Genomic DNA, 72,089 nt, shown 5'->3' with positions numbered 1-72,089 from the left:
AAGCCTCTCTCCTTGTGCTTCTGGATCGTCCTCTTGGAGAGGCTGTAGAGTCGAGTGAGATTGGAGGGATGGTGGTGGCAGTGGTGATGAGCGAAAATTGAATTTGTTCACCGATAATAGCAAGTTCACCAGATCATTCAAGTAATACTACAGTGAGTGGATATCATTCCTACGAGAATTAAAGGATTGAGCATGCAAATAACTAGTTAAATAACTAACTAGATCAATGAATGCTGAAATCTAGAATGCTCGAGTGTTGAATGCTAGAAAGAGAACAGTGAACATATTCTTGATGAATGTTAAGGGCTTCGGAGATGTTTAAACCCTAGGAAAATCAAACCTTGTTTACCTATTCTAAAGCATGCAGAGATCTTTTCACGATGAACCTTAATTAACTGATTTCCAATGTCTTGGCTCCTCAGTTTCTCCTCAATTAACTAACCACCAATGTCTTGGTCAATCAATTAATTGAAGAAGTTAAGTAGAAATCTGATTCAACTCCTCATAATATTCAAAAGTAGTCCTTAGGTTAGATTATATATCATGTATCCAAGCTAGTCCTATTCGATTGAATCTTATAAGAAAACACAATTTTCAGAAGTTGTTCTAATTCGTATTATATGTCACGTATTCAAAATTAGAGTGATTGAAAATTATGTATGTGTTGCACACTTTAAAAATCACTATGTCTAGTCAATTCAAAAATTCATGTGAAAGAATTTTAAAGCATAATTCAAATATTAGTTCTGTCGAAGCAATAAATAAATTCAAGACAGGATTAGCATACATTTCAATACTACTAGTCCTTTAAGGATGAAGAATGAATAACTCAATCATGAAATAGATCAATGCAATACTTTAAAATAAAAGAAAACTTAGATTAATAAACCATAGAAACACAAACAGATTTCCTAATCCTTTGATAGAGAGATTAGTTACTCATGGAGGAATGAAGAAAAATAATGAAAAATGAAAAGCAGAAGAAGAAGGTGTGGAATTGGATTTGAAGATCCTCTCTCGAATGTCTGACTTAAGAACCTTGTTCACTTATTTATATCCTAAGTTTTATCTAGAATTCAAATTCAAAAACTAAATCTAATTTTATCTTTAGAAAAGAAAAGATAACTACCTACTTAAATTCAAATCAAATCTTAATAATGATTCAAATCTAATCTAAAAATAAATCTTAACAACCAAATCTTATCCTTCTAGAAGAAGTTAATTCCAACTAATCATTTGAATCTTGAATCTTTTGGTTAAATTTTAAAACTTTTTGAAAGGAGGAATGGGCTTGGGCTTCAAGTTTTGGTATTTTGGGCGCTAATTTTCGAAACCAAAATATGCTGGTCGTGCGCGACTCAAACTAAACGTCCATTCTAGACACACGCACATCATTATGAAGTTTTCGATGTTAGATTTCTAGCACCACTAGAATTGCCTCATTTGGACCTCTATAGCTCAAGTTATGATCACTTAAGTGCGAAGAGGTCAGGATTAATAGCAATTCGTAGATTCCTCTTTAGTTGTAAATTTTCTTGAAAATGTAACCTGAATCCACAATAATTCTAAAACAACTCCAAATACTATATTAGTTTTAAAAGTCCAATAGAAACATAAAATTTTTTTATTTAAAACTAAGAAAACTTATAAAAAAAGAAACATAACACAAAACTTAAAGCTTTGCTTGTCCTCAATAAAAAAAAAGATAAACGGAGTTTAGCTTAATGAAAAAGAATTGAAGGCTTTTGAAATCCTTAAGTCCAAATCAAAAGTGGAGTTTTTAATGATCTCTTTGATTAGAAGTGGATTTCTCTTATCCAAATAAGTCTTGAATATTTAGGAATAAAAAATCTTTTCAAAAATAAAATTCCGGATTGTATTATGAGAATTCTTTTAGACTTATTTGATCCTTGTATCACTTTGCTTTACATTTTAACGGAGAGAAATTTTTGAAGTTTCTTGACTCTAAGTGTTTCGTCTTGAGGTAGCTCTTAGCGAATTTTCAATTGATAATCCTGGGCTAATTGGCCCAAGTTACCGGGTGATAAAGCACCCTTCAGATCTAATTATCCAAGCCTCTCCTAAACACAATAACACCACAAGCACATACCTAGACATTTTGTTCATCCAGACATCGATGCACATAGCCTCTTTGGACTCTAAATGGTTTGTTTCAAGGCAACTCTTTAATGTGGGCTTTCAATCGATAATCCCGAGTCCGTTGGCCCAAGTTATCGTTGATGAGGTACCCCTCGAATTTAATCACCCAAGTCTTTCCTTAAAACATAAATATCACAGGCACATAATTGGACTCTAATCATTGGTGCTTACAGCCTTATTGATTTTGAATATTCATGATTTTTCCATACTTCTTTCTTGCTTGCTTACTTACTTTCTTTCTTTCTCCCTCTTTTTCTTTTTATTTCAAGGATTTTGAAAGTCTGGAATCTCATAATATGTTTCTAGAATCTTTGTTTTCTTGGAGATTTCTTTTTCATCTCTTTCCAGACTATTCAAATATTTTAAATCCATAGAATATAATCATGCTCACTACTGACCACCACATTTCAATTTGGATTTTTTCTTTGAAAACTTTAATTTGTTTATTAAAGAGCTACTCTCTTCACATCAGTGGAGTGCTTAGAGGATAGGTACAAGAGTAAGTACTTAAAATAAAAACAAAGAAAATAAAAAAAAATTGAAAAAGAAACATGATGCATAAAAAGAAAGAAAACAAAGAATAAGAAAAACAAAGATAAAAAAAAAGAAAAAGAAAATGAAAGAAAAACTAACCATCAAAATAAAATAGTTACCAAATTTTACTCATTATCATCGTCATTCTTATCTTTTGTCTTTGGACTTTCTTCATGTGTTCTTCTATTATTCGAAAGCTCTTGTTTTTTCCTTAACCACTAACACCAAATTTAGAGATTTGTCAAATTTCTAAGTTTAAATGTTTTAGGGAATATGAAAATTATGTGTTTGCTTGAGCAAGAAGGACGAAAAATAGTGAGAAGATGACAAACAAAATGGTGGGAGGAAGACAAATAACATAGTGATAGTTATGAAAAGAAAGAAACAAAGATGATCATGCATGCAAAATTTACTCTTTTTAAAAAAAAAGTTCAAACATAACGTAAACAAAAAAAAAATGAAAAAAATGCAAAAGAAGAAAAAGAAGAAGAATGCAAATATGGAATACTTAAATAAAAAAGAAAAGATAAAGACCTTTTTTTTCCTTTTTTAATTAATTAAAAGAAAATATTGTAATGAAAAAGAGGAAAAAAAGATACTCACTAATTGGATTGCCTCCCACAACTTTATTATTACCTCTTTGGGAACAACTTCCTTCATTATTGGATTAAGCCTTCTTTGTGTTTGTACCACAGGTTTAGAATAATCTTTCAGTGAAATTTTGTGCAAGCACATGGTAAGGCCCCTTCAGCAATTTATCTTTTGACTCTTCCCTTTCTTCAAATCTTGAGTGTGGATTTTTTTAAGGGCTCTTTTATCAAGGGCTTCTTGATTTAATGAATCAATCAAGTCATCCTTTGTGCTTTTTTCTATTTTACTGAGATATAGACCCCTTACATTGATTTTCTTGCATTCTTCTGTGAGATTTAGGATGTTTTTGTTTTTCTGCCAATTGCTTGTCAATATATTCCATTTGTACCTCTAAATTTTTATTGAAGCTTTTTTATTTTTGAATTTTCTCTTGTTTCTTCTATGAAACTTTGAGTTTTTTGTCTGAAGGAAATAGTGGTTTGGGACATTTTTATCACAGCACTCTCAAGAAATGAGATCGAGGCTTCTTGAGCAATCATAGTAACGGTTTGATCTATTTTTTCCATGGCAAGATCAAGAGGTGATAGTCCTTAAAGGATTTGATATTCAACATTAAAATTTATTTGTTGTTGGTATGGAAGGTTGTAATATTCTTGTCCTTGACTCCTCCAATTATAGTTTGAGTAATTCTTCTATTCAGGGAAAGATAAGTGATTTCTTGGCTAGTAGGAATATTCCAGTGGCTCACACTGCGGTTGTTCCACTTGTCTTGTAAGAGACACGAGTTGTTGGTGCAAAAGTTTATTGATGGCTAGGATTGTGTTCATAGCATTTGATTCCATGATTCCTCGCACACATAAACAAGAAAATATCAAATGCACCTTCCGAAATAAAAGAAAGAATAAAGAAGGAAGAAAGAATTTAAACAAGATAAAGAAAGTAACAAAGAACGTAAAAAAAGAAAATAAACATGAAATAAAAAATTAAAATAAACAAGATCTAAGTTAGGATTTAACTGGACGTATGTTGTCAATCTCAATTAATCCCCGACAACGGTGTCAAAAACTTGATGAGCAAAATTGAATTTGTTCACGGATACTGGCAAGTGCACCAGATCATTCAAGTAATACTACAGTGAGTGGATATTATTCCCACGAGGATTAAAGGATTGAGCACGCAATATCGAGTTAGATAACTAATTAGATTAATGAAACCTAGATTGATGAATGCTGAAATCTAGAATGCTTGAAAGTTGAATATAAGAAAGAGGACAGTGAACGTATGCTTGATGAATGTTAAGGGCTTCGAAGATGTTTAAGCCCTAGCAAAATCAAACTTTATTTACCTTTTCTAAAGCATTGAGAGATCTTTTGACGACGAACCTTAATTAACTGATTTCCAATGTCTTAGCTTCTCAGTTTCTCCTTAATTGACTAACCACTAATGTCTTGGTCAATCAATTACTTGAAGAGGTTAAGTACAAATCTGGTTCATTTTCTCATAAGATCAAAAGTAGTCATTAGTTTGGATTATATGTCACATATCCAAGCTAGTCCTATTCAATTGAATCTTATAAGAAAATACAATTTTCAAAAGTTTTTCTAATCCGAATTATATGTCACGTACTCAAAACTAGAGTGATTAAAAATCATGTATGTGTCACACACATTAAAAACCACTATATCTAGTCAGTTCAAAAAGTCATGTGAAATAATTTTCAAGCATAATTTGAATATTAGTTCTGTCGAAGCAATAAACAAATTTAAAACGGGATTAGCATACCTTTCGATACTACTAATCCTTTAAGGATAAAGAACAAATAACTCAATCATGAAATAGATCAACGTAATACATTAAAATAAAAGAAAAATTAGATTAATAAACCATAGAAACACAAACCGATCTCCTAACCATTTGACAGAGAGATTAGTTTACTTATGGAGGAATGAAAAAAATAATGAAAAATGAAAATAAGAAGAAGAAGGTGTGGAATCGGATTTGAAGATCCTCTCCGGGATGTCTTCTTTATGAACCTTGTTCAATTATTTATATCCTAAGTTCAATCTAGAATTCAAATTCAAAAACTAAATCTAATCTTATCTTTAGGAAAGATAAGATAACTACCTACTTAAATTCAAATCAAATCTTAACAATGATTCAAATCTAATCTAAAAAAATCCTGATAACCAAATCTTATCATTCTAGAAGAAGTTAATGCCAACTAATTATTTGAATCTTGAACCTTTCGGTTGAACTTTAGATCTTTCTGGAAGGAGGAATGGGTTGGGTTTCAAGTCTTGGCATTTTGGGCACTGATTTTTATAACCAAAATATGTTGGCTGTGTGTGACTCAAACTAAATGTCCACTATAGACATTGATGAGTGGATATTTTATACGCTTTTTGGCATCATTTTCATATAGTTTTCATTATGTTTTGTCTAAGTCTTATTATGTTTTCATAGGTTTTAGTGAAAAATTCACATTTTTGGATTCCACTTTGAGTTTGTGTGTTTTATGGTGATTTCAGGTATTTTCTAGCTGAAATTGAGGAGTTTGAACAAAAGTTTGATTCAGAAGCAGAGAAAGGACTGCAGGTGCTATCAGGATCTGACCTCCGTACACTCAAAGGAGATTTTCTGGAGCTACAGAAGTCCAAATGGCACGCTCTCAACAGCTATGGAAAGCTAACATCTAGCACTTTTCAGAAATATTTAATAGTTTATACTTTACTTTGGAAATAAAGGCCCAAAACTGGCATTCAACTCCATCTACCAGCCCTATTCCTGGCGTCCAACGCCCACAGGGGAGCAGCTGGCGTCCAACGCCCACAGGGGAGCAGCTGGTGTCCAACGCCCAAAAGGGAGTCCCTAGCCAGCGTTCAATGCCCCTAAGGGATACTAGCTCGTGGGAAATACTCAAGCTCATCCTAAACACTCACCAAGTGGGCTCCAGAAGTGGATTTTCGCACTACAAGACTAGTTTATCTTATTTCTGTAATTCGTAGTTAGCAGATTAGTATATATATACAAGAGTTCACCCTTGTTAGAGGACTCTTGTCCACTTTTACTTTCTCCATTGTATTTTCGAACAGCATGAGTCACTAACTTCCTAAGATTAAGGTTAGGAGCTCTGCTGAGTTTCATGGATCAATAATATTGTTTTCATTCAATATGTTTGATTCTATTCTCTTATGCAACCTCGTTCTTCATCTAATGAATTGAGGGTGACCCGTGACAGTCACCCTTATTCTACATGGGTTTCGTGCGATTCCTGACCCGGATAGCGTTAAACTAAAGCTAGAGATTGCATTGCGGATTCCAATAGAGCATCTGAGCAACTTTGGATACGTGACATATAATCCCATTGACTATGGGTGCGTGAGGTTTCTGTGGCGTTAAGGCTAGAGTCAGAGAAGTAGCACTTTTTGATATGGAAGATCTGCCTTGTCTATGGCACCTTGAGTAGGATCGTGAAGGGGAGTGGATTGCTTAGAGCTTTATCTTCTGCTACAGTGAGAAACCTAGAGGTGGCTTGATGAGAGGACATGAGTCACTTCAACGTGGTGGATTGCTACAGTAGAGGAGATTAACTTGATGAGAGGACATGAGTAAATCACTTACGGTTACGATTGAAGGAATTAGAAGGTTATTGAAGAAGACAGCAGGAAAACTTAATCCGGAAGGACAAAGCATCTCTGATGCCTCAACCATTCTATCACCATTGAATTCCTATCTACCTAGTAATGTTCTATTTATCTGTTTTATATACTTTTCGTGACAAACTATAATTTCTATCCGCCTAACTAAGATCTGTAAGGTATCCACTGCTTGCTCAAACCAACAATCTCCGTGGGATCGACCCTCACTCACCTGAGGTATTACTTAGACGACCCGGTATGCTTGCCGGTCTATCTGTGCGAATTCTGCGGAGCCAATTTCGTGCACCAAGTTTTTGGCGCCATTGCCGGGCATTGTTCGGATTTGACAAACTACCGGATTATCTTGTTGCTTAGATTAGGTACTTGTTAATTTTATTTGAGTCTTTTGTTTCCTTTTTTCGAAAAAATAAAAAAATTTTCAAAAATCTTTGCTTTTCTTTTTAATCTTTATCTTTTTGTTTGAGTTTTTGTTCTTGTTCTTGTTAAAGTTTCGAACTTTCTTATTTTCTTTTCAAATTTTTTTCAAAAATAGTGTCTTTTGTTTGAGTCTGGTGTCAATTCTTAAGTTTGGTGTCCCTTGTGTGTTTATCTTTTCCTTAGAATTTTCGAAATTTTTCTTAGTGTTCTTTCTTAACATTCAAGTTGTTCTTGTTTCTTTTCTTGTTTTGATCTTAAAATTTTTAAGTTTGGTGTCTTCTGGTATTTTTCTTTTTAATTTTCAAAAATTTAGAGTTTTAGATCTAAAAATTTTAAGTTTGGTGTCTTTTGATTGTTTTTATCTTTCCTCATTAATTCAAAAAAATCAAAAATATCTTTTCTATCTTTATTTCAAAATACTTTTTCAAAAATTTTAACAAAAATTTCAAATTTTAATTTTAAATTATTATCTTATCTTATCTTAATTTCAAATTTCAAATTTCAAACCTTATCGTTTTAAAATCGTTTTCAAATCTTTTCTTTTAATTGTGATTCTATCTTATCTTATCTTTCTTTTAAAATTTAAAATTTAAAACTTTTTCAAATCTTTATCTTATCTTTTGTTATCTTTCATTAATTTTTAAATCATTATCTTATCTTATCTTAAATTTGAATTTTAAAATAAAATCTTTTCAAAAAACTAAATCTTTTCCAAATCTTTATCTTATCTTGTTTCCAATTCAAAATTCAAAATTTAAAATTTAATTTTCAAAATTCAAATTTTAAAATTCAAAATTCAAAATTCAAATTTCAAATTTTAAATTTCAAAATTAAATCTTTTTCAAATTTTCTATCTTATCTTATTTTCAAATCTTTCCTAATTAGTTACTTGTTTTCTCTTTCTTCTTTTTCAAAACCTCCTAACTAATTACTCTCTCTTTTATTTTCGAAAATCTCTTACTTCCTTCTCTCTCTTCTTTTTCGAAATTCATCATTCAATTTTCAAATCTTTTTAGTTAATTAGATTTTATCTTCGAATTCAATTAACAAATAAAATAAAAACAAAAATATTTTAATTCTAGTGTCTTTTCTTACTTCTAATTTTTGAATTTTTTACCCCCTTTATTCGAATTCTTCTTCTCTTCTCTCCATCTTCATTCTTCTTTTTTCTTTACATCTCACAGGGAGTCCTCTATTCTTTTACATAGAGCTCTCATTCTTCTTCTTTCTTGTTTTCTTTTTCTTGTTTATGAGCAGGAATAGAGATAAAGAAACTTTCTTTGATCCTGAACCTGAGAGAACCCTAAAGAAGTGTTTACAACAAGTTAAAGCACAACATTCTGGGGGAAACCTCACAGAGCTTTTCGAACAGAACAATGGAGGAGATGCAAGGAGGGTTCTTGGTGACTTCATTGTACCAACTTCTGACCTCTATGGAAGAAGTATCTCCATACCTTCCATTAGAGCAAATAACTTTGAGCTAAAGCCTCAGTTAGTCCCTCTCTTGCAACAGATTACAAATTTTATGGACTTCTATTGTAAGATCCTCATCAGTTTCTATCTAAATTCTTGCAAATCTTTGACACTGTTAAAACCAATGGAGTGGATCCTGAAGGTCTATAGACTTATGCTTTTCCCTTTTGCTGTTAGAGACAGAGCTAGGATATGGTTGGATTCTCAACCTAAGGAAAGCCTAGACTCTTGGAAAAAGTTGGTCAATGCTTTTTTGGCCAAGTTCTTTGGACCTCAAAAGATGAGCAAGCTCAGGGTGGAAGTTCAAACCTTCAGACAAAAAGAAGGTGAATCCCTCTATGAAGCTTGGGAAAGATACAAGCAACTGATCAGGAGGTGTCCTCCTGACATGCTCTCAGAATGGTCTATCTTAGGAATCTTCCATGATAGTCTATCTGAGATATCCAAAATGTCTTTGGATCATTCTGCTAGCGGATCACTTCATTTGAAGAAAACGCCTGAAAAGGCACAGGAACTCATTGAAATAGTTGCAAACAACTAATTCATGTATACTTCTGAGAGAAACCCTGTGAAAAATGGGGTAGCTCAAAAGAAAGGAGTCTTGGAAGTTGACACTCTGAATGCCATATTGGCTCAGAACAAGATATTGACTCAACAAGTCAATATGATCTCTCAGCACCTGACTGGAGTGCAAGCTACAACCACTACAAGATTTATATTTAATTGGGGGGATTTTTTAGTAGAGGTTTTTAAAAACCTCCAAAATACACTTTATTTATGGCAATTTATAAAATTCCCCCTAATAGTTAATTCATAATTAAGATTTAAAATTTTTAAAAAACCCCTCTTCTTCTTAGTTTCACAGAATGAGAATGAGACTGAGTCGGAAAGGAAGAGAAGAGAATGGCGACAAAACACTAAGTTCTCTGCCGCCAATTTCACCGCCGTTGCAACCGTCGGTTCCGCCGTCGTTGCAATCGCTAGTTCTGCTACCGTTTTTGCCACAGTTGTTATAGGAACTTCTCAATCGAGCCACGGTTGCCGCTGTAGTTCCTGTCGCCGTTGCTGCCGCAGTTTCCGCCAATGTTGCCACTGTAGTTGCCGCGTCTAAAGCTTCTAAATTGAGCCACTATTTCAAATATGTTTTCTTCTTCTTCTTCTTCTTTATATTATTTGATTTAGTAGTAATTTTTGTTCTTATATAATTTTCTTATAACATATTCTTATGTTCGTGTAATCTACTGGTTCCATTCATGAGATCTTGAATGGATATTTAATGTGCATGTTTTTTATATGTTGAGAACAGAGAAAATATTTTACTGAATTAAATATTCCTATGGCAAATGATGCTAGGTGGGTTTCATCGCTACAAGATTTGAATATAAAAATTATAAAATCAGAAGAAAAGTTTTCCAAAATAGATTGTTTAATACTCCTTCTTGTGCCCATGCATTTGATCAAGGAATTAAAGAAATTTAGTTTATTAATATCAACTAACCAACAAAAGATAAAAGCTACACCAAAAGCTTCAACAGAATGCTTGGTTTTTGAATCAGCATTAGAAAATATTAGAGTCATATGAAAATCATGGAAGATGATTTTTGTTGATTGTGAAAAAGCTAAAGTGAATAGCACAAGTGTTGAAGTGCAATGCAATACATAATTTTATACACTATAATGTTTGTGACTATTGTATTGCAAATTAATGGCTTTTTAAGCTAGCTAACTACTGTGCACATCAATCAAGTCCTGATGCAATATGAATCTCATTGATGGATTCTTGTGAGGCCTCCCTCTCAGCCTCCTTCAATTCATCTTCCATATATGTTCTATTCTGTGGTCTTATTCTATTCCTAATTAACTTGAGCCTCAAACATGATAATAAAACATGAGCCAACTTGTCAAGAAGAGCATGTTTTGTTTAGTTAGTAATCTGAACTTAGCTCATAAAGTCTAAAAGAGCTCAGTTAATACAACTCTTGATGATATTGGCTCATTGAGCTCAGAGAGCTTGTAAGCTTGTAAGGCGAGGAAAGAAAATAAAATAAGTCTTTATGAATCTTTTATTATTGGTCTAACAATATGGCAACTTCTTGTTTATTATCTTGTACTTTAAAGTGATTAAATTTGTCTTCACAGTGACTAAGCCATAACGTTTTTCTCAGATGCTCTTGCATTAATACAATGTTAATTGTGTGAGAACTTAAGGTGAAAAAAGATTATAAAATAAAAATATCCATCATGAGTATTTGGGTCAAATATAGAATAAGTGAATATCTAATCCATTGTATGATTTTAGCTGATCTTTGACACAAGAATTATTGTCGGTAAGGAATTTCACAAAATATTTATGTTGCAAGTATAGCCCCAGACCAACAAACAATTCTCACATCAAATTAAATTTTGGTTTTGTCACATGTATAAACCCCAATGAAAATTAACTGAAGTATTTAAACTCCGGGTCGTCTCACAAGAAATTGCAATGAAGTGCTCAATTATTGGCTATGAAGATGCAATGGGGTTTGATTTTATATTTGTGCAAGAAAATAAATGGCAAGAAAAATTAAATGACAAGAAAGTAAAATGATAAGAACTAATAAAATAAGGGAAAAGTACTCTTGGCTAGACATAGGTAATTGAGATCACCATCATTGTCAACAAACCAAATATTGATAATTATGAGAGGCCAACCTATTAAGTCTACTTTCAAAAGCCTTAAGTACGTAATATCTACTCCTAGGCTTGAAGTACGTCAAATAGGCTTGATCACATCAACCTATAAGTCCCAACCTACCTACTAATTAGATTAGTAGTGGGTTGGCATCAATGAGTATCAAATTGATCACCAAGAATTCTCAAATCACCAATTCATTGAGACCCAATGACTCAAGGTCACTCAATTTCCTTAGCCTAGGCCAAGAGTCAAGAAAACTACTCAAAAACTAGAGGAAACATTTGTATGCAAGAAAAGTAAATATCATAAAAAGCAAGAATTAAAAGAAATCCATAACCAACATAAGCAAGAAATCCATAATAGCAAGCAAGATCAACATAAAAGAAACATGAAATTTCATTAAAAGGAAATTGGATCTAACAATGTTCATCAACATAAAAGAGAGTAAAATAAGAAATTAACAAGAGAAACTAAGAAGATTAAGACAATAGAACACTAAAACATAAAGAGAATTGAAATCAAAACAATAATTGAAAGACAAATTTGAGAGAGATTAACCCAATTTTACCCTAATTACTATCCTAAATCTAGAGAAAGGAGAGAGCCTCTCTCTCTAGAATTCTAGCCTAAAACATGATGAAAACTAAACTATGACTACTTGGTTCATTTTCCCCTCAATCCTTGGGTTCAATAGCATCAGAAATGAGTTGGATTGGGCCCAAAATGAGCTAGAAATCGCTGGCCACGATTTCACTTTTAATGGGCCATGTGCAGCATCGATGCGCATGCGTACATGGCGCGTGCGCGCCCCTGTACGTGAAGCAACATATGGCAAATTTTATATTATTTCGAAGCCCCGGATGTTAGCTTTCCAACGCAACTAGAACCGCCTCATTTGGACCTCTGTAGCTCAAGTTATGGTCATTTGAGTGCGAAGAGGTCAGGCTTGACAGCTTTACGATTCCTTCATTTCTTCATGAGTTCTCCCACTTTGCATGCTTTTCTCCTCACTTCTTCCATCCAATACTTGCTTTATGAACCTGAAATCACTCAACAAACATACCAAGGCATCGAATGGAATTAAAGTGAATTAAAATCACCAATTTTAGGGCCTAAAAAGCATGTTTTCACATTTAAGCACAAATCAAGAGAGAATTACAAAACTATGCTATTTCATTGAATAAATGTGAGAAAAGTTGATAAAATCCCCCAAATTAAGCACAAGATAAACCACAAAATCGGAGTTTATCAATCTTCTAACTACTAATGCTGGATTCTTCTCTTTTGATCTGCAGGCACTTCTTATTTACCTTGATAAAAATTTTCATCTTGATCTTCAAGTTGTTCTTGCTATTTTTCTTGTTTGATCTTTAGTTTTTCCTGTTCTGTGTATTTTCTTGTTTTTCTTGTGCATTTTCAAATTATCAGTATTAAAAAAAATTATATACATTAAATACCTTTTTTAAAACACGTTAAATTTATAGCTCAGTTGGCTAGAGCGTTGTGCTTATGTTCTTGGTAATTGGGTATCTTCCTTTTAAAACCTTTTCAAAAATAATTTTTCTTTGATTAAATCTTGTGTCAAACTTTTAAATTTGGTGTTCTCTTGTTATTTTTCTTTAATTTTTGAAAATTTATTTTTAGTTTTCTAAAAGTTTTAAGTTTGGTGTTCTTTTTATGTTCTTGTGAGTCTTCAAGGTGTTCTTGAGTATTCTTTGTATTTTGATCTTAAAATTTTTAAGTTTGGTGTTCCTTGGTGTTTTTCCTCCAAAATTTTCGAAAAACAAGGAGCATTAGATCTAAAAATTTTAAGTATTGTGTCATTTTATTGTTTTTCTCTTTCCTCATTAAATTCAAAAATATCTTTTCTCTTTATTTTAAATTGAATTTTCAAAAATTACTTTTAAAAATTCATATTTTTATTTTAAAAATTTTTATTTTATCTTATCTTAGCTTTAAAATTTCAAAATTCAAATCTCTTTCAAAAGAATCATATCTTTTTCAAAATCTTGTCTTATCTTATTTCAAATTCAAATTTCAAATTTCAACTTCCAAAATTCAAAATTCAAAATTCAAATTTTAATTTTCAAATTTAAAAATCAAATCTTTTCAAAATTCAAAATCTTTTTCAAAAATCATATCCAAAGTTTTTCAAATATTCTTAATTAAGTAATTATTTTCGTTTTCAAATTTATTTTTCTCTTGATTTTAGAAATTTACATTTTAATTTCTAATTATTTTATTTTATTTTATCTTATTATTTTTATTTATCTTAATAATTCGGTTTGTTCTACTTAAATAAAATAAAAACAAAAATACATTTTTTTTTGCAATTCATATCAATTCCATTTTATCCATCATGGACCTAAATGGAAATGAACAGTCCAGAAGGACTCTGGGGTCATATGCTAACCCCATTACTGCTGCATATGGGAGTAGCATCTGTATACCTCCCATCAAAGCAAGCAGTTTTGAGCTAAATCCTCAGCTCATTGTCATGGTGCAGCAAAATTGCCAGTATTTCGGTCTTCCACAGGAAGAACCTACTGAGTTTCTGGCGCAGTTCTTGCAAATTGCTGACACAGTGCGTGACAAGGAGGTAGATCAGGACGTATACAGGTTGTTGCTGTTTCCGTTTGCTGTAAAAGATCAAGCTAAGAGGTGGTTAAATAACCAACCCACAGCAAGCATAAGAACATGGAAACAGTTATCAGACAAATTCCTGAATCAATATTTCCCTCCAAAAAGGATGACACAGCTAAGGCTGGACATCCAAGGCTTTAAACAAGAGGATGATGAATCCCGTTATAACGCCTGGGAGAGGTACAGAGGGATGCTAAGGAAATGCCCCTCTGAAATATTTTCAGAGTGGGTGCAATTAGACATCTTCTACTACGGGCTTACAGAAAAAGCTCAGGTATCTCTAGACCACTCAGCTAGTGGATCTATACACATGAGAAAGACTATTGAAGAGGCTCAAAAGCTTATCGATATAGTTGCTAGAAATCAGCATCTGTACATAAATAATGAGTCCTCCATGAAAGAAGAAGCTAAGGCAGTATCAACTGACTTTAGTCCTCAGGAACAAGTTGCTGAACTCAATCAGCAGCTGTCTTCTATAACAAGGCAGTTAGCAGAATTTAAGGAGATGCTACAAGAGACCAAAATTGCTAACAAGGATATGGAATCACAATTGAATCAGACAAAATAGCAGTTATCAAAACAGATAATAGAGGAGTGCCAAGCAGTTCAATTAAGAAGTGGAAAAACATTAAATACCTTACTTCAGAGCAGCAGAAAGCCAAGAAAAGAACAACTAACAGAGGATGAGCAAAATATCATCCAAAATCCCTCTGAGGACAGTAAGAGCCCAGAGAGGAATAACTCTGGTGTTCAAACGCCAGAAAAAGATGCAAAGCTAGCGTCAAACGCCCAACCCACGCGCAGTTCTGGCGTTCAAACGCCAGAAACAGGCAAGGAGCTGGCGTCAAACGCCCAATGAAAGCTCAGTTCTGGCGTTCAAACGCCAGAAACAGGTAAGAAGTTGGCGTCCAACGCCAATCTAGCTTCCAACCCTGGCATTCAAACGCCAATGAGGGATCAGACACACACAAGTGCTGATAGCAACCCCTCTAAAAAGGCTTCTCCAACCACCTCTGTAGGAAATAAATCTGCAGCAACTAAGGTTGAGGAATACAAAGCCAAGATGCCTTATCCTCAAAAACTCTGCCAAGAGGAGCAGGATAAGCAATTTGCCCGCTTCGCAGACTATCTCAGGACTCTTGAAATAAAGATTCCGTTTGCAGAGGCACTTGAGCAAATACCCTCGTATGCCAAGTTCATGAAAGAGATCTTGAGTCATAAGAAGGATTGGAGAGAAACTGAAAGAGTTCTCCTCACTGAAGAATGCAGTGCAGTCATTCTGAAAAGCTTCCCAGAAAAGCTTAAAGATCCCAGGAGCTTTATGATACCATGCATATTAGAGGGTAATTGCACCAAGATAGCTTTATGTGATCTTGGGGCAAGTATCAACCTAATACCTGCATCCACTATCAGAAAGCTTGGTTTAACTGAAGAAGTCAAACCAATCCGGATATGTCTCCAACTTGCTGATGGCTCCATTAAATACCCATCAGGCGTGATTGAAGATATGATTGTCAGGGTTGGGACATTCGCCTTTCCCACTGACTTTGTAGTGCTGGAAATGAAGGAGCACAAGAGTGCTACTCTCATTCTAGGAAGACCTTTTCTAGCAACTGGACGAACTCTCATTGATGTCCAAAAGGGGGAAGTAACCCTGAGAGTCAATGAGGATGAGTTTAAGTTAAATGCTGTCAAAGCCATGCAGTATCCAGACACACCAAAAGACTGCATGAAAGTTGATCTTATTGACTCTTTGGTAGAGGAGATCAACATGGCTGAGAGTCTCGAATCAGAGCTATAAAACATCTTTAAAGATGTCCAGCCTGATCTGGAGGATTCAGAGGAAATAAAAGAGCCCCTGAAAATTCCTCAGGAAGAGGAAAAACCTCCTAAACCCAAGCTCAAACCACTACCACCATCCCTGAAATATGCATTTCTGAGAGAAGGTGACACTTTTCCAGTGATCATAAGCTCTGCTTTAAATCCACAGGAAGAGGAAGCACTACTTCAAGTGCTAAGGACACACAAGACAGCTCTTGGATGGTCCATAAGTGATCTTAAGGGCATCAACCCAACAAGATGCATGCACAAGATCCTATTGGAGGACAATGCTAAGCCAGTGGTTCAATCACAGAGGTGGCTAAATCCAGCCATGAAGGAAGTGGTGCAGAAAGAGGTCACCAAGTTACTGGAGGCTGGGATTATTTATCCTATTTCTGATAGCCCTTGGGTGAGCCCTGTCCAAGTTGTTCCCAAGAAGGGAGGCATGACAGCGGTTCATAATGAAAAAAATGAACTGGTTCCTACAAGAACAGTTATAGGGTGGCCTATGTGTATTGACTACAGAAGGCTCAATACAGCCACCAGGAAGGATCACTTTCCTTTACCATTCATAGATCAGATGCTAGAGAGACTAGCAGGTCATGAATATTACTGCTTTTTGGATGGCTATTCAGGCTACAACCAAATTGTAGTAGATCCTCAGGACCAAGAGAAAACAGCATTCACATGTCCTTCTAGAGTGTTTGCCTACAGAAGGATGCCTTTTGGTCTGTGCAATGCACCTGCAACCTTTCAAATGTGCATGCTCTCTATCTTCTCTGATATGGTAGAGAAATTCTTGGAAGTCTTCATGGATGACTTTTCAGTATTTGGAGACTCATTCAGCTCCTGCCTTGACCATTTAGCACTTGTTCTGAAAAGATGCCAAGAGACCAACCTGGTTTTAAACTGGGAAAAATGTCACTTTATGGTGACTGAAGGAATTGTCCTTGGGCATAAAATTTCAAACAAGGGAATAGAAGTGGATCAAGCTAAAGTGGAAGTAATTGAAAAACTACCACCACCTGTCAATGTTAAGGCAATTAGAAGCTTTCTAGGGCATGCAGGATTCTATAGGAGGTTTATAAAGGATTTTTCAAAAATTGCAAAACCTCTGAACAACCTGCTAGCTGCTGACACGCCATTTATGTTTGACACAGAGTGTTTGCAGGCGTTTGAAACTCTGAAAGCTAAGCTGGTCACAGCACTAGTTATTTCTGCACTAGACTGGACATTACCATTCGAACTAATGTGTGATGCCAGTGACCATGCCATTGGTGCAGTATTGGGACAGAGGCATAACAAGCTTTTGTATGTCATTTATTATGCTAGCCGTGTTTTAAATGATGCCCAGAAAATTACACAACCACAGAAAAAGAATTGCTTGCAGTGGTTTATGCCATTGACAAGTTTAGATCATACTTAGTAGGATCAAAAGTGATTGTGTACACTGACCATGCTGCTCTTAAATATCTACTTACAAAGCAAGATTCAAAACCCAGGCTCATAAGATGGGTGTTGCTTCTGCAAGAGTTTGATATAGAAATAAGAGACAGAAAAGGGACAGAAAACCAAGTGGATGATCATCTGTCCCGGATAGAACCAGTAGAAGGGGCATCCTTTCCCTCTATTGAGATCTCTGAAACCTTTCCGGATGAGCAATTGTTTGCCATTCAGGAAACACCATGGTTTGCAAACATTGTAAACTATAAAGCTACAAGATTCATACCCAAGGAGTACAGCAGGCAACAAAAGAAAAAATTAATTACTGATGCAAAGCACTACTTGTGGGATGAACCCTATCTCTTAGGAGATGTGCAGATAGAATAATCCGTAGGTGTGTGCCTAGAGAAGAAGCACAGAAGATCTTATGACATTGCCATGGGTCACAATATGGAGGCCATTTCGGAGGTGAGCGAACAGCCACCAAGGTCCTCCAATGTGGCTTCTACTAGCTTACCCTCTATAGAGATTCCCAAGAGTTTGTACGTAACTGTGACATTTGCTAGAGGGCTGGTAATCTGCCTCATGGTTACGCCATGCCTCAACAAGGAATCTTGGAGATTGAGTTGTTTGATGTATGGGGTATTGACTTCATGGGGCCTTTCCCACCATCATACTCAAACACATATATTCTGGTGGCAGTAGACTATGTATCTAAATGGGTAGAGGCAATTGCAACACCCACTAATGATACTAAGATAGTGCTGAAGTTCCTCCAGAAATATATCTTCAGCAGGTTTGGTGTCCCTAGAGCACTAATTAGTGATGGGGGCATTCACTTCTGCAATAAACAGCTCTACTCTGCTGTGGTCCGATATGGAATTAGCCACAAAGTAGCAACTCCATATCATCCACAGACAAATGGGCAGGCTGAAGTCTCTAATAGAGAACTAAAAAGAATCCTGGAACGGACTGTAATTACCCGTAGAAGGGATTGGGCAAGAAGCTTGGATGAGGCTCTGTGGGCATACAGAACAGCATTCAAGACTCCTATAGGGACCTCTCCATACCAGGTTGTGTATGGTAAGGCCTGTCATTTACCCGTGGAACTGGAACATAAGGCCTACTGGGCAACTAGATTCCTAAACCTTGATGCCAAGTTAGCTGAAGAGAAAAGATTGCTCCAGCTGAATGAGCTAGAAGAATTCAGACTCAATGCTTTCGAAAATGCTAAGATTTACAAAGAGAAAGAAAAAAGGTGGCATGATAAGAAACTGTCACCCAGAGTCTTTAAACCAGGATAAAAGGTTCTACTGTTCAACTCTAGACTCAGATTATTCCCCAGGAAACTGAAACTTCGGTGGAAGGGACCATATGTGATTACAAGCGTGTCACCATATGGATATGTGGAGCTTCAAGACATTGATTCTAATAAGAAATTCATTGTTAATGGACAAAGAATCAAGCATTATCTTGAAGGCAATGTTAAGCAAGAATGCTCAAAGTTGAGGCTAGATTAAAAGCTCAGCAAGGTCCAGCTAAAGACAATAAAGATGCGCTTGCTGGGAGGTAACCCAGCCATTTGTAAAGCTTATTTGTTGTTCAAACAATAATTATACGAGTTCAATATAAATAATCTTCAAGGTAAAATATCAATTGCATAAGTTCATAGAGTTACAGAAGGATTCAGAGTACAAAACAGGAAAAAGGAGCTCACTGGCAAGAAAACGCCAGTAAGAGGTACAATTGGGCATTAAACGCCCAAAAGAAGCATCTACTGGGCGTTTAACGCCAGTAATGATACCTTTCTGGGCGTTAAACGCCCAGAATGGTACCCATTCTGGGCGTTTAACGCCATACTTGCAGCATCCTGGGCGTTCAGAAAAATGCCCAGTGACGAAAGATTTCTGGCGTTTAACGCCAGCCAGAAGCAACAACTGGGCGTTAAACGCCCAAAAGAGGCTACAGATGGGCGTTAAACGCCCAAAACAAGCAGCAATTGGGCGTTTAACGCTAGGATTGTGGAGGGGAGAAAGTTTTTGTTCCCAACTTGATTTTTTTTCAAATTTTCATATTTCCATCCATACTTTCTTGCATAAACATGTTCCCATACTTTCATTTTTCAAACTCTTTCTCAAAAATATTAAAAATATCTTAATCCTAAAATTAAATCTTCCTCAATTCTTCTTCAACTTCTTTTCAAATCTTTTTCAAAACAAATCTATCTTTTCCAAATCTTTTCAACTCATCAATATCTTTTTCAAATCTTCACAATATCTTTTTTAAAATAAATCTATCTTTTTCAAATATCTTTCATATCTCTTCAATCTTAAATTACATCTTTTTTTTCCTATCATACTTATCTTTTACAAATCACATTTTCTATCATATCTTTTTTTCAAAAAATTTCGAAAACCCACCCCCTTCCCTTTAAATCCTCGTTCGGCCTCCCTCCTCTCCTCCACAATTCGAACTTGGCTCTCCCTATATCCCTCTCCTTTCCTTTCTTTTGCTTGAGGACAAGCAAACCTCTAAGTTTGGTGTGTTTATCCGTGATCACTAAGCCAACACCCACCAAGATCATGGCTCCTAAGGGAAAACAAACTACCTCAAGAGGCAAGAAAGAGAATATTCCAAAACCACTTTGGAATCAAGGAAAGTTCTTAACCAAAGAACATTCAGACCATTACTACAAAATAATGGGTCTAAGGTCAGTGATCCCAGAAGTTAAATTCGATCTGAAGGAAGACGAATATCCGGAGATCCAAGAGCAAATTCGAAACAGGAGCTGGGAAATCCTAGCTAATCATGAGACAAAGGTGGGAAGAAATATGGTTCAGGAATTCTACTCTAATCTGTGGTAGACAAACAGGCAGAGAATAGCTGGAACCGCATTCTATGACTATCGAACTCTGGTCAGAGGGAAGATTGTTCACCTCCACCCTGACAAAATAAGAGAGATCTTCAAACTGCCTCAACTGCAAGATGACCCAGACTCCTTTAATAGGAGAATGATGAGACCAAACAAGAGCTTGGACAAAATTCTAGAGGACATATGCCTCCTTGGAGCCAAATAGACAACCAACACAAAGGGCGTCCCAAACCAACTCAAGAAAGGAGATCTCAAACCAGTCGCCAGAGGCTGGCTGGACTTCATTGGGCGTTCTATACTGCCCACTAGCAACCGCTCTGAAGTCACCATCAAAAGAGCAGTGATGATTCATTGCATTATGTTGGGAAAAGAAGTGGAAGTTCATCAGCTCATTTCTTGTGAGCTTTACACAATTGCAAACAAAAACTCCAAAGATGCCAAATTGGCTTATCCAAGCTTAATCTCTCTACTATGTAACGATGCTGGGGTAAAGATGGGAGTAGATGAGTATATCTCAGTTGAGCAACCACTCACCAAAAAGTCAATGGAAGGACAACAAGTGCAGGACGACCCCATCAAGAGGAGAGCACAGGAGTTCCTCCCGGAAATCCCTCAAATTGAATACTGGGGGCGCCTAGAAGCATCTATCACCAAGTTGTAAGAAACTATGGATCAACTGAAGGAAGAACAGCAAAATCAAAACAGCATACTCTGCAAACTGCTTAGGGAACAAGAAGAGCAAGGGCGTGAACTAAAGGAACTGAAGCACCAGAAGCTGTCTCTTGAAGGACCAAGCACCCCATAGACTAAAGAGGCATCTACCTCCCAAAATAAAGGTTGTTGAGTCCTAACTCTGTGATAACCTTTTATCCATTTTAAAAGTACATGAGTATTAGAATTAGAGTCATTTGTCTTTATGTCTTTAATTTCCTTTCTTTTATTACTAATTGTCTGCTTTTTATGCCTATTTTATATTATTTCTATTAAATAATAAATAAAGATTAGAGTCTATACCTTAAAGTTATGAATGTCCTATGAATCCATCACCTTTCTTAAATGAAAAATGTTTTTAATCACAAAAGAACAAGAAGTACATGATTTCGAATTCATCCTTGAAATTAGTTTAATTATTCTGATGTGGTGACAATACTTTTTGTTTTTTGAATGAATGCTTGAACAGTGCATATGTCTTTTGAATTTGTTGTTTATGAATGTTAAAATTGTTGGGTCTTGAAAGAATGATGAAAAGGAGAAATGTTATTGATAATCTGAAAAATCATAAAAATGATTCTTGAAGCAAGAAAAAGCAGTGAATAGAGAAAAGCTTGCGAAAAAAAAAAAGAAAAAAAATTGTGGCAAAAATAAAAGAAAAAGAAAGCAAGCAGAAAAAGTCAAGAGTTCTTTAAACCAAAAGGCAAGGGTAAAAAGGATCCAAGGCTTTGAGCATTAATGGATAGAAGGGCCCGAAGGAATAAAATCCTGGCCTAAGCAGCTAAACCAAGCTGTCCCTAACCATGTGCTTGTGGCGTGAAGGTCTCAAGTGAAAAGCTTGAGACTGAGCGGTTAAAGTCGAGATCCAAAGCAAAAAAGAGTGTGCTTAAGAACTCTAGACACCTCTAATTGGAGACTTTAGCAAAGCTGAGTCACAATCTGAAAAGGTTCACCCAGTTATGTGTCTGTGACATTTATGTATCCGGTGGTAATACTGGAAAACAAAGTGCTTAGGGCCACAGCCAAGACTCATAAAGTAGCTGTGTTCAAGAATCAACATACTGAACTATGAGAATCAATAAAACTATCTAAATTCTGAGTTCCTATAGATGACAGTGATTCTGAGCTTCAAAGGATAAAGTGAGATGCTAAAACTATTCAGAGGCAAAAGCTACTAGTCCCGCTCATTTAATTGGAACTAAGTTTCATTGATATTTTGGAATTTATAGTATATTCTCTTCTTTTTATCCTATTTAATTTTCATTTGCTTGGGGACAAGCAAAAAATTTAAGTTTGGTGTTGTGATGAGCGGATAATTTATATGCTTTTTGGCATTATTTTTAAGTAGTTTTCAGCATGTTTTAATTACTTCTTAGTATATTTTTATTAGTTTTTATTCAAAATTCACATTTCTGGACTTTACTATGAGTTTGTGTGCTTTTCTGTGATTTCAGGTATTTTCTGGCTGAAATTGAGGGACCTGAACAAAAATCTTATTCAGAGGCTGAAGAAGGACTGCAGATGTTGTTGGATTCTGACCTCCCTGCACTCAAAGTAGATTTTCTGGAGCTACATAAACCCAAATGGTGCGCTCTCAAATGCGTTGGAAAGTAGATATCCAGGGCTTTCCAGCAATATATAATAGTCTATACTTTGCTCAAATATAAATGATGTAAACTAGCGTTCAACGCCAGTTTCATGTTGCATTCTGGCGTTAAACGCCAAAAACAGGTTACAAGTTGGAGTTAAACGCCCAAAACAGGCTACAACCTGGTGTTTAACTCCAGAAACAGTCTAGGCACGTGTAAAGCTCAAGTCTCAGCCCCAGCACACACCAAGTGGGCCCCGAAAGTGGATTTCTGCACTATCTATCGTAGTTTACTTATTTTCTATAAACCTAGGTTACTAGTTTAGTATTTAAACAACCTTTAGAGATTTATTTTGCACCTCATAACATTTTACACGTTTCATATTGTATTTCTGATGGCATGAGTCTCTAAACTCCATGATTGGGGATGAGGAGCTCTGCTGTGTTTCGATGAATTAATGCAATCACTACTGTTTTTCATTCAATCACGCTGGTTTCTATTCTAAGATATTCACTCGCACTTCACCCTGATGAATGCGATGATCCATGACACTCATCATCATTCTCACCTATGAACGCGTGCCTGACAACCACCTCCGTTCTATATGCATTAGCTTGAGTGTGTATCTTTTAGCCTCTTGGTTCATGATCAGAGTCTTCGTGGTATAGACTAGAATTATTGGCGGCCATTCCCGAGATCCGGAAAGTCTAAACCTTGTCTATGGTATTCTGAGTAGGATCTGAGAAGGGATGACTATGACGAGCTTCAAACTCACGAGTGTTGGGCGTAGTGACAGACGCAAAAGAATCAACGGATTCTATTCCAACATGAGTGAGAACCGACAGATGATTAGCCGTGCGGTGACAGCGCCATTTGGACCATTTTCACTGAGAGGATGGATGGTAGCCATTGACAACGGTGATCCACCAACATACAGCTTGCCATGGAAGGAGATCTGCGTGCGTAAAGAAGAAGACAGTAGGAAAGCAGAGATTCAGAAGACAGAGCATCTCCAAAACCTCAATCTGTTCCCCACTATTGCATAACAAGTAACCTTTATTTCATGTTATTTAGTTTTCATAAACAAAAATCATTTTTATTACTAATTTTCTGACTAAGAATTACAAAATAACCATAGCTTACTTCAAGCCAATAATCTCCGTGGGATCGACCCTTACTCACGTAAGGTATTACTTGGACGACCCAGTGCACTTGCTGGTTAGTTGTGCGAAATTGCAAAAGTGTGATTGTGATTTCGTGCACCAATTCCTCTTCTGTTAGTAATAATAATACTGTAAGACAACTAAGATAGAGGATTTGAAAACCTGGGATTTTCATAATGCACAATATTCTTGGCAAATACATAATTCATTTGAACTGACCACATATCCCATTTTGAAAACTTGTTTATTTTTTAGATATACTTAGGAATCATGAGGATCTAGAATGTTATTGCTTTCAGTTTTAGTTCAATCTTCTCAGTTTCTAGTGAACTTTAATGTATCTTGTTTTGAGCTATAGATATTATATATTATTCTCACACTAGTTTTTAACAATGACATATCTTGTAGATTAAATTGCTTGATTTGTCCCTGCTATCAACTACAGAGATTGATTGGCTTAACAACTACCACTCACAAGTCTAGGAAAAGGTATAATATTTGTGGTTGACCTTGTTGAGACAGTCTGCAACATCATGTATAGGCAATCCTCATGCAATGCAAGATTATTCCTTTTGTAACTCCACTTAATTTCTATTTTGTATGATTGAATGTTTCATAACGCTTTTAGGTGTCGCGATTGCTGGATGGCTCTGCTCGACAGTTGCTTTGGGACAACACAAGGCCTATTATGCAATGAGACTTGACAGAAGCTAATGGATTTTCATGTTAAGGTCCCATGCCACTTGTGCTTCACGTTCACATTCTGGCGTATCTCACTCCTTCCTTGCTTTGTCTCTAATCAATCTGCATAATTCATATAGCAAACTATGTGTATAATAAAAGAGTGAGAATTAGAGGCTGTAGATATCTCAAGTCAACTCCAGATCATATTCATTGGATTTTAGACTTTTAGTTAGGTAAGACGAGCAATTTAGCTGTTTGCAGTTGCAACTCAGCAGTTACAATTTTATATTCTTTATATAGATTTCTTTTTACAAGACTCTTATTGAATCGAACATTATCATTTATCAACACTTTGTATTTGAAGAAGAAATTTTGAATTTAGTTTCTCAAATAATTTAATTCTATGATGACAAATTAAATTGATCATTTTGTATATAATTGTTAGTATATGATTGCTGATGTATATAATGCATAAAATATATACATGTATGTGAATGCAATCCACCTATGCATGATATTTTATTTATCTTCTAATTATTCTCTTTCATTTTTTTTAGTTTTTAAATTTTGATATTAAAAAATAAATTTTTAATTTGACAATATGTAAATAAGATGAGATTAATGAATGATTTGAAATTAAAAATAAATAACTACAAGGTTTGTGGAGGTTTGAAAATCTCACAAAATAGTTAATTTGTGTTAAATTGAAAAGTCAAATTGTGGGGTTTTAAACTACCACAAAAATGATTTAAAATTACCACAAAAGTTCAATATAAAACCTCCACTAAACATGCAGAAAACCCCTACTGAATAGATTGTGGAGGTTTTTAAAAACCCCCCACAAAAGACCTCATAGCACCTCAAATTTTGGGGATTATAAACTTCCACAAATAAGAAAAAAAACTGCCACAAATAAACAAAAACCTTGTAGTGAACTAGCAGCACTCAAGACACCTCCTATGAAGGAGATGCCTATGATCTAGATCAACCCATGATGGAAGAGGTGAATTACATGGGAGAACCCTATGGAAACACCTATAACTCCTCATGGAGGAATCATCCTAACCGCTCATGGAATGATCAACAGAAGCCTTAGCAAGGCTTCAACAATAATCAAGGTGGAAGAACCTAGAATAGGTTTAACAACAGACCACAATTCCCATCTTCTCAGCAACAGATGGAGACTTCTAAGCAGAGCCTTTTTGAATTAGCAACCATAGTCTCTGAACTCTCTAAGACCACTCACAATTTTATAACAGAAACTAGGTCCTCCATCAGAAATTTGGAGGTACAAGTTGGTCAACTGCGCAAGAGAATTCCTGAGACCCCTCCTAACACTCTTCCTAGTAACACTGAAGTGAATCTAAGAGAAGAGTGCATGGCCATCACTGTAGAGGTTGAGGCCAAACTTGAAGGGGATATTCTGGCATTGAACGCTAGTAAGGAAGACCTTACTGGGCGTTCAACGCTCAAAACGCCAGTGAAGGTATGCATGATGGGTGTTCAATTCCCAATGACACACAAATCCTGGCATTGAATGCCACAATAGGGATAGTTGGCAACCCTCAGTCCACTGAGAACTTCCCTATTAAAGAACTGATAGAACCAAAGTTTCATGATGAGCCCATTGAAGTTTTCCTGAATGCTTGGTTGAAGATCATAGAATCTGCAGAGTACTCCTCCTCTGATGAGGAAGAGGAAACTAGGAAAGAGCAAGTTGCTCAGTTCCTAGGAATTCTGATGAAGCTGAATGCCAAGTTGTTTGGCACAGAGCCATTGGAGGAAGAACCTCCAGTGCTCACCAAGGAACTCAATGCCTTGGTTCAGCAGAAACTACCTCAGAAGCTGTCGGATCCCGGACGCTACCTGATTTCCTGCACCACAGGCACCATTACCTTTTATAAGGCTCTGTATAACCTAGGGTCAAGCATAAAACTTATGCCACTCTCTGTAATGGAGAAGTTAGGAATCTTTGAGGTACAAGCTGCAAGAATCTCACTAGAGATAGTAGACAGGTCAATGAAAAAGGCTTATGGTCGTGTAGAGGATGTCTTAGTAAAGGTTGAGAACCTTTACATCCCTGCAGATTTCATAATCTTGGATACTGGGGAAGAAAAGGATGAATCCATCATCCTTGGAAGACCCTTCCTAGCCACTGCCAATGCCATCATTGATTTAGCAAAGGGAGAGCTAATTCTACAGTTATGGGAGGACCACATCTTGTTCAAGATGCCTAACAGTTGTGCAATACTTAGTGTTCCAACCCTCTCTCTCAGTGCAAAGTTATACAGAGCCCCCAGACACCAATTCTAAGTTTGATATTGGGCAGCCATTATCAAGCACTGAGAATAAAGGTACTAAGAAGAAAGTACCTAAAAGTTGGAGGGATAAGAAAATCCCCACTAAAGGCCTCTCACCTGGCATGAGAGTTGTCTTCACAGACAATCCAGTCATTCCACACACTATGAACAGGATCCTGTCTGTAGAACATGTGGAACTTATCCATGAGAGTACAGGCAAGAAGTTCACTGTAAGGGGCAAAATTCTGAGCCCCTATCCATCTTCGTAAGGAGCTAACCGTCAAGCTAGTGACGTTAAAGAAGCGCTTATTGGGAGGCAACCCATCAATAATTACTGTTTTCTTGTTTTTCTTTAAGTTTATTTAAGTTATTTCAGTTTAATTTTCATATTTGATTAAGTTTATGATCAGGTGCAGTAGTTAGAACAGAAACAAAAACAGTCAGAGCCAGAAATAGAACACCTTGGAGCAGAAACCTTGCTGGCATTGAACGCCAGTCAGGGGTAGAACCTAGGCGTTCAAGGCCTCAACAGAGGCACATACCTGGCGTTGAACACCAGGAAGGAGGTCTCTCAAGGGCATTCAACGCCGAATGAGAGGCACATAGCTGGCATTGAACGCTAGCCAGGAGCAAGAGCTGGGCGTTCAACGCCCACAAGGGGCAGGGAACTCGAATTCCCTAGCCCCTCAGGATCAGTGGATCCCACAGAATCTCCACCTACCCCACCTTCTTCTCTCTCTTACTTTCACTCTTCCCCACATACTCTTCTCTATAAACCATAACCCAATCACATCTATATCACTTCCCAAAACTATCTTTACTCCCACCAACCCCTACCCACTTCAAGTACAAAATTTCCAACCCAATTCCCACCTATTTATTCGAACCCAACCTATCCCACTCCTATAAATGCCTCTTCTTCCTACCATTCATACACACACCATTCATATACTAAAGCCCTTCTTGGCCGAATCCACTATCCCTCTCCATCTCTATTCTCTTCTTCTTCTACTCTTTTCTTCCCTTTTCTTCATATTTTGTTCAAGGACGAGCAAAGCTTTTAAGTTTGGTGTTGGAAAAGCCTTTCTTTTTGCTTTCCATTCACACTTATGGCACCCAAAGTCAGAGAATCCTCTAAAAAGAGGAAAGAAAAAACAGTTGCTTTTACCTCCAAATCTTGGGAGATAGAGAGATTCATCACCAAATCTCATCAAGACCACTTCTATGAAGTAATGGCAAAGAAAAGGGTGATTCATTAAGTCCCCTTTAGGCTAAAAAAGAATGAGTTTCTAGAGATCCGAAGAGAAATTCGGAGGAGAGGTTGGAAAGTCCTAACCAATCCTATCCCAGAAGTTGGGATCTTGATGGTGCAAGAGTTCTATGCTAATGCATGGGTCACTAAAAATCATGATACTTGTGTGAACCCACATCCAAAAAATTGGCATACCATGGTCTGAGAGCGTCTCTTGGATTTCAGCCCGAAAAGTATAAGGTTGGCACTCCATTTGCCACTGATGCAAGAAGACCCACATCCTTACACTAGGAGAATCAATTTTGACCAGAGGCTGGACCAAGTTCTTTCAGATATTTGTGTGGAAGGAGCTCAGTGGAAGAGGGATGCTCAAGGCAAGCCTATCCAACTAAGAAGGCTTGACCTCAAGCCTATAGCTAGAGGATGGTTGGAATTTATCCAATGCTCTATCACCCCTACTAGCAATCGGTCAGAAGTGACCATTGACAGAGCCATCATGATTTATTACATCATGATTGGAAGTGAAGTGGAGGTACATGAGGTAATACCTCAAGAGTTGTACAAGAAAGTTGAAAAGCCTTCCCCCCTTAGCAAGGTTGGCTTTCCCCCACCTTATTTGTCACCTATGTAATTTAGTTAGAATTGTCATAGAATGAGACATTCCTATTGAGGAGGATAAGTCCATCATGAAGAAGAGGATGGAGCAAACTAGAGAGCCAGCACATGGACCACAGCAAGAGCATGTGGAGCTGCCTCAACAAGAAATTTTTGAGATACCTCAAGGGATGCATTTTCCTCTCCAAGGCTATTGGGACCAATTGCACACTTCTCTAGGAGAATTGAGCTCCAACATGGATCAACTAAGGATGGGACATCAAGAGCATTCCACCATCCTCCATGACATAAGACAAGATCAAAGAGCCATGAGGGAAGAACAAAGAGTTATGAGGGAAGAACAACAGAGGTAGGGGCATAACATAGAGGAGATCAAGCACTCTATTGGATCCTTCAGAAGGAGTAGTAGCCGCCATCACTAAGGTGGATTCATTCCTTTTTCTCCCCTGTTGTTCATATTATTTTTCTGTTTTCTATGTATTGTGTTTTATTGTCTGTTTCTAGTACATGATCATCTATCTTTATGTCTTAAAGCTATGAAATATTCTATGCATCTATCACCTTACTTAAAAGAAAAATTATTTTATTAAAAAAGAAAAGTAAGATGCATGAATTTCGAGTTATATTAGAAACAGTTCAATTATGTGATGTGGTGGCATTGCTTTTGTTTTCTAAATGCATGAATAAATAGTGCATATTTGATGTTGGAGTTAAAGAATGTTGGCTCTTGAAATAATGAGGATAAAAGTGAAGTATTATTGGTGATCTGAAAAATCCAAAAAAACTGATTCTTGAAGCAAGAAAAAGCAGCAAAAAGCAAAAAAAAAAATTACGAAAAATAAGAGGCATGCAGAAAAAGAAATAAAAAGCAGAAAAAACCAATAGCTCTTTGAACCAAAAGGCAAGAGCAAGGATCCAAGGCTTTGAGCATCAATGGTTAGGAGGGCCTAAAAGAAATATCTTAGCCTAGGCAGTTCAAATGAGCTGCTTCCCTAACTATATGCTTGTGGTGTGAAGGTGTCAAGTGAAAAGCTTGAGACTGAGCAGTTAAAGTCGTCGTCCAAAGCAAAGAGTGTACTTAAGAACTCTGGAGACCACTGACTGGGGATTCTAGCAAAGCTAAATCACAATCCTAAGGGGTTCACCCAGTTAAAGTGTGTGTGGCATTTATGTATCCAGTGATAATACTGGAAAACAAAGTGCTTAAGGTCACAGCCAAGACTCTAAAGAAGCTGTGTTCAAGAATAAAAAAGAACTTAACTAAGAAAATCAATAGTATCATCTGGATTCTAAGTTCCTAAAAATGCCAACTATTCTGAGCTTCAATGGAAAGTGAGATGCTAAAACCCTTCAGAAGCAAAAAGCTACTAGTCCCTCTCATCTAATTGAAACTGAGCTTCATTGAGAACTCTGAAATTTATTGCATTGTTCTATTTCTTTTTTATCCTACTTTATTTTTGGTTGCTTGGGGACAAGCAACAGTTTAAGTTTGGCGTTCTGATGAGCGGATATTTTATAGGCTTTTTGGCATCATTTTCATATAGTTTTCATTATGTTTTGTCTAAGTTTTATTATGTTTTCATAGGTTTTGTGCAAAATTCACATTTTTGGATTCTACTTTGAGTTTGTGTGTTTTATGATAATTTCAGGTATTTTCTGGCTGAAATTGAGGGGCTTGGACAAAAGTCTGATTTAGAAGCAGAGAAAAGACTACAGATGCTGTCAGGATCTGACCTTCGTACACTTGAAGGAGCTTTTCTGGAGTTACAGAAGTCCAAATAGCACGCTCTCAATGGTTATGGAAAGCTAACATCCAGGGCTTTCCAGAAATATATTATAGTCTATACTTTGCTTTGGAAATGAAGGCCCAAAACTGGTGTTTAACGCCTGCCACCAGTTTTATTCCTGGCGTCCAGCGCCCACAGGAGAGCAGCTGGTGTCCAACGCCCAAAAGGGAGTTCCTAGCCAGCATTCAACGCCCCTAAGGGATACTAGCTTATAGGAAACACTCAAGCTCAGCCTAAACACTCACCAAGTGGGCCCTAGAAGTGGATTTTCGCACTACAAGACTAGTTTATCTTATTTCTGTAATTCCTAGTTAGCAGATTAGTATATATATACAAGAGTTCACCCTTGTTAGAGGACTCTTGCCCACTTTTACTTTCTCCATTGTATTTTCGAACAGCATGAGTCACTAACCTCCTAAGGTTAAGGTTAGGAGCTCTGCTGAGTTTCATGGATCAATAATATTACTGTTTTTATTCAATATGTCTGATTCTATTCTCTTATGCAACCTCGTTCTTCATCTAATGAATTGAGGGTGACCCGAGACAATCACCCTTGTTGTACATGGGTTCCGTGCAATTCCTGACCCGGATAGCGTTGAACTAAAGCTAGAGATTGCATTGCGGATTCCAATAGAACATATGAGCAACTTTGGATATGTGACATATAATCTCGTTGACTGTGGGTGCGTGAGGTTTCTGTGGCGTTAAGGCTAGGGTAAGAGAAGAAGCACTTTCTGATCCGGAAGATCTGCCTTATCTGTGGCACCTTGAGTAGGATCGTAAAGGGGAGTGGATTTCTTAGAGCTTCATCTTCTGCTACAGTGAGAAACTTAGAGGTGACTTGATGAGAGGACATGAGTCACTTCAACGTGGTGGATTGCTGCAGTAGAGGAGATTAACTTAATGAAAGGACATAAGTTAATCACTTACGGCTGCCATTGAAGGAATCAGAAGGTTATTGAAGAAGACAGTAAGAAAAGTTAATCCGGAAGGACAAAGCATCTCCGAAGCCTCAACCATTCTATTACCATTGAATTCCTATTTACCTAGTAACATTCTATTTATCTATTTTATATGTTTTTCGTGACAAACTATAATTTCTATCTGCCTAACTAATATCTGCAAGGTATCCATTGCTTCCTCAAACCAACAATATCTATGGGATCGACCCTCACTCACTTGAGGTATTACTTGGACGACGCGGTATACTTGCCGGTCTATTTGTGCGAATTCTGCAGAGCCAGTTTTGCGCACCAGACATATACATATCATTCTGAAGCTCTGACTGTTAGCTTTCTAACGCTACTAGAATCGCCTCATTTGGACCTCTGTAACTCAAGTTATGATCACTTGAGTATAAAGAGGTTAAGATTGACAACAATTCACAGATTCCCCTTTAGTGGTAAATTTTCTTGAAAATATAACCTGAATCTACAATCTTTTTAAAACAACTCCAATACTTGATTAGTTTTAAAACTCCACTAGAAACATAAGAATTTTTTATTTAAAACTAAGAAAACTAATAAAAATGAAATATAAAAACTAATAAAGATGCCTAGGCATCAATACGCCAGAGACATCGATCCAAATAGACAAACCTAGAGGATGCCTCTCCTCCATCAATGTTGCATGTATTTTTTGACAATGGTGTTGATGAAAAACAAATTTTTCCTGTGTCCTTTGCTTCGTTGTTAGATGAAGAATCGAATAACCTGCGTTTAATTTTTCCAAAGTGGAATCACGATCTTCAGAGCTTGATTGTAGAGGGGTAATATTGAAAATTTAAAAATATAATAAGGGTAATATTGGAATAAAATATTATTAAAGTTTCATTCTCCATCTTTAAAATTTTAGTCATTTGTGTCTCTAATTTCTAGAGGTATTGAAGGGACTGAAATTTTAGAAACGGAGACAAAAATTTTAGTTTCAATCTCTAGCCACCAAACATAATACTAAGTCTCAGTCACAATACCCCTTACCAAACGCTACCTTAGAGAATAAGTATATACAAAAATATTATTTGCACGTGGCCTTTTTACATAACTACAATTTTGATTCAAATTGCACTACATCACAACTTAAGAATATTCGATATTATTTTCTTAATTTTTCTCAAAAGTACGATTGACTTGATTGGATATCCAACTAACTAAGAATCTTAGATGTTCAACTGATTTTCTCATATAAAATTTAGATAAATATCTCAACAATCAAGAATCTTAAATATTCTCGTGACCTTATTAGATAATTTTCTAGTCAAAGCGCAGCTTGAATTAAGAATGTCATATATTCTTTTTTTATTTAACTTTTTAGGACTAGGAATCACCAAATGATCGAGGGTATGAACTCTAAAACCTAAACCACAAGAATGACATTCTCAATTTTTGCAACTGTGTTGACAAATCCTTTTTAGGTTATTTAAAACTGTACCATAGGATGAATATAGCTAAATATAGACAAGTCTCAGAATTACAATAATACAATTTGGTCTAAAATATGAGCGATAAATTACTCAGATTACAATTTGAAGAACAAAAAATTCTTCCAAGACAGAAGATTAGAAAGAGAGTAAACTAAGAGCAAAAGATATAAAATATTTGCAACTCTTTGTTTTTAAAGATTGTTCTTCTTAATTCTTCAAGGTTCTAAATCAGTTTTATATAGGCAAGGATGTCAAAGATCTATTAAAAATTTCTCTTCTGTATCTGTATCTGTCTTCACATTCTTTAAAGTAGTGTAGAAAGTCACATCACTTTTAGCTTGTATCAGAATCTTTTGTCAAGAATGGTAGCTTCCTACTGTATTTTGTTTCCGTTGTGAGAGAAAGTTTTTTCAATCGACTTAACTTATTGAGTATACTTTAATTTTAAATGTTAGAAGCTATAAACACTTTTCTAAAGTAAGTGATTTTTTTTCGCTTTCATAAGTTTTGCAAGTGGAAGTAAGACAGACAATGTTCTAAGGTGCATAGTCTTACTTCTAAGATAGCTAGTTGACTTCTGATGTGATCAATGTTAAGCGAACTCATTTCTAAAGTAGATAACAAACTTCTGAAGTAGTGAACTCGCTCAACTTATATTCTAAAATTGTTTCTCATTTGGTTTTGATTTGTTTAGGTTCAGATGGCACGCACCTAGTTTACTTTAAAATTCTTATTTCATTGACACACCTTTTTGAACAAACGTTAGCGGTTAAATTAATAAAATTATTAAATTATATTTAAAATTATTAATATTAAAATTCTTTTTGAAATATCATAAAGCTAACATTAATTACATTTATGATTTTTTTATCTTATAATTTATCACTATAAAAAAATTATCTATTCAACCACACTTTTTTTAAGCTACATTTAAAAGAAAGTATTTATCTAAGATGTCAAATCTACTAAATTAAAGTGCTTACTACTTCTAATAGGTAACGAGCTATTAGAATGCTTTGAGTTTTGTTCAAGGTGAGTAACTGTTATAATTATTTTTTTTTTCAATTTTTTTGATTTGTTTATATTGGTTTTGCAGCTGGGTACCATTGTATAATTTTGACTATGTTTACAGTAATTTGTTGTATTTAAATTTCAACTTTATTGACCGGTATATCAAGAAGTATCAGACTAGTCCCTTTTGAGTTTTTACTGAGTTGATAACTTTTTCTCTGCATTCTACCATCACTTAATGTACTTTACTAATGTGAGTTTTGTTTTTCTTATTAGCTTTAAAGATCTTGGCCTTAATGGCAATGGTAGGTATTCAAACCACATATTACTTGAAGTCGAGGTGAAGGACTTCAGAAAGGGTGCACAAGTATAATATTTGAATTCAGACCACATGCTTTAAGTTGAATTCTTCGAATTACTGTAATTTGTGTATCTGGTGAGCTAAGAATTCTGTTCTTGTGAAATGAATGACTAAGTCTTAATATTTGAATATTTCATTTGTCATCACATTGCAGATCAAGTGTAAGATGGGACGATGAGGCTAATATTGTAGAAATTGAATCAACCAAACCCGTGAGGTAGAAAATTACTGAGCCTAAGACTCTGTATCATCCTATGATTGATGATGAAGACATGGAAAGAACACTGTTAAATCAAGAATTGTACAAGGATAGCAAGCTACTAGTTGCTATTATCCAATTTCAGAACTTTGGTAAATTAAGAATTGTATGTATTTGGACATCATTTATTACCAATGTTTTATTTTAATTTAACTTTTTTGCACGAGACAACTATAAGAAATGCTTGATTACAAGTAAAGCAAGTTGATTCTGTCTAGTTGGGGTAAAACATGCATCTTTTTTACCCTTATCAAGAACTTCTTTTGGACATTTCATTAAGAGAAAGGGGAGCAGTGACAAATCTGGAGTGAGTGCTAGCTAAAAAGACTGTGACATCACTGAGTAAAGGAAAAGATTTTCCATTCAATGCCTCAAACTAATGTTTTTTCACAGTGATCAAATAAAAGCCACTCTCTAATTTCATTATGATCTTGTGCTATTCTCATTTTCATTGTATCATGTTGTATGTTGTCTTCAACTTGCTAAATTCCATTGTATAATAGGTATATATCTTTCACTTTATATTTTCTTATATTAGTGATTGGTATTTGATACCTGCAGAATATGAATTCTATACTCTGATTTTTTGAAATTGTTGATTTCCATTATTGTTTGGTGCATTGCTTACATTGTTGTTGCAATTCTCGATTCCTTTCATGCTGTTAATTGTCTTTCAGCTTCCTAAGCTTCAGAGAGGTCAGGGTAGATTGCTCAGAATTCGAATTATACAAAATCGTTATGGGTTATTATGCACAATTTGTTATAAAGTCCTGCTGGCAGTGGCAAGATAATTTAGTGTATCATCTCATTTGTGTATTTTTTGTCCGCAGTGGATTGTTTGGTAAATAATGCTGGAATTGGTTTGGGTGATAAATACCCTATTGTTAGTAAAATTCGGGCTATTTGGAGTGAAGATGGAAAATGCTATATTCAGCAATTAATTTCTTTTTTTTTGTCTATTTATTCCACAATTAGTATAATGATCATATATATTTTAGTATTTCAACTCAGTTTGTGATCTTACTATTTTGGTTTAGTTAATTTCTATTTACACTTTTTTTGTGTATCTTTAGAAGAATTTTTTTGTCTAAACTTCTTAGAAGTGCAAATAATTTTGCAGCAGTTCCGCTGGAAATGAACAAGGGAATGATCACTGATACAATTGTTAAGGCCAAGAGTTTTCTTGATGATGATGAAGATCAGCATGAAAAAGATGTGTTCAAGAAGAATCTGAGGGCGCTTGAGAACATTTTTTAGTCATTATGCCAAAATTGGAAGATTAACAATTTTCTGCTTGTTAAGCTCTTTTCGGATACAGAGTGTAGATTTTACATTTTAATTGATATGTGATATAAATTTTATGTGACTTAAATTATCTTATGTTATATTTTGATTGTTAATTACTTCTTAAGATTATGTCTTTGAATTATGTAAGGATAATTTTTATTATTTAAAGAAATTATTTATTATAATTATGTGTTTAATTTTATTTTATAATATTTAATTCATTTAATTAAAAATATAAAATTATATATGTAATAATATTACTAAATATTATGTTGTATAAAAAATTATATATATATATATATATATACCCAGAAAATTTAAAAAAAAATAATGAGGGACCTAAGGCTACATTTTTATAGAGTAGCTATGGTATATAATGTGGCTACGCTTTAAAGGTGATGCAGTAATAAGGAAAAGTGTAGCCTATTCTAGTAACAATTAGTGCTGAAAAGCGTAGCCTTTGATCCTAAACAGCATCACTTAAAAAGCGCACCTTATTTTCAAAGGCCAGAAGCGTAGCCTTTGATACAGAAAAACATAACATTTAAGAATAGACAACCCTAATATAGACATCCCCCGCAAAAGCATCTCCAAAATCTAAAAAACATAGCCTTTACCTAAGGCATCATTTTTTTAATTTTTGACTACACTTTTTAAGTATATCTGAATGGGTGTTTTTCTTGTAGTGTATTTTCTTTTTTCTTCTTAAGAATCAAATTTTACTTAAATTGTTCGAGAATAAAATACAAAAAATATGAAGGACGGATTCATGAAAGCAAGGTTAGATGATATGTCTAGTAAAATATTTCACTAGGCATGGAAGTGAAGTTGAATAAGATACCTAGTCATCCAATCTGTCGCTTCCATATACATATGAGATCTCAAACTCTTAAATAGGAGGATTTTTTGTATACTCTTCGAAGGAATTTTTTTTCTTTATTAATTGTTGTTTAGGAATAGAACACTTGCTAAATTAGTAGTATATGATGACAATGGCATGTGTATATTCAAACGAAAATTATTAAAGATCCCATCACTTCTCATGTCTTCGTGAGACTCGAGTGCAATAATATATTCTAGTTGTTTGATTTCCTAAGGCTTTTTATTTGCCCCATTGGCACCAATTAAAAAATGACACCACAATTCTAATTCCTAATTAATCTACACATATTTAGCTAGAACCCCCACAAATATCTCATCACACTTCTATTCAAACTCTTGAACATTCCTTGTTATATATTTTATCATCATTCTTCAACTAATTAATCAAAGCAGACAACAATCCATATTTGCCATTACCAATATCTTAAATGGGGTTTTTCATTGATTATCCTAAACTCTTGCTTAACTGGTTAACCCCCACAATTAAGTACAAGGATATCAGATCCATTATTAGCAATAATAATAATGATAATCCCCGAGAAGACGAAGAAGAAGAGGAGGAGGAATTGACATTAATGAAGAAGACATGGAAGGAGAGCAAGGCAATGTGGGCTGTGGCATTCCCAGCCATATTCACAAGATTTTCAACGTTTGGGATCAATATAATTAGCCAAGCATTTATTGGTCATGTTGGATCAAAGGAACTAGCTGCCTTTGCACTTGTATTCACTATTGTCGTTAGGTTTGCCAATGGCATTCTGGTAAATATTCACAAAATTTCCACTCTTCATTCCTTTTTTCTTTTTCTTTTTTTTTTATCAATATAATAGATTTAATTAACTTTTAGCTAGCTATCATTAATTTAAAACCTGTTAACTGGAATGCAAAACGAAAAGGTAAATTTTATGAATAGTTTTCTAATCAATACGTAGTTAACAATCACATTTTAATTCTCTTGTAACTCTTTGTTTTTATACCATACATTGTTTATATTTGAACTGAATGTTTATCACTGGATTTTATTTTATTAAAAATCACTTGATTAGTTCAAGTAAAATTTTTTTTAATTCGGGTGTGTATAAGTTTGAGCTTTGTGGGCAACGATTTGTTTCTTTTTGCCCTGACATTTCAAAAGCTTTATTTCAATAGTATGAGCTGACAAATTTTGGGCCGCCAGACTAGTTGTTAGAGTTTAGTGTATGCAAACAAACTTGTTAAAACCAACGAATTGACAATCAACAGTAGTTCAAATGGCATATATCCCCTTTTCTAAACGGAAGATTTTGAATTTGAGCCTCCTCTAATATAACTTAACCAAAAGGAAGAACCAATAAATTTATTGTAAAGTTCACTAAAAATGAGTTTTTATTGAGTTTGAATTTTAAATATTTTTTTTTTATCTGAGTTTCAAATGTTCTTAATTTTAAAAGTTTTATATATTTTTCTGTATTGATTATTAAATGTTGTCTACAATGTTGATTCTCAAAATTTTTTTTAATAAAATGATATTTATTTGTAAATATAATAATTAAAGTTATTGAATTATTTGATATATTTAACTAATAAATAGTGTTGGATATGTGAATTGATAGTTAGGAATGGCGAGTGCACTGTCAACACTTTGTGGACAAGCATACGGTGCAAAACAATACAGCAGAATGGGACTCTTTCTGCAAAAATCATGGATACTTCTCTTTTTAACAGCACTCATACTTGTTCCCATCTTCATCTTCACCACCCCAATCTTGATTCTCTTGCGCCAAGACCAAACCATTGCGCGACTAGCCGGCACCATTTCGCTCTTCTCAATCCCCGTCGTGTTCGCCTTCATTGTTTCCTTTATAACGCAGGCATTCCTGCAATCTCAGAGTAAGAACACCATCATTTCCTTCTTAGCCGTCTTCTCGCTCCTGTTTCATACGCTACTGTCTTGGCTTTTGACGGTGAAGTTGAAGCTGGGGATTCTTGGCGCAATGAGTTCAACATGTTTGGCGTATTGGATTCCCAACATTGGTCAAGTTGTCTACATTACCTGTGGTTGGTGCCCGGAGACATGGAAGGGATTCTCTTTCTTGGCATTCAGAGATCTATGGCCTGTTGCTAAGATTTCTCTTTCTTCTGGTGCTATGTTGTGGTGAGCCTTCTACCTTTCTCTTCCTTCAACTTCAACTCCTCTTTATATTGTTAAACAAAAATATTATTTTTTACATTAAAATTAAAATCAATTACCGTACTAAAATCAGTTACTATTATATATTTTTATATAAATTGACATGTAGTTTAACTTATTTTTAATATGTATTTTATATTTTAATACATATTCTATATTAATAATTAATTTTAGTGTATATTTAATATGATTAATTATTAAATAGAATTAGTTAATTTTCACATCCTAATAAATTTAAAAAAAATAAATAAATTTAAATAAATTTTTTATTCTTATAAAATAACTCTTTTTTAGATTTTATAAAAACTTTTATTTTTTATTTAGTTACGTAAAAATGAAAAAAAAATTGTTCTATTACATTTAGATATGAAAGTTAAATGTAGCATTTAATGGAATACACTAACCGAAAATTGAAATTAACAGTTTTTAATATTTATAGGATTAAAATAAAAATAATAAAAATGTATAGGAATTAAAACAAAAAAACAAATATTTTACATAGAACATAATCACATTTAATATCAAATAAAGCGTTTAAAGGCGAGTAATACTGAGTAACCAAAATATTATAGACTATAAATAAAAATATATAATTAATAATATTTGTATAGAAAAAAGAGTATATAATCACTCTCATAACTTAATTGATATAATTAATTACTTTCTATAACTATCTTCTCTCATTTAATTATACTAAAAGTCAATTTTAAATTTAATATAAACTAAATCTCAAAAAATTCTCCTTCATTATTAGATTCAAAATTCTATAACTTTTTTTTCAAATACAAATTTTAAATTCTGATATTTTTAATCCTAAAAAAAATCTCAAATTGCCTTAATACATTTTATAAAAAATAAAAAAATCTTAAATTTGATTAGTCTCTATTTATTGAAAATCAAAAATTTCTAAAATTATTAGTTTTTGACCTACAAAATAAAATAATAAATAATAAATTAGCACTAATTCATTGATTATAAATATTATGTGTTTAAAATTAAAGATGTTATACATATAAAATTATGAATATTAAATTAAAAAATTTTAACAACTTCTACTATACAACTCATATTTTACATATAGACTATTAGAAAATAAAAAATAAAGAATGAAAAATAAACAAAAATTAAAAATAAATTTTTAAAAGTAATTATTAACCCATCATATTAAAATCAATAAATAAGCATACATATGAATATTAAATAAAAAAATTAAAATAATTAAAATCATGATCCATTTTAAGTGCACATATGAGATAATTTGAAGAATACAATAATACACATAGTTTAAAATTTGGTAATATTAATTATAAAGATTTATTAATTATGGACATCATATATATGAAATTATAGATGTTATTAATATGAAATTATGGATGTTATGTGTATGAAATTATGGATGTTATGAGTAAATTTATCAATTGAATATATTATTTTAAGGATTTGGCATTTTTTTTTAATTCAATTATGGTAAAATTTAAAAACATTGTGTTAACTTGATAGTTACTTATGCAATAACTAAAAAATGATATGTGTGTGGATGTAATAACTAATAAACATTAATTTAATTTTTTGATGTTAGTTGCATGTAATTGTTGATGTTATGTATATAAACTTATGAATAGCATAATCACGAAACTATAAATGATATCTCATACCTCATCAAAGATAGTATGATTTTTCATACTATAAAAAATTACTTGACTGTGAACAATCTCATCGAGTGAGTCTATTTGTTGTTCAACTTCTTCAACTCCTACCGACATAGGCACTGTCCTAAGATCGAATTCAAATGCCATACTATCAAAAAAAAAAAAAATTACAATTCACTATAAGAAAAACGTTGAGTACCGTTGGATTTACCGTCGAAAAATATAAAAAAATCTGACGATAAGTTTATTATCGTCGGATTTACCGTTAGAAACAATCGGATGATATAAACCTCACCGGTAAAAGTTTACAGTCGATGATAATTACCGCCATATTCTACAACGGAATATAGTTAGTATGAAAATGGATCGTGTTGGACGTTACCGTCGAAAATTTTCGACGGTAACATTGGCGCCACATTGTTCATTTTCCCGCTATATTACTAACGGATTCATCCGACGGTAATGCCGACAGAAATGGTTTTTTGAAATTTTTTTAAAATAACGTTACCGTTGGAAAATTTTGACGATAATTCCTACGGTAGCATTTTCATTTTTTAAAATTATCTTTTTCCATCTATCTCTAGTGTACCCTGATAATTAACAATAAAAATAGTGCTTCCAACCTGATGTGAAGTATAAAAAATATAAATTACAAATACTGAATGATGGTAACTAAAAATATCTGAAACAGTGCCAACTATTTTACATTTATAGAACTATGTTCACAGTCACTGAAATATATATTACAAATACAATTAGGGTTTTAAAGAAATACATATTACAGAACTATGTTTACATTAACCCTAATCAGATTCATCATCTTCTTCTTCTGGTTCACCATCCTCTTCTTCTAATGTAGTTTCCTAATTATCATCGAACTCGTCTTCCTCTTCTTTGTCGCCATCGACCCCATCGTCTTCTTGAAGATCGTCGTCCTTTGCTGGAAGTTAGTCAGTATCTAGTCTGAGGTCAATGATGTTATCATCCATAATAGCAGACCTAAGGGAGATTGGCTCACCGGTATCAAACACTGTTTTCGAAGGAGTTGGATCATCAATTTGGTAAGGTTTCTAACCCTCTATCATATCATCAGACTCGATGCGACCTTTTGGCTTAATCTTAACCACAACCACCCAATTAGACTTACATGAACCCCGATAAAGCAAATAGTATACCTATCATGTATTTTGAGGTAGTATAAAAGAATCGTAGTGCCTATATTTCCTAGTTATATTAACTTCAGTGATATCATAGTCCTTGTGCTTTCGTGTTTCTTATCGCAAACTCGAATCATACCATTCACATTTAAACATGCGCACCTTGTACGTAGTGTAACAGAAATACTGTAATTCAATTAGTATGTTACTCATTGCAATATTTACAAAGACTTAAACAACTCACATGAGGTAGGATGAAATTTGGTCACAGTTAAGCAACACATGTAGATGTGTGGTATCGACCTCCATCTGCTTTAACTAGTAGTCACCGCTCGCATCTATTGTATCTCCTTCCGACAAAAAGATTCGGTATATTGTTGCACTTGATGAGGATTCTCGCCTCTCATCATTTCTTACAATCTTTCTTCTACGCGACTAAACATGAGACTAAAAATAGAAAAGCAAAATGCAGAAGTTTCCTTAACTATGAATGTTTCGCAGATGCTACCCTCAATCCAAACTCTGTTCTTCACGGTGCCCTTGAATGAATCAATCATCCTCTCAATGGATACATCCATCGAAATTAGACCGGCCCACATAGTATTTCTATGGTAGATGGATTGCTAAATGTATGTTCCATAACGTCAAAAAATGATGGAAGCAATATCCTCTCTAGCTTACAAAGTATGATGGGAATATTCTTATCATGATTGTGAGGTCATTAATGCTAAGTTTCGTAGCACATAACTCCCTAAATAACTCCCTTATTTCTGTGAGGGATTTCCAAATGTTGGTTAGAAGTTCTTTGAACGCGATCGGAAGCAAAGACTCCATGATTACATGATAGTCATGACCATTCAACCCAGCAAGCCTAACCTGTGACACGTTTATACACATGTCCAAATTAGAGGTGTAACCATCAGAAAATCTTAATCCTCTAATTTACCTACAACTACAAACATTTTGCATCTGCTCCTTCGTTAAAGAGAACACCACATTTGGTTTAACCCACCACCTGTTATCAAGTCTCTTTAAGTTTAGATCTGGCCGCCAGCAAATGTCCATCAAATCTAACCTAGCCTTATCGTTGTCCTATGTTCGCTCAACGTCTATTACTATATGCATGATGTTATCAAACACGTTTTTTTAATGTTCATCACATCAAGACAATATCGAACCAAGTTGTCTTTCCAATAAGACAAATTCCAAAATATACTCTGTTTAGTCCAATTATGCTCCCTGCCATATCCCGGAGGTCTCAGACCTACCCCATTATCGATGATCTGTGGGATTCTTCTGACACGCTACCAAACTTGCCTACTATAAAACTTCATAAGTGCCTCTTCTTGTTCAGTTTTTTTTTTAACGAGTCTTCATTGCGCTGAAACAGATGATCCATGTCAAGAAATCTTTGATGGCAATCAAAGCACGAATTCTTACCGCAATTCGTCAACCAAAATGCCTTTGTATCCTCCATACAAATGAGACATACCATTCTACCCTGAGCGGATCAACCTGACAACATGCCGTATGCAAGAAAGTCGTTAATGGTCTACATTAACGCAGCCTGCAGTTGGAAATTTGTCTTCGTCGAGATATCATACATTTGTACACCATGTATCCACAACTCTTGTAACTCATCTACCAAGGACTACAAGAAGGCATCTAATTTTGCCTCTAGATTGCTGGGACCAGGTATGATGCAAGTTAGAAATATGTATGGGTCCTTCATACACATTTCGAGACTCAGGTTATAAGGTCTCACGACTATGGGTCAACAAGAGCACACGTTACAAAAATTGAAATTTGATGCGAACTCGTCAGAGCACAAAGCTAGTCTAACATTCTTGGGCTCGCTCGCAAATGTAGGATAGACCCGATCAAAATGCTTCCAAGTTTCTCCGTGTGACAGATGCATCATGATACCATTGTCTCTCTTGTTACTACTATGCCAGGTCATGTGAAGGGCCGAACTCATCGATGTATACAATTGCTTCAACTTAGGAATTAAAGGCAAGTAGGGCATCCGTTTAAGTGGATTTAATCGATGTTTACCAATCTGTTTTCTCTTGACTTGGAACCTCGGTGATCTACAAAATTTGTATTCATTAAGGCCTGCATCCGTCTTAGTACAACATACAATCATTCAAACAACAATCAATTTTCACCGCATTTAGGCCTAGTTTTTAAACTAGCTTCTTTGTTTTGTAGTAGTTTCGGGGGATGCCACATTATCCTATAGGTACCAATTTGTTGCAAATGGTGGCCCACTTATCAAAAGACTCTTGGATATTATTTGACTTCGACTTAATACTCATCCTTCTAACACACACAGACAACTCCCAATTAACGGATCCCTCGTACAAAGGTTTCGCAACAGCTTCTAACAGATGATGAAATCTCTTTGCTTCTGGCTTAGGCTCTTCTTTAGCCTCTTCCAATTCTGTAACACTTGTTGTATCACACATCATCTTGTTGTATCTCTCTTGGTTAGCTTCCCAAGTCATTTCATCCATGTTTAGGTCTCTCACCACCCGAACTCTCGTTGATTGGCAACTGGACCTATTCAAATTAGAGGCAGACCGGTTATTCCCTTGATCTTCCACTTCTCTGTGTTTCGTCCACATTCAATACCCATCCTTGAACCCGTTATGGTAGAGGTAAAGCGTTATGTCCGTAGGTCCTAACCGCTTAGCAGTCGACACTTTTGACATGGATACCTAGAAATCCCTTCAGACATAAATGGTTCTATGCTGGAAACATGTGTGACAAACGCGTCAACCGCCTCAAAGAAATCGGGTTTTAAACCCCCGGCCATCGTTATTCCTCTCATAAATCTATAGACGATGACTTGGAATCATATCAAAACACACATCCTAGAATTCAACGAACAACAGAAATCATTAACTTTTTTAGAAATTTTGGCAGAGTATCCCCTATAATTAGAATCTCCCGCCGAACACCGTTATTATTTCTGACAAACCAAACACATTTTAAATAATTTAAACGATAATTTGGCAGAATTTCTCCTTAATTCAGCGACATCCATCAAACCATTACAACAATTTTTATATAGGAAACAGCTGCAAGCGTAAATCAATAATATACAGGAATTCAATAAAACATCAAATCCTAACCATTCTAGTGCACAATCCCTTATAACTCCACAATTTTCCAGCAAACAAAGGTTTCGAGAAGGCGTCACTACGCGACCTTCTCCCACTTTCTTCCTAAAACTCTATCCTAGGAAAAGGAAGTCTAACATAAAATTTAAACAATTAATTATATTCAGAGATAGAAAACCAACCTGGAATATTACTGCACAAACAACAAAAAAAGAAAACTCCAACTGAGCTCAAAGAAAATAGCATCTTCCTAATAAAAAGGATTACTTATGAAATTCACAAGATGAAACTAATTCGAAAACTAATTTCAAAGAATAGGTAAAACTCATTATTCTAATCAATTAAAACCTAATTCTTAATCCAACCAAACTAATAAGAGACATGACAAATTTTATTTTTACTTACATTAAATTAACACAACTACCCTAATAACATACTTCATTAAGTAAATTTAACCACTAATTTAATAACAACCCTAATAAAATGTTAAACTCACAAAGTAACATGAAAAAATATAATAACCATACTAACAAACCAATTTAATGATAGTGGCTTTAGTCTTTCTTTAATATCGTGGTGACAGAAGCAGTGGTGACGGTGACGTGAGCAGCAACTGCGGCAGAGGATGTGATGGAGACAGCAGTAGCAATAGATTTGACGAGCACGTGCAACGGCGGTGACAGCGGGTGCTTCAGGTGCGGTGGCGACGTCGGCAACAAGCTCCAGCGGTGGCCACGTGACTGTTGCCCTCGGAGTTGTGAGCAGACGATGAGAGAGAGAGAGAGAGAGAACGGCGTCGAACAAATGAGGGGGACAGGCTTTGCATTTGAATTTAGCGCTAAATTTACCGTCAGATTGATCCGACGGTTATGTCTTTCGTGTGCCTAAAATGCAACGTTTCACTAAACAACATTACCGTCGGATCTACCTGCTGATAAATCCGACAGTAGTGAGCGCGCCAAAATTTCTTTATTTTTCTCCTCAAAATATTACCGTCAACGTTATCGTCAGTACAACATTCCGACGGTAATATTTTAAAGTGATGAATTTATCGCCAAACCCGACGAAAAACTCGCCACTAATATCCAACGGTAAATTCGATGGTACTCAACATTTTTCTTGTAGTGGTTAATTGTGAATTATTTGGCTTAATCCACCCGAAATAAGACTCAAAAAGCTTCAAGAGTATAGCATGCACGTATTGGTTCAATTTATAAAGCACCCTCAATTACAAATCTTATTTCTCTGCCTCTCTGACTAATTGATGCATCAAGCTTTCAATTGCTTCAACCGTGCCTTATTATGCCAATGATAAAATTTCACATTTGATTTTTTTTTCTTGTGAATGAGGTGGAATGAGGTGAATCAATGAAAAGGTGACTGGTTACAAAATAAAATAAATTAAATTAAAATTAATGTCAATTAAAGAATATTATTATGATTAGTCTTTAGTGTAATAATAAATACGAAAATTAAATTATATTAGATATCATTAATATGTGATACATTACGTCCTAATAATTAGGGATATACTATGATTAATATGTGGGAAGAATGAAATCTGTGATAAGTTGTGTGATAAGAGAGTGTGATAAAAATTCAATATATATAATGATGGTATAAATAAACTCAATTTTGAAAAGTTATGGCTGATTATGATTGAAATATTTTGGTTCCTATACATTTTTACACTTCTTTTGTGTTTGTGTGTTTTTTTTTATCACTCTTTGTGTCTATTTCTATCCTATCGTTCTAAACATTTTCTAAGTATTTAACCGGAGTTACTCATGAAAATGTGTATAAAGAGCGTTCCAAAATTAAAAGTTTTGTTATTTACAACAAATAAAAATATAATTAATAGACCTAACATAATTAGTATCTAATTCAAACTCGTTGAAAATATAGTAAAAAAATTTTCGTCCCTAAAAAAATCTCATGATCATCAGCAATTTGCTCCTTGAAAAAGCACCTGCTTTAAATATTTGACAACAGCAAAAGGTACAGATATATAATAATTCTACATTAATTATAGAATACACTTAAAGTGTGGGGCAATCATGACTTAAAAAATGAGAAAATGTCCATTGAATATTACAGAAATAAATCACATTTTCATTTTTGTCTTCTCAAAAATACATGTGACTACGTATATTGAAGATGATATATTTAAGGTTAGAATATAAAATTGAGTATATAAGTAGATTTGGTAGTATTGTAAATTAAAAGAAAGTAAATGTGTGGGAAAGAATAATCGAAGGCATGCATGCTAACTTAAATTATGGTACAATTTACAGTCTCGAGCTGTGGTACAACACAATATTAGTTCTTTTGACAGGTAGCGTGGAAAATGCAGAGGTTGAAATCGATGCTTTATCCATATGGTAATATTTCATTTGCATTTTCACTTTACTACTTCAACATTTTTCCTTCTTATGTATTGACAATAGATTATAACTTGTCCAACTAAATATATTAAAGTTTATTATTTTCAGCCTCAACATCAATGGATGGGAAATGATGATTTCTCTTGGTTTCATGGCTGCAGCCAGGTAATATCATGCATTCAATATGTTATAAACACACAGAGAGAAAAAAATGTGTTTTATCTGATACAACGGTTGATACATATATATACTGATAATAACTACTATAATTACTAATAACTCTACTAAACATTTATCTACTATACTAATCTTCCACTACATACCAACTATATTAACTTAATCTACTAACCATATATTATATTCTAATATCTCTCTCAAATTCAAGTGAAAACTAAGCAGATCGTCTGGAGTTTGGATAATAAATTTCAAAAATTAGTAGGATTATGAGCTTTGGTAAAAATATCAGTTGTCCAGTCCATAGCCCCAATAGCGATTAGACGAATAGCACCAATGAGAAGTTATTGTCATACAAAATGATAGTCATTTTCAATGTGTTCGGTGCGCTCATGAAAGACATCATTATGGGCAATCTGAATCACTTCTATTATCACAATAGAGATCAGTAGAAGAAGGCTAAGTAGCTCTTAAATCTTCAAAAAGCCAATGAATTACAATGATTTCAACAAAAGTGTTAGCCAAAGTACGATATTTTACTTCTATACTTGATCAAACGGTAAAAGTTTATTTCTTGGCACGCCAGGAGATTATAGAGTCATCAAGGAACAAAAAATAACTAGTAGCAGAATGGTAATCAGTGGGATCACCTGGCCAATCATTTTTGAAATATGCTTGAAGGATTAAAGAAGATTGAGCGAAAAAATGAAGACCCTAAAACATAGTACCTTTGATATAGCAAAGAATTCGAAGAACAACACCATAATAAGTAGTCCGTGGTGCTCATAAAAATTGGCTAACAACACGAACAATATAGGCAATATCTAGTTGAGTAACAGGTAGGTAGACAAGTCCACCAACCAACTGTATATAGAGAGTGAGATTATCCAAAGTAGTTCTATCCATAGGAGTAAAGCGAGCATTAGGCTTAAGAGGAGTAGATTTTGTGTGACTATCAATTATCCCAACCCTAGCAAGAAGATTAGATGCATACTTTGCTTGAGAAAGATAGATGTCATCAATTGACGAGATAACTTCAAGATCAAGAAAATAACTAAGAGATCTAAGGTCGCTCATCTCAAAGTGGTGGTGAAGACTTGCTTTAAGATCAATGATACCATCAACGTCATCCCCAGTAATGATCATGTTATCAACATGTAATAGCAGAAGAACAACACCCCTGTCACTCTTGCAAATGAAAAGAGCATTCTCATGAGGACTGCAAGTGAAATCGAAATTGCAGATAGTATTGCTAAACTTTTCAAACTATTCTCGAGGAGCTTGCTTAAGACTATAGAGTGCCTTGCGAATTAGACAAACATTGTTAGCAGAACAAGAATATCCCAAAAGAGATTTTATGTACACCTTCTTGTTCAAGTCATCCTTGAGAAAAACACTTTTCACATCCATCTAACTTAGAGACGATTTGCAAATGGCAGCAGTTGCAAGAAAAGATCGAACAGATGTGAGTCAAAGAATAGGAGCAAAAGTCTCTTCAAAATCGATACTATACTCTTGAGTGCATCCTTGAGCAACTAAACAAGCTTTATATTGATCAATAGAGCTGTCAGAGTGAGTCTTGATTTGTATAACCTTATGCTGCCCACAACTTCCTGATCAGAAGGAGGATCAACTAAGTCCCAAGTGTGTGCTTTATCTAATGTCTAATTTTTTTTTTTTTTTTTTTTTGCATTGCTTGTTGCCAATTTGAATTTGTAGAGGCTTCTTTGTATGACCTAGGTCCATGAATGTGAAGGATAGTAACAAAACAATGATAATTAAGAAGACGTGTAGGTGGATTTCATACCCTAGTACCACAAGTGGACGTAGGAGGAAGGACTATAGGAGCAAGATCATTGTTCGAGTTTGGATCATCAGGAACAGTAAAGCGTGCAAGAATAGGAGGCTCAGGAGGTGAACTTGTTACAATGCCTATATTATCATAACTAGAAAAACGATCAACAATAGAATTAATAAAAAAATGTGAATGGGTAAGAGAAATGGATTGAAAGGAGGACAAATTAAAAAATATGTGATGTTCTCAAAATACAACATGACGTGATATGCAAATTTTGGTGAGAAATAGGATCCCAACAACGATAACCAAGATTCAGTGCCATAATCAAGGAAACAACATTTATAGGCGAATCTGAGGTTCAAGTTTATTATGTTCATGAGATTGAAGGAGAACAAAATAGAGACACAACCAAAGTATTATAAAAATGCTCAAAAGGAGTAATATTATCTAAAACAGAGAAAGTAAGGCGATTGATTATGAAAATTAAATAATATTTTGACAGAAGATCAATCAAACATAATTTTATAGATTTTTTTATTTGAAAACAAACCACGCATGCATTTTGTAAGTTTTGAAAATATAAAAACAAAAAGAAATTAATAAATAAAAACAAAATGAAAATAAAAAATATTTTGCAAACCCCTTAAAGTTCAACCCTTTTTCACCTATAATAGGATTATATTGTAGGAAAGAACTAACTATATATATTCTTATCTTGAAATTTTTATTGTAAAAACTTAAATGCTTAGAAAAAATAAATAAATAGTTATATATATGTAATACACAACAACACTCTGATACAAGAGCCTCGTTTTAATGCTTGAAGTGTGAATTATGAACAAGTCTTTTTTTTTTTTTTGTTTTATCCTAAAGGGAGCCACTCAGATCAAGACGTCTAAAACATCTTTTTTTAAAGATGTTTTTTAGTAATTAAAACTTAACATATATAATCGATTAAATCATGTTATTTTTGTCAAAATTAGGCTAGACAAATTGATGTTAACCGAAAAAATGGTTCCACAAATCTTGAACTGATTTAAATTACTATTATTTTTTTATAAAAAATGACTACAATACCCTTATTATATAAAATAATTAAAATACTCTTATTATATATATTAATTTTAAAAATTCTAAATCCTAATCCTACAATAGAAAAATAATGGACTAAAATTTAGGATTCTCAAAATTAATATATATAATAAAAGTATTTTAGTCATTTTCTATAATAGGGTATTGTAGTCATTTTCTATAAAAAAAATATTAATTTAGACCAGTTCAAGATTTAATTCACCATTTGATCAATTTGTCTAGCCTAATTTTGATAAAAATAACATAATTTAATCGATTATATGTGTTAAATTTTAATTATTAAAAAAAATCTTTATAAAAAGACGTTTTTAGCGTCTTTATCTGAGTGGCTTCTTATCCTAAAATAATTGTAACGTAATTGAACTCCTCCAAATCATTAAATCATTTTAAAATTTGATATTATGTCAAGCATAGAAAGTATACATCTAACAAAGCTAATATATTATTGAAGTGTTCGAGTATCAAATGAGCTTGGAAGAGGGAGCTCGAAAGGTGCAAAATTTTCTATTGTGGTGACGGTGCTTACGTCATTCACCATTGGGTTTCTTCTGTTCATATTTTTCCTATTCTTTCGGGAAAGACTTGCTTACATATTTACATCAAATGAAGATGTGGCAGCTGCAGTTGGAGATTTGTCACCTTTCTTGGCAATCTCTATATTGCTAAACAGCGTTCAACCTGTACTCTCAGGTATTATTTTTAGTATTTCATATGTTTCATATTCATACTAAATTGAAAATTTGTAACATGAAATAATTTATCAAAACTATGCTTTATGTACATATGGACCAGCTCATATTCAGATATGAACAATACGAGGTACTGATATTTTAATATACACTTAATGTTAAATAAGATAGGGGAAAAAATGTGATTTAAGAGAAAGAAAAATTTAGGTATACTGGAATAATGGAATTTTAATTACTTATCATTTTGGTTTATATGATAATTTTGTACCAAAACATGTCTGCAGATATTGTACATTCGTATTTACAATTTTATGTTTTATTTTATTTTTAATATTTTTATTTTAAGATTCCATCAAAGGAACACAATGTAGAGTTGCTTTAGATATTAAAAAAAGATCACACAGTTTAAGAAAATTCAGAAAGTATTATTTTAGACCTTAAAAAGACGACCTAAGAAAAATTTAAAAAAGTATTATTTTAAGTGTCAGAAAAAGACCATTCTAAATAAACTTAGACAAACGTTGTTTTAGGTATCGTAAAAGGAATGAAAAAAATAGTTACTTTAGATATTAAAATAGAATACAATTCAAGAACACTTAAAAAGCATTATTTTAGACAACAGAAAGACAACCTAAAAAAATTTTAAAAAGGTGTTATTTTAAGTGTCAGAAAAAGACAATCTCAAATAAATTTAAATAAGTATTAATTTAAGTATTAGAAAAGATAATACTTCATGCATGTTCTCATGTTAACTAATTGGTACATGAACAACCACCAATCAAATCAAAACACATTACACCTTTAAATTACCCACCTAAATTTTAATATTAGAATAACCATCCACACACCTAGTGAAATGAACATTCGATATATTCATTGTTCACATTATTTAGTATTTTCATTATCTACCTATACTTTTCCTAACTAAAAAGACAACTCGAGAAAATCTTGTAATAAAGTGGTTGCCAAGTGTTTTTTTTTTTTTTTTTTTGGAAATTTTAAGACAATCCTTACTCAACTTTGCTTTTTATTAGTAGAAAATTAAAGGAATGTTTTTCAAGGGTTGCCACAGAAAAAGTTCACTTGATGCAAAAAAGCATTGTCTCAAATCAGATGTAACAGCCATATAATCAATCCTCCAAAAACATTGCGTTTGTCGACAAGTGTTGCCTTTGATCAAAGGCACCATTTTTCATGTTGTAAAGACAAAAAAGATGCTTCCATCCGAATTTGATGTAATGGAACAAAGGAAACTTAGTTAGTAATTGAATATGTAAGTCCTTTTAATTTGGGATGTAATTAGTCTCTAATAATTTGATCAGGAGTAGCGGTTGGAGCAGGTTGGCAAAGCATTGTAGCATATGTAAATATTGGATGTTACTACATCATTGGAATTCCTACAGGAGTTTTACTTGCCCGCATTATCCATTTGCAAGTTAAGGCAAGTCGTTCTCGTTTTATTTTTTTTCTTGAAAAAAGAAAATCAAAATTCAAAATTTAAATTCTTACATATATAGGTTACTCTTTATTTGAATTTCTTATGAGTTTATCATCCAATTTCTTTGATCTGTTATAGGGGATTTGGATTGGAATGTTGTTTGGGACGTTCGTTCAGACCATAGTGCTAACTATATTCACTTACAAAACTGATTGGGACGAGCAGGTATTCTTTTAAATTACAAAACTTCCACCAATATTATTTTTGTTTGATGAAGATATCAAATAATGGATGTTACCTTGCAGGTAATCAAAGCACGTAATCGTGTAAATAGATGGTCTACGTTGGACAATGATCAAGAAACAATTACATATACATTCGACAAGTAGTTTAGGGGTGCTCAATTTTGATAATTATAGTCCTAGTTGTTTTATTCAGATAAACTTCTTGTAAAGTAAAAAAAAAAAAATATATATATATATATTTAAAGCGAGAATGTAATATTTTAATAATTTTTAAATTAAGATAGTAAGATGGATTATTGAAGTTATAAATTTTCTCATTTAAATTTTTATTTTATTTTATTCGTATTTAAATTTTGAAGGCCCAAGAATGCACGTAGAGTAATTGCATGAACCAACGAGTCTCAAAAATTACATAAAAAGGTAACTACATAAGCATTTCTCAATTTTGAGTCTTACAAATGAGATTTTAAGTTAAATCTTTTGTATTTATATTAAGGTGGAAACTCAGGTGTAGTCGATTTCACGTGAAGTTGATAACTGAAAGCCGTTAGATGAAAATTTAGTCAAATCAGTCAAATCATCTAACGGTTTTTAGCTATTAACTTCACGTGAAGTCGACTGCACGTCTGCACCTGAGTTTCCACCTTATATTAAAACCAATTAGAGATGCATGCATTATTTAGTAACATGACGTTGTCAATAGCAGGATTTTATGTATAGTAAAAAAAGATTATAGTGATTTCTAACCAATCCTCTTACAAATACGGGGTTGGCTATCCACTATGTCATGTTTGAGTGTTGTTGGAAGTTATACGGAGGGAGTGACATCAGAAAGAGCGTCGGCCGAAGAGAGTCGGAGGCGAACGGAGAAGGAGAAGATGGAGAGCGCTGATGCTGACAGATGGTGAAGGCCCACTTCCAATGGGAGGAGGAGATGACAACCAAGAGTTCGCAAAAGGAGAAATTGAGGAGGCGCCGTAGTCCGAAAAGATGCAACTACTAGCATCAACTCAGCCATTGAGCAAGCCATCGGGGAGGGAGGGAGAGAGGAGAGAGAGAGGGTTTGGGTTGTTTGGAAAATTGTAAAAATTGTAAAACACAACTGTTTTGGAAACTCTTGGAATTTGCACGGATGATCTTATCATAGTTAACTAATTTAGTATATTAAACTCTTGTTAAAGGCAGGATTAGTGTTTATTGTTTAACCATAATGACTCAATATAATTCTTTCAATAACCTTCAGATATGTCATAGAAGATTGGCTAAAAATCACCTAAAATAAATGTCAATAGCAAGCATTCTTAGCAATTTTTTACGGTATTAAATTATACATAGTAGTAAATAAAGCAAAATCGAGATCAAGCAAGCAATTGAAGAATCATAGACACAGAAGGAATACGTTGTGTAAAACATAGTAATTGTTGAGAACGGAAATTTCTGAACACCTGTGTTTCTACTTTTTAAGGCTTTATAAATTATAATATATATCTGCTTAATTCTTAATTCATAAAAAGATTAATCTGATATTTTGCTATCTCACTTAAACTTTAATTTTCAAGATTTTTACAACTGTACATCTAAAATGGCAATGCCCTTTGGGAAAACAAAAGAGAGAGAGATAAATGTTAAAAAGTAAATTTAAAAAAAAAAAGAACATAGTAAATCATCATCTCAACATGTTGTAAGCAGGTAAATCTTTGACACTGAAGATGTCGTCAAGAGCAAGCTCCCTCTCTAACTGCGTTCTCGTGGACTTCAAAACATCCTAATCAAAATGAAAAGACAGATGAATGCATGAGAAGAATATCAAAGCAAAAGTTAAAACCAAAAAATATAATAATTAAGCTTTGGACATAAACAAAGTTAATGAAATATTACATTGAATTCCATATAAGTAGCACGCTTTGCTAGCCATTGAGCATCCATCATTTGAAAGGCAACACAATAAAGCATATCAAATGCCATTTCATCCTCCTCAAGAAGTTTTAGGAAGCGGATTCCTGATGAAGACGATGGAGACCCTGCAAGGAAAATATTTCTTCAGATAACATTACATATCAACACCAAGTACAATTAAGGAAAACCCTATACAATACTAAAATCCCTGAAGGCTTTATAAATGAATCAATAAATCTTTCAAAGGTGGCATGGTAAAATAAGATTTCATATCAAGTTAGATACAACCACATCAGAAAAACTAGCTATTGGAGAAACCAAGGCTTTGTAACCCAGAATTCCCAGGAATCCCACTTTCGATGTGATACTCAAGTCTCATCTTGTGATTGGATCCTAAAACCTTACATCCATAAAAGTAAACCCATTGTTTTTTTTTTTTTATTTTGGCACAAACAATACATACATTCTTCAATGGAGAATTTATGTTACCTGCTTGTAGATCCAACATCTGCACCAACATAAAAGAAATATTGATTCCAGCCACGGCAAATGGATATTCCCACTCTGCTCTGACTCCGTCTTTTTTATGCAATAGTCTCTGAAATGATTCCTATGACAGTGGCAAGGAAAGATGTACTTGACTAACAAGAATCACACTGCTTATAAAGTATGTAACACAATAGTAGTCCTACTGTGCTTGCACAAACAAGTGAAGATGCAGAAAGTCATTTTTAAACATGCACAGTGAACTGCTTATGTTGTTCTCATTGAAAGTGTTCTGTTTAGAGGAAAATGCAATCATTGTTAAGGCCATTATATATGGGAAGAGATTGTGTTTACTGGCTTTCTTTGGTTATCTTTAAGTGCATTTTTGTTAAGCGAGTTTCAGATTCATTTTATGAGATAGAAGAATGAACAATTATATTGAATTTGCTCTAATATAACAGCCTCATTATTTTCCTCCTTAACTTGAATGAATATCATTTGTCTATCCAGAAAACAAATAGAGGTTTGAGGTAATATAATAGAGCTGAATCTAAACAATAATAAGCTTTCATATAATAGCTTATCTTTGTTTTCACACTGGATCAAGTTTTGTGCTCATTTTCACAAGACAGTCAAACGTGTAAATAAGAGACCATGAATCACTCCTAACAAAAATGGCAGGGTGGGGTGGCGGGGGAAAATTTTGAAATGGAGCAGAGAAGTCCATAGAAAGGTCAAATAAATATTTAAAGGAGAACCGAATTGATAATGTATTATAGTTTACCAATCAAGCAAGGACAATGTGTTGATGAATGCAAAAAGGAAAATACAGTAGAAGAACTTACAGGGTACTTCAGGGCAAAAAAGATGAGATTCTCTAATGATACAAATCCTCCACCCCTGCAGACCATGGTTAAATAGTATACAGTCAGTTATTCATAATACAAAACTAATATTAACAACAAAAACAAAACCTTATTTCACTAAGTGAGGTCGGCTACATGAATCAAAGTCGAAGGACACTATTGCATAATAAATTAATGGATAAAACAGTGACTGTAGAAGAAACATTGATAGCAAGGAAACTTTTGTTGGAGATGTGACAGATTTGGGAACTATCAATACATATAAGATGTGCAGAATATTCTCAGGCACCTTCCATTATGAAGCAAATAAAGTCTAAATCGCCTTTCACATAAAAATAAACAAATAAAGTCTAAATGGCGTCAAATAACCGCTGAATAATATTTTACCGATACTCATCCCACCCCCCTCCCCCAAAGCTCCATTTCCCAATGTACAATGTATTGCTTTGATCACACACCTAAAATCTGTTGAAGGGTCTGAGCCTTGCCATCCCATGTCCTTCCAAAGCTCTGATTTAAGTGAAGGAAGCTCCCTGTCAGGGTAAGCCAATTTCCATAATTGTTTAAGTGCATCCTGAAACAAGGAAAAAAATGAAATCCTAATCTCAATAAAAAAAGTTTATGTTTTTCTTTTTTCATTATTGGTGGGGGGGAGATACAAGAAGCAATCATTCAAGACAGAAAGAAGAACTACTGACATTCATTATATTTGTTTCTATTTATACCATAGATTCTCTAAAATAATGTGCACTAGGTATCAATGTACTAACATAGACATGCAACAAAGAACCGGATAGTAATTTTCTTTGCAACCTATTGGTTAATCCAATAAGGCAACTCAATTTAAAATATTTCTATTTCTCCCTAAACATTTCCTTATTAACATGAATTTGCACGTCAAGTAGTTATTGTCACCACATTGCAGATCAACAACATTAAGACCGTTTATTAAGTAAGCCATGCAAAGCAAACTTGAGCAGTAGCATAAAAGTGAAGATTGGATCAGAACAAGAGAAAAAATTGGACATGATAAAATGCGGGGTATAGTAGCGAATTTCAGAATATTGATTTGAAAATTACAAAACTTGAATTAACCACATACTTGGTGCTCTGTTTTGGAACCATCAAAGGGCACTTCAAGCCGGTGCCTCAAATTTCTGAGTCTTTCTTCCTACAAAAGAAATAAATAACAAAGAACAATAAGCAACAGATTACATAACAAATAATATATAAACTACAAACAATAGATAAAATTCTACAAAATGCAATAAGATGTCATTCTTCAACATATACTAATATAAAAGATAGGCACACTCCAAAAATAAGACAGTGAAGGAATCAAAATACTGATGAATTATAAGTTTGAATATATTTATTAAGGCTTGCTTTTATCATGTGAAAAATTTACATTAATATTTCAACAAAATACACATAATCAGTTCTAAATAAACATCCACTGCCCGCCTATGTCTTTACAAACAATACCTCGGACATTCAAGACACTGAGTTGCAATATCAAATTAACTCCAGTGATGAGACCATACAAGCATATACAATGACAATCTTTTCATATTAGATTGAGTCAGCTACATATACTGACAAAATTGTGCTATCTTAATTATCCTGCAGCTTCTTCACTTACTGAACCTCCTAATTGATGTGCAGTTGTGCACCCTTTAGTTCTCAAATGACAACAGTCGGCTAAGTTGGGGTTGGTGGGCATTGATTCAAAAGGCATGATAAAAAACGTCTGTTAAATTCATAGTTTATCAATTGAATTTTCACCTAGGATTCCAAAATATGTGGGGTTTAGAGAGAATATTCAAAAGCAAAAGCATTTGAATCTATTTGCCAAAGGATCAAGGTCTTGATCACTTGATTTACAAAACGATAAGTACATGATAATTCAAAATACAATAACACTACATATACCTGCAGAGAGCTAAGAGAAAGAGGATGCATCCTATTGTTTGGCCCATTTAGAGCAGTAGAAGGTAAAGATAGAATACGCCCAATAAGTGATCCAGATCCTAGTACAATGTTAGCTGCAAATGCAATATGAATAATTAGTTACAGATCACTAAATCATTTGTGCACTAGAAAAGCTCATTTTTACAGAAAGCATGCATACAACCGAATGTCTACCATTTCATAGTAAAGCTTCATATGTTTTCCCCAAGCACTAAAATGGGGCTATTAGAAATATAAAAAGATAAATCATCATAATCCTATAAAAATAGGAAAATAATAAAATAATAAAGAAAACCATAGATTTTTTATTCTTTGCTTTATAAGATTTCAAACTCAAGTAATGCTACACAACCACTACGTGCCTCCAAACTCCATTCCTAGCCTATTATCAGTCACCCTCCTCAATTCAGTCAATTAAATCTTCTAATTATAATAGAAATTTGGAGTTAAAAATAATTGTATAAACTGCTACTATAAATATTAGGACTTTTAAGGGGGAAAAGGATGTTCATTGCCTTTATTTTTACTCGATTCCCAACAAAAGCAAGGGATTTTAATCCCGTTTAACCAGAAGTGGTGCAAAATTATGTCCAGAAAAATCTAGGATAGAACTCATGAACTATGAACACAAGAAAAATATGCCATCATAAATGCAGGGTTTCCTACGGTAAAAAGGGCAAAAAAGGGGAGAATAAAGGGCAAAAAATAATATGGTAAAAAGGATGTGTCCTTCGGCATATAAAGGGAGAATAAGCTATTTGCCTAATTGGAGAAGATAACTAAAACAACAAATTACTTATTAACAAAAAAGCCAGTGACAAACAGTCAATTATTGCGATTCTTGCTAACCAATGTGAAACAACAAACCACTTCATTATTCATATCATGGAGACTTAGCTGTAACTATGAGGGAAGTCAAAACTAAATCATACACATACCAAACCACTGTGCCCACTGCGCAATAAGGTTCGAAAATAAGAATGTCCAATGAAACTGTGCTTTCTTCCTCTCATCATCCCAAGTATCATCAAGTTCATTTGTCTGTATAAGATTAAAAAAAATCACAATTTAAGAACAGATTAAACAAATGAATTTAGAATAAAAACCAAACCAAAACAGATAACCACAAAGAATCTCTTACCCTCCTACTACCATATGATTCATCGTCGCCCAGTAAGGGCTCACTCAAATTATCCAATCCCGAACTCTCGTAGTGCGCCCTGCTTCTATCACCAACATCCCCATGATGGAGCCTTCTTCTCAGTGTTCTTGATGACATCAATATGACTCTTTATAATTGGCTAGCCTATCAGCCAAAAACAGAACCTTTTCTAAGAAACCAGCAAAGCTCAAGACCATAATCATCAATATACCAAATATTAAATAAGACCCAAAACAAAAGCAAATATTTTTTATTGATCACTCAGCTGCTGAGCATTACTATGATCCATCAAGCACCAAAACATTCCCTCATTCCCTCTAATTTTGCTAACCCTAGATGAAAAGCTTATCAAATTGATCAACTAAATCGACAGTAAAAACAACATAATGAACCAAAATTGAGCTGATACTTCAATACGGGGCACAAGTGCACAACAACGATGGAAACAAACACGATAAACACACACACATACATGAATTAAGATAAGCAATTTCATATACCCTAAAGAGGAAAGATGAAAAGTTTACTATTTGAATTTTTTTTTTTCTTAAAGAAAAATGGGCTCCTTTTGCTTCCTCAGCTGATGCCGAATCGAATAATGTAGGATGCGGATTAACAGAAATTGGGGGCGAAGGGTTCTTACTATTTGTACCTTAATTTCACGGAGGGAAAGGAATCCTCGTACGTAAATGCAAAACAACCTAAGAAACCGGAAGGGTTTATAAATTTCAAAGAACTAATATTGCTTATATCCAATTGCTATTGCTTTTCGTGCTTGTTAAGGAAAATTTTGGAAAAAAAAAAAGAATGAAGAAAATAATAAAATAATTGAGAGAGAAGGAAAGAATCGAAGTTTTGGTGTGTTACCGAATCAAGAGAGTAGCCACAGCTGAAACGCGTTCTGGTCTGGGTGTGCAAGCTCTTGACTTGTTTTTTGGGTAGATGGCAACCAACTGACCAAGGAAAGCAAGGAAAACGAACATAAATTATTCTTATTAATTTTTCATATTTATACATTTTATTATTATATTTTTTTTATTTTTTAAATAAAAAATAAAAATAAATTAAAGTTTTATAATACGTTCTAATTTATCACTATTTATACTCCGACCCAAAAATACAGCTAAGCCCAAAAAGAACAGAAGCCCACCCAATAAAAATGGCCTCATCCACTCCTATGAGGTCGGGTACGACGATAGCAGTTCAACCTTATTTATCTGAATAAACAACGAACTCTTAAAATATTTTTCACTTATCTCGAAGGGAAATCTTAACAACTTCCTTAAAAAAAGAGAACAGTTATCCACCACTTACGGTAGAACTACTCCAAAAATTGGTTATTTTTTCTACTATAAATACGCTGACACCCTCAGATATATTCAGAATCCAATCTACAAAAAACCTGCCTACAGTCTTTGCTAACTTAAGCATCGGAGTCTCTTGTAGGTACCACCCTCCACCTCCTCACAAGAAAACTCAAACGGCGGCTCCTCGGCACCAACACAAGTTGGATGCTGCCTCATAAGGAATCTGGACCTCACATTCTGGCCCTAATCATCGTTTCAGATAATTCTCGAAACATTGGCACCGTTGCCGAAGACCTGGAAGCTACACCTACGAATGGCGGACAATCAATTCAAAGATGGCTATACGGCATCTAAATCGGAACCGGAGCCTCACAACGACGATTGAGCACTTGTGTTACCTCCAACACGGGAAAGAACAAGTACCCCCCCCCCCCGAAGAAGGTACATCAGGAAATCCGCCACCATGGCAGATCCATTCAGAGATCCACCCACCCGAAGATGAAGAACCTCCTCATCCCACGGTGATACTGGGACTCTTACATGGGCATCGCGGTCGATTAGAACAACTTGAGCCAAAAGCTGAATGGACAACGAGAAGCGAAAAAGGAATTACGAAAAGAGATATGATGACAAAGAGAGCTGGAGGAAAAGCTCTCGAGATTAGAGGCCGACCTAAGAAGTCGGAGAAATCGGGCTAAAAGAGAGAAAAGTCCTCTTAGAGGGGAGGACCATTCATTGAAGAAATCATGCAAGCACGGATTTCCAAGAGCTTTAAAAGTTCCGATAAGGATCTCCACAATGGAACGACCGACCCAAGACATCACCTCAAAAGTCAGATGTACCTAGCTGATGAGTCTGATGTAACTCATTGCAAGGCCTTCCCGACAACGCTGACCAAAGCAGCGATGAAATGGTTTGATAACTTACCGCCCAGGTGGTTGACTTGTTTTGATGACCTGGCAAGGAAGTTTCTGACCTGATTTTCAATTCAGAAGAATAAAGTCAAACATGCTCCAAATCTCTTAGGGGTAAAACAAGAGGTTGGTGAAGCACTCCGAGATTATATAGAAAGATTCAACAAAGCTTACTTGGAAATACAAAACTTACCTCTTGAACCAGTGACAATGGGGTTCGTCAACGGCCTTAGAGAAGGGACGTTTTTTCAATCCATATCCAAGCGATACCCGACTTCCATGTATGAAGTACAAGAGCAGGCAGAGAAGTATATCAATATGGAGGAGAACTCCTGACTTAGAGATCTCGTCCCAAAGCCAAACCTTCCCTACCAAACTCGGGATAAAGAGAAGGAGACAATGAAAAAAGAGGAGTATATCTCGGAGAAGCCTCGAAGATACTACAACTACACTCCACTCCGAGTTTCTCTTGTCGATATTTACAAAGAGATCTATCACACTGAAAAACTTTTACCTCATTGCCCCATTAAACACAAAAGGCCAGAAGTCGAATAGAATATTGTGAGTATTACAAACTATATGAGTATTCTACCAATGACCGTTATGATATGAAAAATGTTATAGAAAAGTTGGCCGAAGAAGGTAGACTAGAAAGATACCTCACTGAAAGGACGGATAACTCAGGAAAAAAGGAAAAAAAGAGATGAAGATGGAAGTCAGTAAGATCGGCCACCACAAATCCCCGATAGGCACATACACATGATAAATGCCGGATTTGCAGGAGGTGGAGTTACTAAGTCCTCACGCAAAACGCATCTTAAAGAGGTATATCAAGTTAGGAAAGACAATGGATCTCCTGATCTATTAGGGGTGGCAATGGGTAGGGTAGGGTAAGGTTTGAACTCAACCCTAACCCTACCCGCACTCAACCTACCCGCGGGTTGACAAAAAGAAACATCATTATTAAGTAATCTAAAAATCTAAAAAGCATAGAAATTAAAAAATTCAATTCAAACATTCAAACAACACAAATTATCCCACAAATAACACAAGTATCTCATACACAACATAACCATCAAATATTTAATTACACATAAAAGTCTTTGCCTAAGTAAATAACATAAACATAAATAAAATTATTTAATTTCATGTCTCCATGAGCATTCCATTTGTTGCAACAATACCATCACTAGTCTATGACCTCAGATACAGCATCATCATCATCATCATTTGCAGTTTGATAATTGGTGCGCAGAAATTGTGATTACACTTTAATTATGTAAAATTCATTGCTCTTTCTTTCCCTGGTAATGGCACAAAAAACATGATGCCAATACCATGGTTCACAACTTCGCACAACTAACCAGCAAGTGCACTGGGTCGTCCAAGTAATACCTTATGTGAGTAAGGGTCGAATCCCACGGAGATTGTTGGTATGAAGCAAGCTATAGTCACCTTGTAAATCTCAGTCAGGCAGATATAAAATAGTAATGGGGTTTTCGAAAATAATACTAAAATAAGGATAGAAATACTTATGTAATTCATTGGTTAGAATTACAGTTGAGCGTGTAGAGATGCTTTCGTTCCTCTGAACCTCTGCTTTCTTGCTATCTTCATCCAATCAGTCTTACTCCTTTCCATGGCTGGCTTTATGTGATGCATCACCATTGTCAATGGCTACTTTCGGTCTTCTCTCGGGAAAATGATCCAAATGCCTTGTCATGGCACGGCTAATCGTCTGGAGGCATCACCCTTGTCAATGGTTACATCCTATCCTCTCAGTGAATATGGTCAACGCACCCTGTCACGGCACGGCTATTCATCTGTCAGTTCTCGATCATGCTGGAATAGGATTTACTATCCTTTTGCGTCTGTCACTACGCCCAGCAATCGCGAGTTTGAAGCTCGTCACAGTCATTCAATCATTGAATCCTACTCGGAATACCACAGACAAGGTTTAGACTTTCCGGATTCTCTTGAATGCTGCCATCAATCTAGCTTATACCACGAAGATTCTGGTTAAGAGATCTAAGAGACACTCATTCAATCGAAAGTAGAACGAAAGTGGCTGTCAGGCACGCGTTCATGGGGAATGATGATGATTGTCACGTTCATCACATTCAGGTTGAAGTGCGAATGAATATCTTAGAAGCGAAATAAGATGAATTGAATAGAAAACAGTAGTATTTTGCATTAGTCTTTGAGGAACAGCAGAGCTCCACACCTTAATCTATGGAGTGTAGAAACTCTACCGTTAAAAATACATAAGTGAAAGGTCCAGGCATGGCCAAATGGCCAGCCCCTCTGATCTAAGAACCAGGCGTCCAAAGATGTCTAATACAATAGTAAAAGGTCCTATTTATAATAAACTAGTCACTAGGGTTTACAGAAATAAGTAATTGATGCATAAATCCACTTCCGGGGCCCACTTGGTGTGTGCTTGGGCTGAGCTTGAGTGTTGCACGTGTAGAGGTCCTTCTTGGAGTTGAACGCCAGCATTTGTGCCAGTTTGGGCGTTCAACTCTGGTTTTGGATCCTTTTCTCGCGCTGGACGCCAGAATTGGGCAGAGAGCTGGCGTTGAATGCCAGTTTGCGTCATCTATCCTCGAGCAAAGTATGGACTATTATATATTTCTGGAAAGCCCTGGATGTCTAATTTTCAACGCAATTAGAAGCGCGCCATTTTGAGTTCTGTAGCTCCAGAAAATCCATTTTGAGTGCAGGGAGGTCAGAATCCAACAGCATCAGCAGTCCTTCTTCAACCTCTGAATCTGGTTTTTGCTCAAGTCCCTCAATTTCAGCCAGAAAATACCTGAAATCACAGAAAAACACACAAACTCATAGTAAAGTTCAGAAATGTGAATTTAACATAAAAACTAATAAAAACTTCCCTAAAAGTAACTAGATCCTACTAAAAACATATTAAAAACAATGCCAAAAAGCGTATAAATTATCCGCTCATCACAACACCAAACTTAAATTGTTGCTTGTCCCCAAGAAACTGAAAATCAAATAGGGTAAAAAGAAGAGAATATACTATAAATTCCAAACTATCAATGAAACATAGCTCCAATCAGATGAGCGGGACTTATAGGTTTTTGCCTCTTGAATAGTTTTGGCATCTCACTTTATCCATTGAGGTTCAGAATGATTGGCATCTATAGGAACTCAGAGTTCAGATAGTGTTATTGATTCTTCTAGTTCAGTATGATGATTCTTGAACACAGCTTCTTTATGAGTCTTGGCCGTGGCCCTAAGCACTTTGTTTTTCAGTATTACCACCGGATACATAAATGCCACAGACACATAATTGGGTGAACCTTTTCAGATTGTGACTCAGCTTTGCTAAAGTCCCCAATTAGAGGTGTCCAGGGTTCTTAAGTACACTCTTTTTTTGCTTTGGACCTTGACTTTAACCGCTTAGTCTCAAGTTTTCACTTGACACCTACACGCCACAAGCACATGGTTAGGGACAGCTTGGTTTAGCCGCTTAGGCCAGGATTTTATTCCTTTAGGCCCTCCTATCCACTGATGCTCAAAGCCTTGGGATCCTTTTTATTTCCCTTGCCTTTTGGTTTTAAGGGTTATTGGCTTTTTGCTCTTGCCTCTTGGTTTTAAGAGCTTTTGGCTTTTTCTGCTTGCTTTTTCTTTTTTTTTTCTTCTTTTTTTTTTTCTTCTGCAAGCTTTGTTCTTTGCTGCTTTTTCTTGCTTCAAGAATCATTTTTATGATTTTTCAGATTATCAAATAACATGTCTCCTAGTCATCATTCTTTCAAGAGCCAACATATTTAACATTCATGAACAACAACTTCAAAAGACATATGCACTGTTCAAGCATACATTCAGAAAACAAGAAGCATTGTCACCACTTCAATATAATTAAACTAAGTTCAAGGATAAATTCGAAACTCATGTACTTCTTGTTCTTTTGAATTAAAACATTTTTCATTTAAGAGAGGTGATGGATTCATAGGACATTCATAACTTTAAGACATAGTTACTAACTACTAATGATCATGTAATGAAGACACAAACATAGATAAGCACATAACATAGAAAACGAAAAACAGAAGAAATAAGAACAAGGAATGAATCCACCTTAGTGATGGTGGCGTTTCCTTCTTGAGGAACCAATGATGTCCTTGAGCTCTTCTATGTCTCTTCCTTGTTTTTGTTGCTTGATTCCTAGTGATTTTTGGTATTTCTATCCTCAGTTGCTTCCAATAACTATGTGGAGGGAAGTGCATCCCCTGAGGTATCTCAGGGATATCTTGATTTGCAGCCACATGTTCTACCACTGAGCTATAGATCCTTTACATAATTGTTTTACCACACCAAACTTAGAATGTTGCTCGCCCTCGAGCAAAAGAAGAAGGAATAGATGAAGAAGAAGATGTGGAAAAAAACTAGGATTATGAGGAAGGAAGGTGGGGATCCTGTGGGGTCCACAGATCCTGAGATGATCCTGTGAGGTCCACAGATCTTGAGGTATCAAGGCATTTACATCCCTGCACCAAATTAGGCATGTAAAATGCCCTTGCACACAACTCTGGGCGTTCAGCGTCAGGTTGGTGCCCATTTTGGGCGTTCAACGCCCATTTGTTGCCTATTTCTGGCGTTGAACGCCAGAACCATGCTTGTTCTGGGCGTTCAGCGCCAGCTCCTCTCCAGGGTGCAATTCTGGCGTTCAGCGCCCAGATGATGCCCATTTTGGGCGTTCAGTGCCAGAACCATGCTCTGTTCTGGCGTTGAACGCCAGGCAGATGCTTCCTCCAGGGTGTGATTTTTCTTCTGCTGTTTTTGATTCCGTTTTCAATTTTTATATTTATTTTGTGACTCCACATGATCATGAACCTATAAAGACATATAACTAAGAAAAATATAGTTAGATAAATAAAAATTGGGTTGCCTCCCAACAAGCGCTTTTTTACTGTCAATAGCTTGATAGTGGGCTCTCATGGAGCCTCACAGATGTTCAGAGCATTGTTGAGACTCCCCCAACACCAAACTTAGAGTTTGGATATGGGAGTTCAACACCAAACTTAGAGTTTGGTTGTGGCCTCCCAACACCAAACTTAGAGTTTGACTGTGGGGGCTTTGTTTGACTCTGCTTTGAGAGAAGCTTTTTCTGCTTCCTCTCCATGGATGCAGAGAGATATCCTTGATTTGTAAACACAAGGTTGTCCTTATTCAATTGAAGGATCAATTCTCCTCTGTCCACATCAATCACAGCTCTTGCTGTGGCTAGGAAAGGTCTTCCTAGGATGATGGATTCATCCTCTTCCTTTCCAGTATCCAGGACTATGAAATCAGCAGGGATGTAAAGGCCTTCAACCTTTACTAACACGTCCTCTACTTGTCCATAAGCCTATTTTCTTGAATTGTCTGCCATCTCTAATGAGATTTTAGCAGCTTGCACCCCATAAATTCCCAGTTTCTCTATTACAGAGAGGGGCATGAGGTTTATTCCTGAACCAAAGTCACACAGAGCCTTAAAGATCATGGTGCCTATGGTACAAGGTATTATGAACTTTCCAGGATCCTGTCTCTTCTGAGGCAATGTCAGTTGATCCAGATCACTTAGTTCATTGATGAACAAGGGAGGTTCATCTTCCCAAGTTTCAATACCAAATAATTTGGCATTCAGCTTCATGATTGCACCAAGAAACTTGGCAGTTTGCTCTTCAGTAACATCCTCATTCTCTTCAGAAGAGGAATACTCATCAGAGCTCATGAATGGCATAAGGAGGTTCAATGGAATCTCTGTGGTCTCTAGATGAGCCTCAGAGTCCTTTGGTTCCTCAGAGGGAAACTCCTTATTGATCACTGGGCGTCCCAGGAGGTCTTCCTCCTTGGGATTCACGTCCTCCTCTCCCTCATTGGGTTCGGTCATTTTGGTTATGTCAATAGCCTTGCACTCTCCTTTTAGATTCTCTTCTGTATTGCTTGGGAGAGTACTAGGAGGGATTTCAGTGATCCTTTTACTCAGCTGGCCTACTTGTGCTTCCAAATTTCTAATGGAAGACCTTGTTTCATTCATGAAACTTACAGTGGCCTTGGATAGATCAGAGACTAAGTTTGCTAAATTAGAGGTATTTTGTTCAGAGTTCTCTGTCTGTTGCTGAGATGGATGATGGAAAAGGTTTATTATTGTTAAACCTGTTTTTTCCACCATTATTAAAGCCTTGTTGAGGCCTTTGATCCTTCCATGAGAGATTTGGATGATTTCTCCATGATGGATTATAGGTGTTTCCATAAGGTTCACCTAAGTAGTTCACCTCTGCTATTGCAGGGTTCTCATGATCATAAGCTTCTTTTGCATAAGAAGCTTCTTGAGTACTGTTGGATGCGGCTTGCATTCCATTCAGACTCTGAGAAATCATATTGACTTGCTGAGTCAATATTTTGTTCTGAGCCAATATGGCATTCAGAGTATCAACTTCAAGAACTCCCTTCTTCATAGGCGTCCCATTACTCACAGGATTCCTCTCAGAAGTGTACATGAACTGGTTATTAGCAACCATGTTAATGAGTTCTTGAGCTTCTGCAGGCGTTTTCTTTAGGTGAATGGATCCACCTACAGAAGTATCCAATGACATCTTTGATAGCTCAGATATACCATCATAGAAGATATCCAGGATGGTCCATTCTGAAAGCATGTCAGAAGGACACTTTTTGGTCAGCTGCTTGTATCTTTCCCAAGCTTCATAGAGGGATTCACCTTCTTTCTGTTTGAAGGTCTGAACATCTACTCTAAGCTTGCTCAGCTTTTGAGGAGGAAAGAACTTGGCTAAGAAAGCCGTGACCAACTTATCCCAAGAGTTCAGGCTATCTTTAGGTTGAGAGTCCAACCATATTCTAGCTCTGTCTCTTACAGCAAATGGGAAAAGCATGAGCCTGTAGACTTCAGGATCTACTCCATTAGGCTTAACAGTATCACAGATCTACAAGAATTCAGTTAAGAACTGAAAAGGATCTTCAGATGGAAGTCCATGAAACTTGCAGTTCTGCTGCATCAGAGAAACTAATTGAGGTTTCAGCTCAAAATTATTTCTCCAATGGTAGGAATGGAGATGCTTCTTCCATGTAAATTGGAATTTGGTGCAGTAAAGTCACCAAGCATTCTCCTTGCATTGTTGTTGGGTTCGGCTGCCATCTCCTTTACTTGTTCAAAATTTTCAATCAAGTTGTCTCTGGATTGTTGTAATTTAGCTTCTCTTAGTTTTCTCTTCAGAGTCCTTTCAGGTTCTGGATCAGCTTCAACAAGAATGCCTTTTTCTCTGTCCCTGCTCATAAGAAAGAGAAGAGAAAAAGAAAAGAAGAGGAATCCTCTATGTCACAGTAAAGAGGTTCCTTATTGTTTGTAGAAGAAAAGAAGAAGAGAAAAATCTGAACTCAGAAAAAGAGAGAGAGGGTTCGGACTTTTGGTGGGTGAGGGAGAGATGTTAGTAGATGAATAAATAAATAGAATAAGATGAGAGAGGAAAAAAATTCGAAAATAATTTTTTTGAAAAAGAGTTAGTGATTTTTGAAAATAGTTTTTGAAAAAGGTTAGTAATTTTCGAAAATAAAAATCAAAAATTAAAATAATTAGTTAATTAAGAAGAGATTTTGAAAAAGGGGGAAGATATTTTCGAAAATGAGAGAGAAAGAGTTAGTTAGGTGGTTTTGAAAAAGATAAAAACAAACAAAAAGTTAGTTAGTTAGTTGAAACAAATTTTGAAAAGATAAGAAGTTAGGAAGTTAGAGAAGATATTTTGAAATCAATCAATTTTTTTTTTTGAAAAAAAATAAGATAGGAAGATATTTTTGAAAAAATATGATTGAAATTAGTTTTGAAAAAGATTTGATTTTTAAAATCACAATTAATGACTTGATTCACAAGAAATCACAAGATATGATTCTAGAACTTAAAGTTTGAATCTTTCTTAACAAGTAAGTAACAAACTTGAAATTTTTGAATCAAAACATTAATTGATTATGTTATTTTCGAAAATTTGATATAAAAATAAGAAAAAGATTTTTTTGAAAAATATTTTTGGAATTTTCGAAAATAACTAAGAAATTTGAAAAAGATTTGATTTTTGAAAAAGATGAGATTTTTAAATTGAAAATTTGATTTGACTCATAAGAAACAACTTGATTTTAAAAATTTTTGAAAAAGTCAACTCAAATTTTCGAATTTGATGAGAAAAAAAGGGGAAGATGTTTTTTTTATTTTTGAATTTTTATGTGAGAGAGAAAAACAAGAAAAATGATGCAATGCATGAAAGTTATGGATCAAAACAATGAGTGCATGCAAGAATGCTATGAATGTCAAGATGAACACCAAGAACACTATGAAGATCATGATGAACATCAAGAATACATTTTTGAAAAAAATTTAATGCAAATAAAACATGTAAGACACCAAACTTAGAATTCTTTAATGCTTAGACACTAAGAATTCAAGAATGCATATGAAAAACAAGAAAAGACACAAAACATGCAAATGCAAAGATCAAACAAGAAGACTTACCAAGAACAACTTGAAGATCATGAAGAACACTATGAATGCATGAGAATTTTCGAAAAATGCAAGATGCACATGCAATTGACACCAAACTTATAACATGACTCAAAAAATATTTTTGATTTTTATGATTTTCTAATTTTTTTTGTATTTTTTCGAAAATTATTTGAAAAATAAAAATAAGGATTTCAAAATCTTTAATATGAATTCCAGGAATCTTATGCTTTTTAGTCTAAAGCTCCAATCAAAGGGTCAGGCATGGCTTAATAGCCAGCTAAACTTTAGTATGTAACTCAGACATGACACGCCTGACATGCCCTACAGTCGTATTAGACATGGCTTTACAGCCAGCCAGGCTTCAACATGCTTCATGAAACACTAGAATTCATTCTTAAAAATTCTGAAGGAAAATATATTTTTGAAAATATTTTTTTTTAAAATTTTTTTTTCGAAAACAAAGGAGAAAATTTTGAAAGAGTTTTGAAAAATTTTTGAAAAGAAAAAAAAAAGAAAATTACCTAATCTGAGCAACATGATGAACCGTTAGTTGTCCAAACTCGAACAATCCCCGGCAACGGCGCCAAAAACTTGGTGCGCAGAAATTGTGATTACACTTTAATTATGTAAAATTCATTGCTCTTTCTTTCCCTGGTAATGGCGCCAAAAACATGATGCCAATACCATGGTTCACAACTTCGCACAACTAACCAGCAAGTGCACTAGGTCGTCCAAGTAATACCTTACGTGAGTAAGGGTCGAATCCCACGGAGATTGTTGGTATGAAGCAAGCTATAGTCACCTTGTAAATCTCAGTCAGGCAGATATAAAATAGTAATGGGGTTTTCGAAAATAATACTAAAATAAGGATAGAAATACTTATGTAATTTATTGGTTAGAATTTCAATTGAGCGTGTAGAGATGCTTTCGTTCCTCTGAACCTCTGCTTTCCTGCTATCTTCATCCAATCAGTCTTACTCCTTTCCATGGCTGGCTTTATGTGATGCATCACCATTGTCAATGGCTACTTTTGGTCTTCTCTCGGGAAAATGATCCAAATGCCCTGTCACGGCACAGCTAATCGTCTGGAGGCATCACCCTTGTCAATGGTTACATCCTATCCTCTCAGTGAACATGGTCAACGCACCCTGTCACGACACGGCTATTCATCTGTCGGTTCTCGATCATGCTGGAATAGGATTTACTATCCTTTTGCGTCTGTCACTACGCCCAGCAATCGTGAGTTTGAAGCTCGTCACAGTCATTCAATCATTGAATCCTACTCGGAATACCACAGACAAGGTTTAGACCTTCCAGATTCTCTTGAATGCCGCCATCAATCTAGCTTATACCACGAAGATTCTGGTTAAGAGATCTAAGAGACACTCATTCAATCGAAAGTAGAACGGAAGTGGTTGTCAGGCACGCGTTCATGGGGAATGATGATAATTGTCACGTTCATCACATTCAGGTTGAAGTGCGAATGAATATCTTAGAAGCGAAATAAGATGAATTGAATAGAAAACAGTAGTACTTTGCATTAGTCTTTGAGGAACAGCAGAGCTCCACACCTTAATCTATGGAGTGTAGAAACTCTACCGTTAAAAATACATAAGTGAAAGGTCCAGGCATGGCCGAATGGCCAGCCCCTCTGATCTAAGAACCAGGCGTCCAAAGATGTCTAATACAATAGTAAAAGGTCCTATTTATAATAAACTAGTCACTAGGGTTTACAGAAATAAGTAATTAATGCATAAATCCACTTCCGGGGCCCACTTGGTGTGTGCTTGGGCTGAGCTTGAGTGTTGCACGTGTAGAGGTCCTTCTTGGAGTTGAACGCCAGCATTTGTGCCAGTTTGGGCGTTCAACTCTGGTTTTGGATCCTTTTCTGGCGCTGGACGCCAGAATTGGGCAGAGAGCTGGCGTTGAATGCCAGTTTGCGTCATCTATCCTCGAGAAAAGAATGGACTATTATATATTGCTGGAAAGCCCTGGATGTCTACTTTCCAACGCAATTAAAATCGCGCCATTTTGAGTTCTGTAGCTCCAGAAAATCCATTTTGAGTGCGGGAAGGTCAGAATCCAACAGCATCAGCAGTCCTTCTTCAACCTCTGAATCTGATTTTTGCTCAAGTCCCTCAATTTCAGCCAGAAAATACCTGAAATCACAGAAAAACACACAAACTCATAGTAAAGTCCAGAAATGTGAATTTAACATAAAAACTAATGAAAACGTCCCTAAAAGTAACTAGATCCTACTAAAAATATACTAAAAATAATGCCAAAAAGCGTATAAATTATCCGCTCATCAATAATCAGGTTTTCCACCATCAAAGATAATAAATTTATTTATTAATCAATCTATATATAAATTTAACATTACCATAAACAAATAGAAAAGTTAAATCATAAATAACATCTTTGACGATGTGCTGCCTACAACCAGT

At 34.9% G+C, this 72,089-nt stretch overlaps 2 protein-coding genes and 2 non-coding genes across 6 annotated transcripts; 2 read left to right on the top strand and 2 right to left on the bottom strand.

Moving 5' to 3' along the window:
- Positions 1-9,120: 9,120 nt before the first annotated feature.
- On the bottom strand, positions 9,121-9,224 carry LOC112761770 (small nucleolar RNA R71). The gene has a single exon (XR_003182148.1). It is a non-coding gene; the product is annotated as a small nucleolar RNA R71 (small nucleolar RNA).
- A 27,758-nt stretch (positions 9,225-36,982) lies between these two features.
- On the top strand, positions 36,983-52,715 carry LOC112758896 (protein DETOXIFICATION 21-like). The gene is made up of 8 exons (XM_072219590.1): positions 36,983-37,371; positions 38,203-38,744; positions 47,006-47,092; positions 47,204-47,260; positions 50,611-50,849; positions 52,171-52,289; positions 52,425-52,511; positions 52,592-52,715. The coding sequence occupies exons 1-8, from the start codon at positions 37,039-37,041 to the stop codon at positions 52,673-52,675; spliced, it is 1,548 nt and encodes a 515-aa protein (XP_072075691.1). The 5' UTR covers positions 36,983-37,038; the 3' UTR covers positions 52,676-52,715.
- A 1,319-nt stretch (positions 52,716-54,034) lies between these two features.
- LOC112754706 (uncharacterized) lies at positions 54,035-59,895 on the bottom strand. Of its 3 annotated transcripts, XM_025802430.3 has the most exons (11): positions 59,780-59,895; positions 59,565-59,613; positions 58,892-59,056; positions 58,689-58,791; positions 57,712-57,824; positions 56,882-56,950; positions 56,238-56,353; positions 55,759-55,813; positions 54,917-55,037; positions 54,410-54,552; positions 54,035-54,296 (listed from the first exon to the last, which is right to left on the bottom strand). In XM_025802430.3, the coding sequence occupies exons 3-11, from the start codon at positions 59,027-59,029 to the stop codon at positions 54,198-54,200; spliced, it is 957 nt and encodes a 318-aa protein (XP_025658215.1). In that variant the 5' UTR covers positions 59,030-59,056; positions 59,565-59,613; positions 59,780-59,895; the 3' UTR covers positions 54,035-54,197. The 3 variants fall into 3 exon arrangements, with proteins under 3 accessions (XP_025658215.1, XP_025658214.1, XP_025658216.1); XM_025802429.3 differs by lacking the exon at positions 59,565-59,613; XM_025802431.2 differs by lacking the exon at positions 59,780-59,895 and having other exon boundaries at positions 59,440-59,613.
- A 7,891-nt stretch (positions 59,896-67,786) lies between these two features.
- On the top strand, positions 67,787-67,894 carry LOC112761291 (small nucleolar RNA R71). The gene has a single exon (XR_003181692.1). It is a non-coding gene; the product is annotated as a small nucleolar RNA R71 (small nucleolar RNA).
- The last annotated feature ends 4,195 nt before the right edge of the window (positions 67,895-72,089 follow it).

The sequence above is a fragment of the Arachis hypogaea genome, chromosome 16, assembly GCF_003086295.3.
Source record: "Arachis hypogaea cultivar Tifrunner chromosome 16, arahy.Tifrunner.gnm2.J5K5, whole genome shotgun sequence".
NCBI classification, from domain to species: Eukaryota; Viridiplantae; Streptophyta; class Magnoliopsida; order Fabales; family Fabaceae; genus Arachis; species Arachis hypogaea.
Note: the sequence above shows the minus strand (reverse complement) of the source record. Positions and strands in the feature narration are given on the sequence as shown.

Coding starts and splice junctions, on each gene's coding strand:
- LOC112758896 (XM_072219590.1), top strand. CDS start 37,039: ATGGGGTTTTTCATTGATTATCCTAAACTCTTGCTTAACTGGTTAACC. Junction 38,745..47,005: donor TCTTCTGGTGCTATGTTGTG/GTGAGCCTTCTA, acceptor TACAATTTACAG/TCTCGAGCTGTGGTACAACA. Junction 47,261..50,610: donor GGTTTCATGGCTGCAGCCAG/GTAATATCATGC, acceptor ATATTATTGAAG/TGTTCGAGTATCAAATGAGC.
- LOC112754706 (XM_025802430.3), bottom strand. CDS start 59,029: ATGTCATCAAGAACACTGAGAAGAAGGCTCCATCATGGGGATGTTGGT. Junction 55,814..56,237: donor GACCCTTCAACAGATTTTAG/GTGTGTGATCAA, acceptor CATGGTCTGCAG/GGGTGGAGGATTTGTATCAT. Junction 54,297..54,409: donor CTACTTATATGGAATTCAAT/GTAATATTTCAT, acceptor CATTTTGATTAG/GATGTTTTGAAGTCCACGAG.